We start from the raw sequence: 70,066 nt of genomic DNA on the forward strand, positions 1-70,066 counted from the left end.
GAGCCTTGCCCTCCTTTATATATCCCAGGAGGTAAGTCTCCTAGTCGGTTATAATGTAAGAATCTATCGATGCAGGACCCACGGGATACACCGCAAGGAAGAGAGGAGATCTAGTTTGATTAGGATTTCTCCCATGTAATCCTAGTAGTAATACTACCCTATAATCCTACTAGGACTCTACATTATAAATCGACTAGGACTCTGGCCTCCTAACTATATAAAGGAGGGCAGGGCTCCTTAGATGGGGAGGTCAGAGGGAGAGTTAGAGATAACACAACACTTTACAATCAATCCAACGCAAAGGCTAACGCCGACTAGATGTAGGGCTATTACTCGATCACGGTTGAGGGCCCAAACCAGGATAAATCGACTGTCTCTTGCATTTACCGTCGAGTTTTGCATATGCCGAAGCCCGAACAAACTGCCCCGTGTACCCTCGTGGCAGGCTATCAGTGGTGAAACATCGACAGCTGGTGTGCCAGGTAGGGGCTTTCGATGAATTTGCATCTGAGAGCTTGAAGGTCCTCATCATCAAGATCAATCTACTCGGCATGGTGTGGTTGTTGTTATGTGCCGACAATCACAACTCGCCGACTGGATGAAATTCCCCATTATTACAAGATCGACTTGAGTACGTGCTACCATCTGAGGTCGTATACCACGGTCGACCGAAGAGAGGCAATTGACCCGCCGCTGTCCACGACAGGATCAAGGCAATGGCATTGGGCCAGAGTCCTACCAGGAATCCGTTTTGATTATTATTCAAGCTATGCCGTGTTCCTGCTATCCACGGAAGGCATCAAAGATAGCATACCGAGGCAGCTAACTGTTTCCAGCCGCTGAGGTCAAATTAGTGGAATTCAATTACGTGCACTCCAAAAATGCCACCACAAAAGTTGCTGCTCATCTAGACCTACGGGGTCAAGGCCATGTGCTACACTGCCGCAACATGTTCTAGCTACTTAAGGCTGATGTGCCGCTGTTAACCATGCAACGCTAGATCAAATTGCGAAAATTATGTGCGCCTGGCGGAAGAATTCTTTTACTTATACCAAAGAAGCTACCAGAAGTTTGCACCACAACAAGTCAGCAGCATCGACATCTGGCCGCAAACTACCTCATCAATGACTACTTCAACTTCGCAAGGGCGCTCGGCGACCCGTCGATGACAACCTCAACTACTCGTCTCAACTAAAAAACTATTTGAAGATGGACTACTTTGACTACGCCGCGCGACGCCCACCGACAACGACCTCGACTAGAAAACTAGCCGGGGGCGGGCTTCATATCATTGGCAACTAGTCGGAATCAGCTTTGACTAGTCAGCTTCATCAACGATCGCCACAGCTTCGTCGACAATCGTTCACGAATCAAGCTAAGTCACTTTTCTAATTAATTTTCTAACTTGTCTCCCGCATGCAGGGCAACATGCCGACTACCTATTTGTGTACGTCTCTCGACGGGAATTACCCTCCAGAGCTACACTTCGCCGAATACTCACCGGAGGGCAGAAAACTCTTGCGCACAATCACGCTCTCACCGACTACTCACTTCTGTCTTCTCTTAGCCATTGATAATCTCCTTGAGTAGAACACGCCTTAATTCGTGAAAGCCTCAGGTGCACCTGTTACGCCTAAGTGCTAGCACACATACATGAGACAAAGATCTCAGCTGTGCAAATGGCAGTGCTCGTACACGTATACGAGACAAAGATCTCACACACGCAGTGGCTGCGGCTAAACAGGGTCTGAGAGCCTAAACGTAACAGGCTAACTACTCGGGAGAGATATGGATGAAATAAGAGCATGAAACAAAATGTTTATATTAATCACTGAATAAATTTCAGTAGTTTCAATATTCTACAAATATGCTACATAATGTATGCATCTTTTCTTTTAGAACAAGCTTCGGCGACAATGCTCTAGGACACTAAGCGTACCTCCAAAGGCACAGAGTAGTTCCTAAACTCAGGGATAAGCGCTAATTACTGCTCGGAATATCTCCAATGGCTCAGCTAGCTTCCAAGCTCTAGGGGTAAGCACCAATGAGTACTCGACGTGGTTCCTTCAGCTCACCTAACGCATAAGCTCGGGGGCTGGACGTCGTAAAACTACTCGGATGATGACTTGTGTGAAGATTCGAGACCCTTGAGTTGATTATTCAATCAATCCAAGGCTCGGGGGCTACACCAAGATGGGAGTACTTTTTTCTTCAAAAAAGCACACACCACTCGAAGATCCCAAGAAGCGCTACATGGTTTTACTCAAGAAAGCACTCGGACGACGCTTGTTCCTGCTCGGCAAGACCTGGAGGAACAAGACAAGGCTTGTCGATGCGGGACTCATGGGATACACCGCAAGGAAGAGAGGAGATCTTGTTTGGTTAGGATTCCTCCCATGTAATCCTAGTAGTAATACTACCATGTAATCCTACTAGGACTCTACATTGTAAACTGACTAGGACTCTAGCCTCCTGACTATATAAAGGAGGGCAGGGCTCCTTAGATGGGGAGGTCAGAGGGAGAGTTAGAGATAACACAACACTTTACAATTAATCCAACGCAAAGGCTAACACCGACTGGACGTAGGGCTATTACTCGATCACGGTCGAGGGCCCGAACCAGGATAAATCGACTGTCTCTTGCGTTTACCATCGAGTTCTGCATACGCCGAAGCCCGAACAAACTGCCCTGGGTACCCCCGTGGTAGGCTATCGATGGTGAAACATCAAGAGCTCGACGAACCTCGACAACATGATCTTCTTGATAGGATCAACCTTCATCTTTGGTTCATAGATCTACGAGGCAAGCAACGATGGCAAGCTCCAAAGCCGTCTCCTCGAAGATTCGGATCACCATGAAGACCTTTCTATTTCAGCAACAACGACAGATCAACTCACCGGAAGATTCATGCAGCTCGTGATGTTCGATCCAACTCAGATTTTGTGGCTTTGTGCATCCAACTCAAACTCAGGCTCCACATCCGAGATGGAGTCTTACCTGAGCTCTTTCGAGAAACCAAGTTCTTTTCCAGTAGGGTTCCAGAACGCGGCTTCGGCCCATCAAGAGTACAACTTAGAGTACACTCAGAATCCTTTCAAGAAGTCAGGTCCTTTTTCGGTCGGACTCCACAACATGGCAAAATCTTATCAGGCACAACCCAAAGGATCCCTCGATCCGGTGCTTAGGATGCCACTAAAAGGAGCTCAGGAAGGTCTCGTACTAACTATAACATCTCAAGACTGCATCATCCACTGGTCAGGTTCTGTTCCTGAGGGTAGCGGTACCCGACTAGTTGGCACGATGACAACAGTAATTCTACCCTACCAAGAAGGAGACTCGATCTACGACCTTGAAGCCTCTACTAAAGTTATCAATGACTACGACAGTGTGGAAACCGACACCGATAACAGAACAATTAACGCATGAGAAGTACTCATGGTTCGACGTCCTCGATCACCATTGGTCCCCCTAGAAGCACCCGACATCAGGTCATCGGATGAATCTGAGTCCAACATATCACCCTTTATCCAGAGGCACGATGGTGAGACTAAGAATCAGAAGCAAGCCAGAGAAAGAAGAAACAAATTAAAACAAGGACGCCAATGCCGTGCTTGGCTCAGATATGAATCAGATCTGGCCGAGTACAATAGAAGAAAATCAGAACAAGAAGTCAAAGAAAGATGCGCGGCAAATACACCCTACAATAGGATTCGAGAAGCAATAGAAGAACTCAAAGCGACCTCACATCCCAGTGAAAAACAGGAACAGCTCCGGGACTTTCTCTGGTCAACGGCCCTAAGGGCACACGACAGAAGGACCCACTCAAGACTACCTGCTAGGTCAACATCTCATGAGCAGGAGGATCAAAATCAAAGGAAGTCCGCTTTCGAGAGACTCGGACCAAGTGGAAGTCACAACAGAGAAAGTAGAAGGGACCATAGTCAAAACTACCAAGTCAAACAACCAAAAAAGACCAGAAGCAAAAGTACCTATTCAGACAGCCCCGCAGAACTACTCTCACCAAGACAACAGTTGGCTAGAAGGAGGTGCTAAATCAGAATACATAGAAGCCAGAACGCACGATAGATTCCCCTGTTTTGCAAATAGACTTGCTTCAATACAACTACCTCACAAGTTCAAGCCGTCCAACCACTCTAAATATAATGGCAAGACCGAACCAAGGCAGTGGCTTAGGATTTACTCGCAGTCGATTGAACTAGCCGAAGGAGATGACGATATCAAGACCTTATTCTTTCCCATGGCCCTAGAAACCATGCCCCTCCAATGGTTCGACAAATTAAATCTAGGGTCAATCAGAAATTGGGAGGACTTGCAAAGAGTTTTCTGTGAAAATTTCACGGGTATCATTATGCACCCCATCACCCATGCAGAATTAAAAGGACTTAAGCAGAAAGGAGGCGAAAGTCTCATGAACTACTATCGATGATTTGGCGAACTACATGCTCAAGTACATGACATCACCCAACGAGAAGTAATCGAAGCTTTCTCTCATGAAATTATGGCTAGGTGGCAATTTCAGGACTTCTACAAAGAAAACCTGAGAAACAATGAAGAATTTAGATGCACAGTAGAAAAGATGATTACTACAGAGGAGAAGACACGAGAAAGGTTCCCGAATAAAAACAACCAAGACAACCGGATAAGCAAAATCATCGAAACATCAGACATCAGGAAAGAAAACGTGGACCAGACAACACCGTAGCGGTGGCTGACAAATCAAGGAAGTTTTCCAAACCCAGAAGGTATGACGACATTGAAAACATGCATTGCATCTGGCACCCTAAAGGAAATCACACCATCGGAAATTGCTACACCTTCAATGATCGATACACAAGAAAAGATAATAAGGTAAACACTAAAGAAGACAATCAGAAAAAGATAAAGACAACCACAAAGATAAGGGATTCCAAAAATCTAGGGGGACAGTAGCGGTGATCTTCGCTGGGGCCCCAGATTCTAGAAGCAAACATCAAGAAAAGCTAGCTCTACGAACCATCATGGCAGCAGAACCGGCTACTCCAAGATATCTCAATTGGTCATAGTATCCAATCTAGTTTTCAAGAGAAGACCAATGGACTAGCGTAGGAAATGCAGGCCATTGCCCACTGGTTCTAGATCCAACTATCGCTGGTATAACTGTCACAAAAGTACTAATCGATGGGGGAGCCGGGCTCAACATCATTTTTTCAGAAACGCTAAAGAAGATGGGACTACAACTCGCCGGGATGATTACACCAATGAGCACCCCTTTTATGGGATAGTACCTAGCAAGACAGTCATGCCACTTGGACAAATCACTCTACCGGTTACTTTTGGAACTCCCTCAAACTACCGAACAGAGTTCATCAAGTTTGAAGTTGCAGACTTTGATTCATCATATCACACAATCCTCGGGCGCCCAGCACTAGCAAAATTCATGGTGATACTGCATTATCTGTACCTATTGCTTAAGATGCCAGGGCCTAATGGTGTCCTTTCCCTTCGACGTGATTTGAAGCACGCTTTTGACTGTGACGTTCAGGCAATCCAAATTGCAGCCAAAGCACAAGCCACCAATGGTAGAAAAGAAATAGCCACTATTGCCGTAGAAATGAGCCCAGAAGAACTAGAGATACCGGCTAAAAAGCCTAGCATCCTCGCACCACCAAAAGAAGCCAACATCAAGCAAACCTCTCGGCAAAATAGGAACTCGCGCTCACCAACTTTCTTCGGGACAACAAAGATATCTTCGCTTGGAAGCTGGTCGACATGCCAGGTGTCCCAAGAGAGTTGGCTGAGCACAGAATCGATATCAATGAAGGCTCCAAGCCTATAAAGCAACGAAGGGTTACCTCACAAGGAACACAAGAACTCGGTTCTTATAGAAAAAACTCGGGAATCTCATAAACAACTAGGACATCAGCAGAAAAAAGAATGACAACTCAGAAGATAAGATTTTTTCCATTATAAATGGCTTAAAAAATACAAGATTACACATCTTACAAGACCCAACAAACTCGGTACTACGATGAGCAAGGTAGCAAAAAGAAACCCAGACACAACTAGGCTCTAGAACGACTATGTGTTCTAAATTGCTACTCGGTAGAACAAGCCGCACTCGGCTACCCTATTTTCTTCAAAGGACGAACGCAGTATATCCGAGGCGGAAGTCAGTAGCACGGCGGGACAACATGGACTAGGGAAGGCCTACAGGCATCTGTCCACCCATGTCCGGTGTGACACCGGATCAGGCGTTGATCTGCACCGGACAATCGTAGGGCAGGCAAGGGGGATCTACCCAGAACTGTTGGATGAAGGAACGTATCCCACATCACAATACTTCCTCCAACTACCACCACGTACCTCCTAGTACAATGCCGCTGCGAGATTAGTCTACCTCTAATCTCTGTCACAAGACTCCCTCCAGCTACGACAAGATATACAAGAACTATAAGAACGCCCGGGGACTGCTCTACTTCAGAAACTATCATATTCATGACTACAGAGATTTTAGACCACGCAACGAAATGCTCCATGAATCAAAATAGCACACCAGGAGGGTATTTATAGACCAAAGAAGTGGTGCACATGGACCGGGAGCACCAACAGAACAAACCTAACAAAGGACACAGTGAAAAGATAGAATTCAATGAAAGAGGACTCAGGTGTGAAGGAACAGTACTTAAGGACGAGCATATTCGAAAGGATGTACCAACACTGTACAACTCATGAACAAACATCATTTACACTCAACCACCACCATACAACTACATCTAGCAACAGCAGACTACCAGAGAATATGCCAAGACCCTGCATCCGAGTTCTTTTTGAATAAAAGAACCTAGATATACGCTCGAGGGCTGCAATAGGAGAGGTTTTCAGTTCTTTGAACAACTCAGATTCAAGACCCTACAACTCTTTGTTCCAAATAGCAAGAGGCTCGAGGGCTACACTCAGTGAGTGCACTTTTTTCAAGAAAAAAAGCACACATCACTCATAAGACTTCTTCAAGACAGCAGTTTTCAAACAACATAAGATTCAAGACCCTCCAACTTTTTGTTCCAAATAGCAAGAGGCTTGGGGGCTACACTCAGTGAGTGCACTTTTTTCTTCAAAAAAAGCACACGTCACAAAGAAGACTTCTTAAAGACAGACCACTTCAAGGCCTCACGACAAAAAGAACCCGGACCGAGCTATATCCGAGTTCTTTTTGATAAATAACCCGGGTATATGCTCGGAAGCCCTTCGACGAAGAATCAGAACAATTTCAAGACAAGACCCTCCAGCTCCTTGTTCAAAATAGCAAGAGACTCGAGGGCTACACCCAGATGGATGTACTTTTTCTTCAAAAAAGCACACACCACTCGAAGATCCCAAGAAGTGCTACATGGTTTCACTCAGGAAAGCACTCGGACGACGCTTGTTCCTGCTCAGCAAGACCTTAAAGAACAAGATGAGGCTTTCGGAGTTCAACCATGAAGTGCTCGGGGGCTTGTCGATGCGGGACCCACGGGATGCACCGCAAGGAAGAGAGGAGATCTAGTTTGATTAGGATTCCTTCCATGTAATCCTAGTAGTAATACTACCCTGTAATCCTACTAGGACTCTACATTGTAAACCGACTGGACTCTGACTATATAAAGGAGGACAGGGCTCCTTAGATGGGGAGGTCGGAGGGAGAGTTAGAGTAACACAACACTTTACAATCAATCCAACGCAAAGGCTAACGCCGACTGGACGTAGGGCTATTACTCGATCACGGTCGAGGGCCCAAACCAGGATAAATCGACTGTCTCTTGCATTTACCGTCGAGTTCTGCATACGCCGAAGCCCGAACAAACTGCCTCGGGTACCCCCGTGGCAGGCTATCGGTGGTGAAACATCGACAGAATCTTAGTAGGATTAAAGGGTAGCAATATTACTAGAATTACATGTGGAGAATTCCTAGTCGGACTAGATCTTCTTCCTTCCTTACGGGGTACCAAGAGACTATGTCCCACACTTCGTCTGTGAAAAGGTCGCCATTGGTGAAGTCCGTGTTCTCCATATGCCGTCCTCGCATCAGTTCACCGATATCATGACTAAGGGCTTGTTTACTTATTTTTGGTCCAGTCTATGCGTCTGTGAACCTCCCGCTACGACTGGGGGGGTTAGATATGTATATATCTAGGCATCTAATTGTAATCGTAATTGAGTCCTATGGCTGTATATATAAAAGCCACCCCTCCCTAATTGTAATTGTAATAGAGTCCTATGGTCGTATATATGAAACCACACCTCTCTCTATCTTTCTTACTTGTTTGGACTTCGTATCCACCAACAGTTGTTCTGCCCAAATGTCACTTGGAGATCCTCATACGAGGCATTGTGACTTAACATGTATATAGGAAGAAACCCAACTTCTCCTCCACCGTGATCCTTGTATCAACGATGAGCCTTTTCCTTCTAAGATAAGTTACCACTTCTTTGAAGATGCGTGATTCCATCCTAAATGTAACTTGAAAGTTCTTGACATGTTCCTCGAGGAGTCGATGAACCTTAACCTCACTGTTTCTTCCAATGTATGACGTTTCTTCTTTCCCCCTCTAGTAGAACCGATATAAAGCAAGGAAAAGAGACAGCATAATGCCATCGTCTTCTTCCTCCCTCCTCTTTCTAATACGATCTTGCAATGAGATACTCATTCTAGAACTAAAGCATATTAATTTATAGTCAGATAGAAGCTAAATAGAAAAAAAAATGAAAGGCATTGAGATTTAGGTTTCATAACAGATGTTGTCACCATGTAAAAATGAAATAATGTTACATTGGAGAATCAAAATAATAAATTAGTAAATACCCCAAATCTACCTCATGGCGTTGCACCCGTATGACGACCCTCCCAAAGACATGACCTTCACTTGGGATATCTCCATCTTCATAATGTTTTATGAATAGATTAGAGTTCTACATTACAGCTAGAACTAACTTCCCATTTGGCTGACCGGTGAGGTTGTTAATCACTTCTATCAGCTGCTGATTTTTTCATAGTTGTGTACATCTGAGCCCTGAAAAAACACAAAAAAAAACAAAAATAGGTTTATAACTATGTTGGTGTTTGATGATCGGCAATACGTTATGGGACTATCCGGAACGGCGTATGCAAAACTTGATGGTGAACGCAAAGACAAAGATTTATATCGGTTCAGGCCGCTGAATAGCGTAATACCCTAGTTCAATTATTGTGTACTCCCTCCATACCTAGATTAGTTGTTGTTCTGGGCTCTAGGCCCGTTTTCACAAAGAGTGTCGCTGTTGCAGTATGCGGTTGATGCTTGACGCGTTTGCCCCTGGCCAAGCCACCCGTTGCGCTGCGCGTCTGTTCCGCTGCCGCATTCAACGCGCGCGTGCTCTCCTCGTTCATCGCCCACATTCATCGTTCGCACGCGCGCCTCCCGTGACTCCCTTCTTCTCCGCAGCCATTGCTAGCTCTCCCACAACAAGCTCGCCTCCTTCATATCCCTCAGGACGCTCACCGCTGGACGTCGCGGTGCAGGACGTCTCGTCGGACTCCATTACGCCGCAGGACGTTGAGCCGCTGGACAAAGTCGAGATGGCGCCGCAGGAGGTGCCGGACTTCATCGCGCTGGACACCGTCGAGAAAACGAGAGCGCGCACGGTGCCATCCAACGAAAAAAGCGACAAAGAACGAGCTGTAAGCAAGCCATTCGAAACCGGAAAAAAAACACGCGCGTGCAGGGCAAAAACGCACGTGCGCATGAGCAGCAACGCGCCCACACCTGACCCAGCGAGCGCCATGCAATCAAGCCCCAGCACAGTGCCATGCAAAATGTCTTACGGCCATCATAAAAAAAGCACGCCTACGGGGACTTGAATCGTCGACCTCCAACCTCGGGCCGCGGTGGACTAGCCACTCGAGCTACACAAGATTGTTGTAAAGGTGACACTCGTAGCACTATTTAATAAGGGCAAAGGAGAAAAAATACCCCCTAATTAATCACTCCTTGGTAAGCACAATCATGTCCTAAACGACAACTAATCTAGGTATGGAGGGAGTATGCGATAATTATAAGGGGTGCTCCTGCTTCTCTTTATATAGTCTCATTGGCAAGGGGATTTGATGTATCTTCTAAAGGAAGACGCCGCCGCTTTTTATTGGGCCGAACTGTAACTGTTAAGGCTGACCCATATGGACGTTTACGGTCTGCTTCCTATGGTTTTGGGCCATATTGGTTGCATTAGGATGAGTTGGCGCATGTACGAATCAGATCCACTACGTACAAGGCTGGAAGGCCCGGTTGGTGTTGCGCCATTTTTTTTCTACCGCAAAAAGTTCATTTTACCTTTTTTTCAACTATTGTAGTAGTATAATCTTACCAGAGCCAAATATAACTTGTAAAGGAGGCTTCTAAAGATATTTTTTAGTCTCTAAGCGTGTGTTTGGTTGGAGGGTCTTACTGGGTTGGGTTGGACCTATTTTTGCCAGCGTTTGGCTTGGAGAGGTGGGGTTGGATTCATCCCAGAGTGGGAATATTCCCCTCAGATGAGGGTTCGTCCGATTCCTGCGATTCGAGCGGACCGAACGAACCCACACATTGCACGGACGCGCGAACGCACGGCGGCGGAGTGGAGACCGAGCTCCTGCGGCGTAGGCCAAGCTCGAGCACACCGGCAGCCACCTAAGCAGGATCCGGTGAGCGGGAGCGGCGCTCGGCGTGTGGCCTCGGTCAGCATCGACCTCTGGGCAGGATCCGACAAGAGCGTGAGCGGCGCCCGACGCGCGGGAGCAGAGCGGCCTCGACCAGTGGGAGTGGGAGCGACGCCCGATGCGTGGCCTAGGCCAGCGGCCTCCCAACGAGCAGGAGCGAGAGCAAACTCGTCCAGCGGGTCCAAGAGTGAGAGCGGCCTCGGCGAGCGGGAGCGGGAGCAGCGCCCAGCGCGTGGCCTCAGCCGGCGGCCTCCCAGTGTGTGGCCTCCCGGCGAGTGGGAGCAAGAGCGAAGTTCATGGGAACTCGGCGGCCGACACCCGACCTCGACGAGTGGAGTTCACAGGTAGGAGATCAGAGGCTGCCACATGGGGCCCACGAGTCACTGACTCAACCCACTCAACAAAACCTGTAAAACCAAACACAGAACTGGGTTCAATCCAATCTCCTGAACCAAACATGAGATGGTTTCACCCCATTCCCAAAAATCTGGGTTGGGTTCAACCCATCCCCGATGAACCCACAACCAAACACACGCTAAATGTTTTATTTGGGTTCATCATATCTCAATTTATCTCTAGTTTTTTTTTTTGAATTTTTAGAAATTTAGAGACATTTTTGTGGTTTAATATCCTTATTTTTGAACTTAAAAAGAAAACCCGCTTTCAAAATCACTTCAAATTAGGGCAACGAGGTAATTTGAGAAGTTTTGAGAGGTCAAGAGGTAAGATGTCTAGTTTTGGAGTTCGAGCAGCAAAATCACACTACGACGATTGTTAAGGGAGGTAAAATGGATTCTCCCCCATCTTTGCATTTTGCATCAGCTTGTGTCTTTTTTTTTGTTTACTAACAAAACATGCCTGTGTGCTATGACAGATTTCATACCATCGCTAGATGGAATCGTTCTAACCTGTATGAGCATAGATTGTGAGTATGGCTCACATATGAGATATGGGGGCATAAGGTCATTTTCGAAAGTAAAAAATAGCTATAACAATCCTTCACTCTTTAATATCAGATACGGATACAAATACAAATACATATATATATTTGTATATATATATATATATATATATGGTGCATTTTTTATACTCTCTGGAGTAGTTACTCCCTTTGTATTAGTGGGTCACTGTGGACAGAAACGGATCCGCTAGTTAGTTAAGTGATTTAATTAATTATTAATAAATTAGCTTTTCTGTGTCCTGTGTCCTTGACTCATGGACCAACGGTGGCTAGTTTTTTTTTTATCGTAACAACCAACTAAAATTTAGAGTCTTTTTGGCAGGCCTCCTGCTTCAGCTCCGGCTCCTGCAGGAGCTGTGCCAAATATCTGTTTTGGAAAGGATTCTGCATGGGGAGCCGGTCAAGAGCCGGAGCTATTTTTTGCCTGCGCAGGAGAAGCTTAAAAAACGAGCTTCGTGTGGCTCATTGCTGTGGGTTCACGTCGTCTAGTGCGAAGGAGCCGTTTTGCCAAACGTTTTCCAGAACGGCTTCAGCTCCTCCAGAGAAGCCAGAGCCGGAGTCATTTTCAGATGAGCCAGAGCCCTACCAAACAAGCCCTTAGTAGATACATCGAAACTAACGGTGAGTATATAGGCATACTAAATTAATTAGTATGAGCCACCGTATCACTAGATTAATTAGAGTATGTATTTATACTATTAGAAGCACGTATGCATTTATACTTAGAGTATGTGCATATACTTTTCTTCACAAGAGAAGTATGTGTACGTTACTAGCTAGTGAGTATATACGTATACCTACCAAAGGAGTATGAGCGCACACGTGTAATGAGAGTATGAGTACATACCTTTTTTATAAGGAGTATGAGTACATAATTATTTTTATGGAGTATGAATATGTACACGCTTTTATGGAGTATGAATACGTACATGCTTATAAGGAGTATGTAGTCATATACTGGATCTAATCTGAAAAAAATATCCAAAGATACTCTTCTGGTCTAAAAAGTATAGGCCCGTTCGCTGGTCTGAAACTTGGCTGAAACTGACTGGTTTTGTGAGAGAGAAATACTGTAGCGGCTGGTTGATGAATAGTATTTGCTAAGGGGGATCAGCCGGCTGGTCTGGATGGACCAGACCAGCGAACACGCCCATAAGATGATACTCTCATCTAAAAAACCATGGAATTGCAGGCGCCATTGCTCCAGTCTCGCGCTCGATCTGATGGGTAAAAGTTCGCAGCTTTAGATGGAGTATTTACCAACGAAAGAAGTATCCAACGAGACACTTAATATGAAAAACACTATTCTAATCAAAGAAAGTATCAGGTGATACTCCAATCCGTGAAAGAAGTATCCAACGATACACTTATATGAAAAAAGTATGCAGAGATACTATTTTCTGAAAATAACGTGAATAAAAAACAACTAACAGCTTTCTTCAGGTCCTCCTTCATGCAGATTTGCGCATGGCTGCATGTGCTCTTGAATCTTCTCCCCATTGCCGGCTTGACAAGGCACGTAGAGTAGTTCCTGCTCGGCATCCATGGATAGACTATCGTCGTCTCTAGCCACGGGACCAAGGGCCACCGTCCGCATGTTGGGGAGTGCACCAGCGCTCTGCCGCGCTCATCAAGAGAAAGCGGTGGCACAGCTCTTCTCTTGGGAGAACGCCATGGTGCCCCACTACCACCAGGATCTTGCTGCCGCAGTGCCACCGCCATTTCTCGATCTAGATCGCGGTGTCGCTCAGCGGAGAGGAGAGAGACGCATGCAACATAGCCTGCGGTCACCCACTCACCCTGGTTCCGCTCCATGCAGCGTCGTACGCCGATCGCCGGCGGTGGCGCGCCCTAGCTCCCTGCCATGCGGCAGTGACGACGAACTAGAGGAGAAGGAATCAGATATCGTGGGATATGAATGAATTTGAATGGAAGTCGATCATACCTATCTCATCTAGCGAGCCCAGCGGAGGGACAGATAATGATTAAAAATTATTTACTCGGTTACTCGGTGGATGACTGGATACGCTATATCGGATTTAATTGGTTGACCCGCTAAGGGTAGTAACGCATGGATAAGAGTACAGTGGTAGGAGGAAGGAGTAACTACTCCCTGGGAGCATATATATATATATTCCTACTCCCTAGGAGTAGTTACTCCCATGTGTATATCTCTAGATTTATGGCGTATATGGCTAGACGAAGTGTATGTAGATGGAGTATATCATCATACTAGATCATCTAGGGTACTATGCATGACAATGATGTATGTATACTTTGAGTATATGGTTATACTTATTTTATATGTTATTATCATAGTATTATATAATATATTAAAAAATATGTGCTCTTTTGAATTTTTTCACATAGTAAAGATCTGGAGTATCTTAATATTAGTATGTCAACATACTCAAACTGATAAATGGGTATGTACACATACGTAACGTGATTTATTAATTATGAGAGTAGCTACTCCCGAGATTATATAAAATATATGTGTGTGTCTATATATATATATATATATATATATATATATATATATATATATATATATATAATATTATGAGAAAGAACCGGTACAAGGCCCTGAGATCAGTTTGGTTCCGGCAACCTTTTGTCCTGCGTTGCTAGTAGGAGCAAGTGAGCTGGATTGACTCTTTCTATGGTTGCAAGAAAATTTTCTTGCCAACGCAAGTCTCAGGACAAGTTTGCCTATCAATCAAATTATATATTCCGTCTTATATTTCAGCTGAACAAGGTTAGGTAAGATGTCCCGTTTAAGGCCATGTTTGATGATAAGAACTAATTTTTAGTCCCTATCACATTAGATGTTTCGACACTATACTAGTTACAAAACTAATTGCATAAATAGAGGTTAATTCGCTAGACGAATCCATTAAACCTAATTAGTCCATGTGTTCATGTGGTGCTAAGTAAACATGTTCTAATTATGGATTAATTAGCAAGCGACCGTTAGACCAGTTGGTCTAGCTGTGCGCTTTGCACCCTGCTGGCCAGAGTTCGAACCCCCAAGGGGCGGATTTGTTGGTCGGAGGAAGCAGTTTATCTGCGCGTTAAAAAAAATCCCCTCATCTGCCCCACGCCAAAGCACAAATCTAAGGCCAGTCCTGTCTCATGTGAGCTGTGGTGCATGGACGGGCAGAGGTTCGGGGTTTTCTCGACCTACGTGAAAAGATCTTCTTTTTAAGCACAATGCCTGAGGCTGTCTTACACACATAGGTCGAGTTTTTTTTATGGATTAATTAGGCTCAATAGATTGGTCTCGCGAATTAGCCATGGCTTATGCAATTAGTTTTATAATTAACTCATATTTAGTCCCGTTAACCGAATATTCAATGTGACCATATCTAAAAATTAGTCAAAGATCCCCTTAACAACTCGTGATGATTTGTGAGGTGCCAGGACTAAATTGTCCTTGGGTCCTACGACGATCTGTGAACAGATTATTTTCATTTTAAAATTATGTCTAGCCCAAGTGCTAGAAAAGCACGCAAAAAAAATTACAGTCGTATTGTTTGTGCACTAATAACTACCGGCTATCGACACGTGTAGAAAAATGAGAGAACATCCAAAAATATCCTTAATAGAAAACCAAACCACCTCCAAGTTACAACTGAACACGGATATCTCTTAATAAGTATTCGGCAACAAAATAAATTCTTATTGGTATCTCACTATAGATTAACACAATGTTGCACCTAATGATTTGCAACACATAATAAATAGAGTCATCAGCAGCACATAATAAATAGAGTCATCAACATTGCGGGGATGAAAGCAAATATAATGTAGAGGGCAGAATGTCCCTGCCAAAATAATTCAGACTTTTTTTAGGCTTCGTAGTTGCTTCCGCATGTAGGGGAAATCTGCTGTCCTTTGAGGCTTTCAGCCCTAGTGAAAGAAGAATGTTTAAGTTAGGTACCAGCTGCCTAGATAGGAACGACCAATGCTTTGGCAGCGTACAAAGGAAGGTAATAACAAGAACATATATACCGAGGAAGGACCAGCAATCAGGTCAATATATGCAGCAATTTTCACCCAAGATAACACATAGTAGTTAGTCATATCCAAAATGGCTCAACTGTAATAGCAATTGACATAAGCATGGCAAATGTAAGTAATTTCAACTAAACTGCAAGCTCTATGTAATCAATATTATGCCGCCGCCGCATAATAACAATCAGCATGTTCGCTTGCTCATATACGATCGTGGATTATAAGCTGGAACAGTATTGTTCTCTCACACCAAATCAGCCAGCAGTAAATAATACACGACCGTTTATGACCTGCCAAACAGGCTAAATATCTCCAAAGTATAACATAAGACTAAAGCAAGTGGAACCTTGGGTGGTACGGTTACAGACTCTCAAGTGTTTAATAATTTTTTTAAAAAAATACGCGGGGGTAGATTCACCTTAATTTTCCACCACTCAAGATGTGTTCATTATCGAGTTCCTCCATTTTAGGAATTGCAACATTGATTCATTTCAGTTTCATTTATTTAAATCGCAGCAAGTAACTGTAGATATGACGCGTGCATAATTTCAGGTGCATTATACATTTGTCTCTTCCTAATATCAGTCACACAAATCTCTTCTCTCTCTCGCGGCAAACGAGTCAATCACATCTTTATGTATAGTGCCAAACAACTATTTTTTAGTGGAAATATAGGATGAGGACGATCGGTTAAAATTACTGGCAACAACAGTTTAATATATCACGATTTCATTACACACGGACTCTCTAATCTAAGCTTACAATATATGCCTTCTGCGAGCGTAGCAAAAATTGCCTGTTGTAATGGATAGGCTAGAGGTTTATATGGGGGTACAGATAGTATATTACATGTGCATCTTTTAAAAAAAATCCTATGTCAATGCATATGTAAATTTATAAATTGACCGTTTCATGTCTAAATACCTTTTTTTTTAAAAAAAATCCCATAGCAAAGCCCGGGCACCTAACTAGTTATCATCATATATACTACTGGTAGTAAATATGTAAATTTTCTTAGTTTCTTAGAAGATTTTCGACTAGATATACTTACTGTAATAAGTATCTATGGCTATCAGTTAGTAACACATAGGGGGCGTCAAATCTTAAGAGGAATTAAACAGCTGCTCAGCTTAATGAAATCAATGCCAATATGGCAATAAAACACCCCGACGGGATGTGAGATTGACATAATGGCTCCGTTTGCTTCGCTGAAAAAACAAGCCGAAACACTGTTCCGGCTGATTTGTTGTGAGAGAAAAATATTGTTTTGGCTGAAAAAATAAGTTAAAAAGTACGGATTATAAGAGAAACGAACTGGGCCAATATAGTGCACTACTTTGAATAAACAGATGATCAACATATTAGAAATTAAAGTAAATCATCCGAAGCCGAAGGGAAACAGGATAGTGCAAGACTCACCCCGGCTCGCCAGTCGCCACCTTGCCATCACCACCCACCTGGGAAATATTGCCGGGCAGTAGATTTGTCCTTTATTCCTATAATATAAAGACAGAAACAAAGAAATATTAGTTACCTGCAGGGAGCACATTGTTGGGGATCGGATCAGGCCGGCCATGTAGGTAAAGTGTCTTGCACAACCGCGACCTAAAATATAAGATCTATTTATTTTTTGGATGACGTTATAGATAACATTTCTGCAAATAGATCTTTAGGAGAGAGGATATTCAGATTTGGGTTATGCCTCTCTTGGCATTTAAAATGGGTCTTCTATATAAATACTCTATTGAAGGCTATATGTATTATATTAAAGACATTTTAGATTTGAGTTCGGGGTCTTTTATAGTTAAAAAGTAGTTCAGAAAAAACTCTAGGGATAGGGCGAATATACGGTGAACGAGGGGGCAAATCCGTTTCTTTTTTTTTTATATCCGGAATCGTGTTTCTCTCTCATAAATTTCTTCAGAATCATCCAAAATTCCCGATACGAACGGAGGTGAATGAGGGTGTATGGAGACGGTATAGGTCCACGCAAGAAATCACCGTCGGTGGCTGTCGACCAGGTGCTGCTTTTCAGACAGTACTGTCCAAGATACTTGAACGACTGATGCAGACACACAGCAGAGTCAGCGCCGATGGTCGGATGTGCCTTCGAGGAGACACAGATGCTTCTCTTCCCAAGGAAGAGGGAGTTGCCTCCGATGGATCTTACCGGGACGAACCTTCCCAGCATAATGTCCGCGAGCCTGTAGACTAGAACATGTGCCATGGAGGCGTCGGCGCGTCCGATCAGTAGGATCTCTGAGTCGCATTCTGCCAGGGCCACGTTTAGTTCCATGCCGAATCGGGCCGCCGGAAAGGCTGTAACACTGTAGCACTATGCAGCATTTCGTTTGTATTTGATAATAATTGATCGATCGTTAATTAATTAGGCTCAAAATGTTCGTCTCGCAAAGTACAACCAAACTGTACAATTAGTTTTTGATTTCGTCAACATTTAGTACTCCATGCATGTACCGCAAATTTGATGTGATAAAGAATCTTCCTTTTGCATAGTGCCAAAGTTTGAATTTTGGTGTAACTAAACAGGCCCCAGGTACACAGGCTGGCGGATTTTGGCGAGCGGGCAGGTGGCGATCAACTTTGGGGGCTGCAGTGAACAAGATGGCGAGCCCTTCCCGACGACATGTCGTTGGGGGTGGATCGACCATGAGAGAACTGTAGTCGGGTGGTGAGGAAGTAGAGCTTGCCCTGCAGTGACAAGGTTTCCAACCTGCGTTCAACTTCCCAGCTCGAGAGCGTCCATTGCTGATCCTCAGAGGTAGCAAGGGCCACGCGTAGCGTGCGTACCGCTCTAAGAGCGAGCATGGCGGTTACCACTCCATCGTTGGGGCTGTAACTAATAGCGGCGCAGACATTCCTGAGAGCATGTAAAAATTGGATCTCTTTCATATAAGGCAGCTCAAGAGGGCTGAAGAGCAGTGTCAGCTGCGGCCGGAGCGTTGCAAGCGACGGAAGCTCGACGACGTCGCCGGTGAACGGGTGAAGCAGGCGGACCGCCATGTCGTGGTCCCGCTGCAGGAGGAGGAGGCCGTCGACGGAGTCCAAGGCGAAGTGGTCCCGGAAGATGGGGAGGCGGACAGTGGCGAGGGCGCCCGTGCAGAGGTTGAAGAAGCGGACCAACCCACCGAGCTTGGTGTGACCAGGGGGGTACAGGCGGTAGCCCTCGGGCAGCAGGCATCCAGTGGCGCGGATGGAAGCGCGGGTCCACGACACTGCGTCCGCGTGGGCCTTATTGGGCCACAAAGCACAGCAGGAAAGGGAAGCTCACTCGGAAGAGAGAAGGAAAGAGAAGGCTGGCTGGGCCAAGAAAAAGAAAAGGAGAGAAATAATGGGCTTTGGTCTTATACACAAAATAGGATTTTCTCTTTTATGTTCAATCCGGTTTTCAAATTATTTTGAATTCAAACAACTACGAACATTCCACCACAAAATAAAATATATGGAGCCAGAAAATTAGGTTTATACCCTATATCAATTTAATTTATACTAGCAAAAATGCCCGTGCGTTGTTACGGACAAAGGACATATGATTATTTTGAATTTTACTAAAAAGTTGAAGTTTACATGAGTTGCATTTGCCAAGCAATTCATGCTCTCCAATCATGAAACAAACTCATGCAGATGTCCCACCAGTTAAAATTTCCTACTTCTGTGCTATAGATTTGCAAGATCTTTTTTATACTGGAAATCTCATATATGGTTTTATGGAGCGTCGTTTGCTAACCCTAGTTCCCATCTCAAGGACCATCCAATCTTTAGAGTGTTCGTACCGCACACAAACAAACCACAGCAACATGTACAAAATTTGGAGAAGGCCACACTACTCTGTATAGCTATAAATTGATTAGACCAGCCTACAGTACAAACTGAAGCAAATACAGCGGTACAAGCACAATACTATCATGGGTACCTCATTTTTTCCACCGAGTTTTGAATGCAATTTCTGACTGAACGTAGTGCCTGCTGCATGGTTGTGCCCTATGCTTGTGTGTTCTCTACATAAACAGAGCCAAATTTTTCTTTAAATAAAAAAAGCAACAGAGCCAAATTTAACCGAAAAAAATTCCAAAGATCAAGTGGATTCCTTTTTCTATTGCTTTTTGTTGCCATATATATCTCAGCAAGTGGCCTCATTTTGTCAAAACCGTCCTTATCCGTTGCGCCGTTGACAGCCACATACACCTCCGGCGCCTCCGCTTACTCGTCCTCTTCCCCATCGTTCTCGCCGGTGCCTCGCCATTCCTCTCTCCACCGCACGCCTCCGTGGTGCTGTTCTCCAAGGAGGACCGGCCGGGCATCCCCCAAGAGCCTTCTTATATTTCAGCTGAACAAGGTTAGTTAAGAGCAGCGGGAGAACCAAACTAAACGCTTCCACTCTCTTTTGGTGACATCGTTTCGAGGTACCCTTGACGAATTCATCTTCACCTGATCACCTTGCTCTAACAAAGCCTAGAAAAAAATAAAAGTGCGCCACTCTGTAATAGAACTGGATAGGGAAGGTGGGGATCTGTGTAACTCGAGTTCGATTAACAAGCTTAAGGTAACAAGCAGCGTGATCGCTGGGCTGGCTGGCTGGGGCTGGGCTGGCCAGCCTCCTCACAAAAACACTGTTATCAGAACCAGCTAGCAGTACTTCTCTCTCACATAAACGAATCAGCAACGATACGAACCAGCCAAATGAACAGGGCGTCTATGCCGCCTATGGAATTGGTGGTCGCCGGCGATTTCTCGAGCCGCAGCTCGCCGCCTATGCCAACGCCAACCAAGACAAGTTCAAGTTGTTCTCCCCCCTTTCTGTTATACCAGAGCGTACAGCTGATTGCCAGCGGTTCACCGGACACAGCCGGGCTTGGACAGCTTCAGGCCTTCCAGTCTGGGCCGGATACTTTTGGGTTCGGTTTCTTGGGCCTCCTCGACTTGGGCCTTAAGGCTTGACGCGCACCGTGACACACTCGTCCTGTCCGAGGCACAGATTAATGGATGGCCGGTGCGTGATCAGCAGGCGAAAACGACGTCGTAAACAACCGTGGATTATAAGTCAGAATATTTTCTCTCGTATTAAATCAGCCAGCAGTAATAAAGCTGTATATCTGTGCGAAACGGCGGATTGCATCGGTGGTCGGCAAATAGTCGCTGCAAACGACAATTCAAAAAGGTCACCGTGATAAGATACTTTCAGCGGGCGAGTGTACACACGTCTGCTACTAGTACCCGCTTTTTTAAACAATGGTCGGCGTGTTCGGCGGCTGGTCGTTTTCGGTTGGCTACTCGTCATTTTTAGTTGGAGCAGCGTTTTTCTCAAACAAAATTTCAGTCTAAACAGTAAATCCAGCGTGAACGGTGCCTGTTTCAGTCCAGCCGAGCAACTTGTGTATTTCTCTCCCTTTTTTTCTCCAAAAAAAAAAGAGACAGGAAAACTGCTGGGAGAAGGTACTGGCCTACTGCTGGGACGATGTGAAAGAAATAGAGTTTCCCCATCGTTGTGTGATGTAGACTATCAGCCTGGACAGTGTGGCGGCAGTGATGTGGCGTGGAAGCTCGACACACCATTCGACAGGTGGAGACCCGCGTGACGTGGAGGTTCTCCGCGCCACACTCGTCATAGCTGTCCACGTTGCGTCCGGACACACGTACACGTAGAGAGGCTTTGTGTCACGTCACCAAAATATCTCCCAGTCTCCACTAGTTGGTTGCGGCATAAAGCAATCATCGACGTCACTTGCTATTGCTACCTTTACTGTACTGCCGTTCTCTCATACAAGACGATGGTCTCAAATAGTTAGATTGGTCATTTATATAGGGAAAAAGATCAAAGTCACCGTTGGTCCAGATCTTTTGATTACGGTGGAGCAACAGAGTTTGTCAAATTGATCAATGGGGGCTGAGGGGCTGCAGCCTCTCGGTTTAGCCCTAAACAAAGCAACAAACTTGTTATCCAGACTTAGGACGCATTTGGCTGGGCTCCGGCGGCTTCGGCTCCTGTCTGTCGGCCGCTGGGCGGCCGACACCCGGCACTGTTCACCGGAGCCGCTTTTCTCTCCCCTCCTTTTCCTCTCTCACAGACGCTCACGTCGACAGCCGGAGCTGGAGAAGCTCGTTTTCGGGGCTCCGGCTCCTGCCTCCTGTCGGCCGCCCAGCGGCCGACACCCCTGCTACAGTGGTCGGAGCCGGAGCCGACCGGAGCCCTGCCAAACGCGTCCTTAGATTCTTCAATTATTTAGCCCCTTGCTTCGTTTCTAAATCCGCTACTGTATTAGACCAATTGCCAATTTCACAAATCACAAACGTTTACCCACCACGCAAAACTTTTTACCGTCTCATGCTACACAAACTCGTGAACCGGTTGTGTTAACGACGGGGTATTAGAGGTAGGCAAACAAGCATTATGGATAAGAAAAGTAGTAATTGGAGCATGAAGATCTAGAGGAGGAAGATGGTGAGAAGAGGGGAAGGATGATTCCAGAGGAATGAGGAGACTCGTACTGGTTTCACAAAAATCATCGATACGATTCTACTCAGATGCAGTTGCCCATTTTACAATGTTGTTCTTTACTTCATTCCTAATTATAAGTCTTTCAGACTTTTCTAAATATATTGTTTTTAATGTGCATCTAGTTATATATTAATTATATTCAGATATATTTTAAAAGCAACATATCTTTAAAAGAATGAACAACTTACAATTTAAAATGAAGGGAGTAGTTGCTTAGTGGTCCCTCTGACTTATTGCACAACTCCATCTCATGCCTCGGATGATTGTGACATATGGCCATATGGGTATACTAAACCTAACATTGGTTGGATACGTGCTTTATGCCGCTATCATCAAAGTGATCATTACTCCATTTAGCGAGTTGCATAAAGCATTCTCGAGCACTTCTCCTTTGTACTTAGCACTACACTAAACGATGATGGCGATCGGCGCGAGGCTCAGTAAAACCATAAATGCTTCTTATGCGACGAAGCTTGTCTATTTTTCTTAAATCACTATATATAGACGTAGATAATTATACCTGCATGTACGCTCATATCTATAAATGCACGTACATATATTCTATCGCTACGTGCACCTCCAAAAGACGGAGAGGATCGACATATCAGAGTTTGATGAAATCATCGTAGACACCTAATTGTCGATAGATAAGTCTCACTTATTACTGAAAGAACAACGTTGTTAATTTCTGAAATAAATTCAGAAAAATGCAAATAAATCATAGGCACTGTTCACTGGTCTTATCAGCCGTACTTTTCAGCGAAGGAATAGTGTTTTTCTCTCCCAACGAATCAGCGAACGGTACTTTTCAGCTTGGTTTTTCAGCGAATCGAACATGACTATAGATATTTTTAGTACTTGCTAACGTTCGGACGTCCGATCCAGAGCGCTAGCATCGGACGGTGCTTCCGAACCCGCGCCTGACGCACCCATCCCGCTCCAGAGGCCGCATGGGCCCATGCATGCGCGGGGACCACCCCTGACCCGCTCTGTTTCACCTGGCCGCATGCACACAGTAGCACCACCACCCCGCCACCAGCAGGCGCCTGATGCGGTGACCTATGGTGGCACGGTGACCTACGGCGACGCAATAGCAACAGCATGTGCTTCTTCGAGATGTACTTTTGAAACATCCAAATGAAAACACTTGTAACATACGTCTGAAATAGATGAAACATTTGAAACATGCGTCTGAAATATGCGTGTATAGCCATAGTAATATGTGCAACAACAGATCTACTTTTAAAATATCCAGATGCAACATTTGCAACATATAAAAGAAGATAGATAAACACTTGCAAAGAAACACCTAAAGACACTTGAAACCATAGCAAAACATACACAACGTCCTGATAAAATACTTGCAACATATGTGTGAAACATATGCAACATCTAGATAAACACACATGCAACATGCATATGAAAAAACAGATGAAACATTGGGAATAGACGCTTGAAACTTAAGTGTACATACCATTGCAACAAATGCAACATCCTGATATACTTTTACAACATCCGTATGGAACACTTGTAACATACCTCTGAACACATCTGAAAACATTTAATATGTATGCTTGCAACATGTAATTTCAGCGCAACATCTCTTTGATGCTTGGGAGAATGGATGTTCGTTGGCGTGTGAAGTTCATCGGTCTAGAGCTCGCCGGTGGCGCGGAGCGACCAGCCAGGTGGGCGTGATAGACGTCGAGCGCGGCGGCCGGAGCGAAGCTGCCCTCCGTTTCTTTGAGCCCGGCGATGGAGTTTTGCGTTGTCGGCGGACTAGGCAAGGGGCAGCTGCGGACCGACCAAGGGGCGCGATGGGGCGGCGGCCGAAGCGGAGCCGCCCTCCGTTTCTTCGAGACCGGCGATGGAGCTTCGCGTCGTTGGCAGACTGGCCAGGGGACATCGCAGCCTTGAGGCGGACCAGGCAGGGGGCAGCTGCGGACTGGCCAGGGGAGCGCTATGGGGCGGCGGCTGGCCACAGGGCACCGTGGATTATGAACTCCGGGGGGCCTGACGAGGCCGGCGGCCAGCGGAGGAACCCCATAGTTTCGGCGCTGCAGAGCGCGGTCGCAGTGGAGCATGATTTTGCGGCGCTGCGACGGTGAGCCTTCCGGAGAATGGAGCAGCAGGATAATGTTTTGAGGCGAGTGGACAAGGGGATACGCTAGCCGGCTGTTGGGCTGGTGCCTTGACCCGCAAACGCAACGTCCGGACCGAATCATTACCGATTTTATTTTTTATAGATGCTCTTATTTTATTGAATTTATTACTTACACTGAAAAAACACTAAGCTGCTCGGCCACTGAAAATGACACCGAGCATAAGAGCGACAGGAGAAGGACAAGTGTTAACGAACAACTTGCTACTTTAAAGCAACACTCTGCCGGAGAAGCTCCTCCTCCAGACTCCAGTCTCCAGTCTCCAGTCTCCAGTCTCCAGCCCCGGAAATATCTTGCTCTGTCTCTTTTCTGTTCTTCCACGTGATCACTCTGCTTCTGAACTTTCCGGAAGGTACGAGAACCATCTTTCTTCGCACGGGCCCAGCCGACTCTCGCTTCGTAGCCGTTGGCACCCAAAATATCTCGCGCAAAAATATCTCACCCGCAGCGACAGGACACGGCCGTAAATATCTCTCGAGCACGGGCCGGCCGCCTGCGCCTCTCTCACTCGCTCAGGGCTCGCTCGGGTGTCGGGTGCCTGCCGTGCCACTGCCCCCCGCCGCTCTTGGGCCGCGCTTTTTCAATTCAATTCAATTCCGCAGCGGCAAAGAGCGGCCGATCGAGCAATGGCCACGGGCGGGGAGAAGCGGGCGGCGCTGCTGCGGCAGATAATGGAGGAGGGCGGGTTCGCGTTTGTGTCCTCCGCGGAGAAGGCGGCCGCGGGGGACCTCCGCGCGGCCGAGGCGGCGCGGGAGATGGCGTGGGAGCAGCTGCACTCGGCGCCCCGGGCCGAGGTCGGCGCCGCGTGGCCGGACGCCTACGCGCTCTCCTGCCTCCACGTCGCCGGCCTCCGCGCCGCCGACGGCGACCGCCGCGCCGCGCTCCGGGCGCTCGACATGGGGCTCATCATGGGCGGGGGCCTCCTCCGCGCCGAGCTCGACGACGCCATCGCGGGGCTCGGCCGCGGCGAGGCGGGCGCGGTCGCCGATGGGGATGTGCAGAGGTGGGAGGAAGGGATCGCGGGGGGCCGAGACCTTGCCGATGTGAGTATATCAGTCGCCTGTCACTGAGCTATGATCTCGCATGCGCTTCTGTTGATTGAGTTGTGCAAATGTAGTGCTTCGTACAGTCATTTCAGTTAGCAAAATAGTAAAACGTTAGCCGCTTGACCAGCATAGAGCATACTCCTATATGAGAAGCCATCCTAATTCCTAGTTGGTTTTTATGTCTGAAGACCGTATGTCAGGTCCCTAATGCTGTGCTATATCATGCCTTCCTAGGTCCATACTAACTTTGATCGGTCTTACAGGTGCCTCAGTTGAACTAAACAAGCTATTTATTTGCAGAGATGCGGAATATTCCAGTTCCAGCAGGAATGCTGGGTTAGTTTTCTGCATTTGGCCGTCACTTGGTAGAGAAAAGTTTGAGGACTTTCGATCAATTTGGGTTAAGTTATTTAGAATCTGAAATTCAAGTAGGATGTACTAGATTTTTTTCAGGTTTAGTTGTTTACAGTCTGAAATTCAAGTAGGATATACTTGATTTGTTTGGGGGTCAAGGTAAAAAATGTTTGTTTAACTACTTTAGTGCTTGATTTGCTTATTTTTGGTGTTCCATCCTAAGTTACCATTACTCAAAGTCATGGTTTACCATATGCTTGATTCTTTTTGAGGAAAATTATCCACTAAATTTCTCCGTTGTGTGACCAAGTTTGACCAAGATAGTGTACAAATGGTGAATTTAATTTGCCATATCTGCACTACATCACTGATTTATCAATTTGCCGCTTTTAATGATAGGTACTCAAACTTCTACCAGTGAATTCCCTATCTTGTAAGCAAATTGAGAGGCGATCATGCATTTCTTTGGAGGCATTTATACGTGATTACTTTTTATGTGAGTCCCCTGTTATACTCAGTGGATGCATTGAGCATTGGCCTGCAAGGACAAAGTGGAAGGACATAAAGTACCTACAGAGTATAGCTGGAGATCGGACTATTCCTGTTCAGGTGACTACTTGCACTTGTAGACATTAAGAACTGACATGTAAAATTGCAAATAAATTATGCTTTTATTTGGGGAAAAAGCATAGTAACACTTCATCCAACAAGTGCATCGATTCAATAATTTGGCCAGTTGCCATTAAGTACTCAAGCTTATTTTTCAGGAGTTAAGTTCCGTTGTTTCAGGAACAATCGAAATATTGTAGAGTCTCTTTGTTCCATAATTTATCCTTTGTATTATTATGCTACCTAAGTTAACTACTGAAGATGTAAATTTGAGTTGCACAACATATATTAGTTTCAAATTCCAGGTTGGAAAACCAACTTCGGAATTGCTAGGACACTAAAGACCCTGAACTCTTCGAACTAGATCTAAAATTTATTACATTTGGAAAATCAAATAATTACATCTGGGGATCTGCATCACGCGCTCCATTAGTTAACTTATGCTGTCATAATTGACGGCATGAGCAGAACGTTCTTTTTAACTGGTGGCCCCTTTTCTTTTTCATATGTTAATCATAACTTCTGACACCATGCTTCTGCTTATAGAATTTCCTTTACCATCTAGTATGAGAAGTATTAATAAGTGACAAGTATAGAACCAAATTCTTCAATGGCTCATCATTAAAAGTTGCCTAACTTTTGGATTACCACATTTGCCTTACCCAATCATCTGCATTAGATTTCTAGTATTCATGCAGTTTTAAAAAATGTGTGGCCTTTGTTATCCATAGATAACAAATCCTGTCCATAAGCAATTGCTGCTCCTCTTAGGCCTGGGCTGTAGCTTCTTTTTGGTTAAGCTAGGTCTGCTTTCTGGTTGAGTATACTGTCAGCAATACTTCAAGGTACTTCAACATTTGGTGATACATGGTCCAAGTGCGCTCATAACAAATGGTGCCACAGGTTGGAAAAAATTATGCATGTACTGAGTTGAAACAGGAGCTTATCACATTTTCTCAATTTCTTGAGAGGATGTGGTCAAGTGATTCTGCAAACTTGGCATGTGTAGCGCAGCATCAATTGTTAGACCAGGTGAGAAAATTTATGTAGCAACCAAACCCATGCATCTACTGACTTAGCAGTTTACCAAACATTTGGATTTGATTTGTAACATTTGACAGATAAAGGAGCTCCACAAAGACATTACTGTTCCTGAGTACTGTTTAGCTGGTGGTGGCAAACTCCAGTCACTTAATGCTTGGTTCGGCCCTCATGGGACAATAACTCCATTGCATCATGACCCACATCACAACCTTTTTGCTCAGGTATGACACAAACAATGTCTATGTTAAAACCCTGTTTGTTTATGTCTATATTCTTGACTTATGTGTGTTGGTTACCATGGATAATTGAATGTGCGATGTTTAAGAAGTTGACCATTTTATTTATTGCATCAGTACTCATGCCCTGCCACTATTTTCTTTTTATTATTTCTAGTGTGATATGATGGTTTGTTTCTCTGGCCACAATTCTAGCAACCGTGTTGCTTCATTGCTTGGCATTTTTTTCTGCTTTCAGCAGGCTTTTCTAGTGAAGTCTTACAGAAACTATTGTTCTTATTTCTATGCTTGAAATTAAAATCAGCAAGCTTCCTATACAAACAACAGGCCGCAGACAAACATGTTTGAACCCTTCCTATAATTTCACTAGGAGACGGACATCTTGTGCTTGTTTCCTTTTATCAAAGACAAGTTACTTTCAGGCCACCAACCCCTGTAACTGAGGGAAAAGGCCATTTACTCGGTTTGACTTTGAGAAACTAATTTACATATTCAACAAGACAAAACTCCTGTGCTGTTGGAATATCTGGAAACATAGGCATGAATGCATGACGTTGTGTTCTTGTGGTGAAAACCCGTCCTTGAGCCACCTACAATTAGCCTGCTGCGAAGGCACTCGTCTCTGAAGCCACCGACTCCTTTGAGAAGAAGCGGACATTGCTTCAATTTGGTGACACCTATTTTCCCCAATGTGAACTAATCTCGTGAGTACATTGTAAAACATAATTGATGGTTGACCAGAATATGTTTCTTGCTGGCCCAGTGCAATGGATTCTAGGGGAGCCCTCACTCCCCTCCCAGTGAACGTCTAAAAGGAAACTTGACCTTGGGAAACAACCTTCTTGATCATTATGATTAAGAAGAAACCTCAACAACACGGACCGAGAAACCCCCCAAACCTTGGCTTCACCCTGTAGGGCCGCATTGACCTGGGCCGACCACGACCTTTTGGGCTACTAACCACTGCAACTACCTTGTGGGTAGTAGAGCCCAAACCAACCACGAGTGCACAGGCCGGCGCCCTGCCACTATTTTTTGGGTTGGGTTGCCAGCAAGGAACTTTTCTCCCCCCCCAGGATTTGAACCCTGGCCGGTGTCTCCCTCAACTGGGGAGGTTACCACTACACTACAAGAGTGTTGACATGAATGTATAAAAAGAAAAGGCAAACTGACTGCATGATTGCTGTTGGCTTGTTGCTTGTTGCTACGCTACATCAAACCGCATTTTCCTCAATAGTGATGAAACCGTCTTACCAATTATTTGAATGCCCATAGATTTTTGTCCTTGCATTATTCATGTTCTTAGCAATCATGTTTTGGCGCTTGCTCAAGTATGACTTGTATAAAAAAAGATCAACATGTTTGCGCCTACTTTTAGTAGGTTATGATGAACTGAAACCAAAGATATTCATAACCTACAGTAAGTTATATGGAACTATAAATGCTCTTTGTTACTTCAGTTATTTGAATTTACACTGATTGGTAACTAGTTCGGAGTGCTGAGAGTGACATAGTTTGTGTAGATTAAGATTTCTCAATTAGTTGATGTATCTGGTCGTTACTCCTTGGCAGGTTTTGGGAAGGAAGTATGTTAGACTCTATCCTGTATCCGTGGGTCTATACCCTAACACAGAAAGCATGCTAAGCAATACTAGTCAGGTGAGCAGTCTGTTTACATCAATGATGCCCGTATGCACAAGTGACATTAGTGTAAAAACTTGAATGGATACCCTAAAGCTGTCACCATTACCTTACTGTCCATAACTATTTTGTTGCCTTATTTTAAATATTTCTGAACCTGTTCCAAATATATTACCTTACATAATCTCAACCTTGATGTGGAGATTCTGTAAATGTGCTATTTTTTCTAATGATTCTAGTAACAAAGAACCATGACAGTCAAAGTGAGGTAAGTAGCCTGTTTTAAACAAGCACTATATATATAGAATGATTCTTGCATGCCTTGATATCAATGATTCTTGCATGCTAAAAACATGACTGCAAAATTTTGATTGGATACCCAAAAAACTACGAGCAGTTTACCTTGTTATCCATAATCATATTGTGTTGCCTGAAGTTGTTCCAAACATGCTACATGACAGCGAGATTCTAAAAATAGAGTCAGTCTTTATTAAAAAAAAAAATTCTGGGAATAAAGTGAATATGCCAACTGCCATATGACTATTTGATGGTGCTAGATTTTCTTCTGGACGCCCTGGTCAACCTATCTTTATTGGAACCCTCACGTTCAACTTTGCTTCGTTACAATCCAAATCCATTCATAGTGTTGTGATCCTGAAGCTCTGCACCGCCCAATAAGGTTAATTGAGTTCTATTGCAAACAAAATTGAGCTACATGTGATTTGGTTCCTCTAATCTGTCTTAACAGGTAGATCTTGACAACATTGATGAAAAAGAGCACCCGAAGACTGCAGCTCTTGAATTCATGGATTGCATATTGGAGGAAGGTGACCTGCTTTACATTCCCCCAAAATGGTGGCATTACGTGAGATCTCTTTCTATTAGCTTTTCTGTTAGCTTTTGGTGGCGAACGTCAGATCTTCCTTCAGGAAGTTCATAATGCTATTGTTTTGACAATTTTGATCATCCATGATGTTTCTATCATCAGATTGGTAGAGACTTAATAAGACTCTATTGAGCCCATCTTTCGTGGTCTACTGTTGTGTTTGTTGGCCTCACTACATTGGGTTTGCACATTGTTTTTCACGACAATGATTTAAACTGTTGACTTCAAACATACTAAGTCACTATCAGGTACAAGTGTGTTCGTTTTACTGTGAATTGATTCTACGGTATGGCCTAGCTGTGTAACTGTGTTCGCTGATTGATACTTTTCTTTTTTCTGAGTCAAAGGGTTCGCTAGTAGTGCTTAATCTGTCATTTCTGTACATTCTGAGTCATAGGGAGCATGTTAAAATGTAACTTGAGAGCCAGCCTGCTAGGATTGGCTTACCCCCTGTGAGATAAGCCAGCCAGAATAATGTTGGTTTGGTAACTTTTGCTCAATTATTCTGAATACATCTGATGTCTGCTCTTTCATGCTCCCCTTCGTGCCTTTCAGATGAAAATAACTCAGATCAGATCATTTGTTTTACTTGGCTGCAGATTTAACTTTTGTAACTACTGATGCTAAAGCACTAACTGCTAACCGAACTGTCCATATTAAGTACTCAGACCATTTTCTACCTATTAATGAAATGACACGCAGCTTTCTTACATGTTCGAGAAAAAAATATTAATTACTTAAAACCAAGGCAATGTACAATCATATGTGACTCAAACAGCTGAAAGGTGAAGGGAAATAAATGCTTCACGTACGGAGTATACATCCCTTCTGTGTAATTTTATTGTAACAAAGGCCCGTTCGTTTCGCTGAAAAACAAGTCAAAACACTGTTCCGGCTGATTTGTTGGGAAAGAAAAACAATGTTCCGGCTGAAAAAAGAAGCTGAAAAGTACGGATTATAAGAGAAACGAACAGGGCCAAAGTGACTCGAACCTTTTTCATAAGTGGTCAACCACTCGAGTGACATGAGCCTTTTAAGGAGTTACACAAATGGGTTATATGAATTTTGCTTACCTGCCTGATGCCTTAATTGTCCTTAAGCATAGGATTGAAGAGCTTGTATTTGTTTTTCGATTTCTAATGTTTTTTATGCGTGCTGGTATATGTATAATTGAGCAGCCATCTAGTTAGTATGAACCATTTGATATACAAGATAAAGTGTTTTTCTACATTTGAGGATGTAGAAGAGCTGAGATACATTAGCTTGCATAATGTGTGGTAAAAGGGGGCCTTCAAGCAGTACGAGTCTACAAGACTGAGCAACTGTCATGAACGAAAGGGCACCAAAGAACCATTGCCCTGATTTCTTGCGTTTTCAATTTTGCCTCATTTAGAGTTGTTTTGGTGACGTCATGGCATGACTGATAACTTTTGGGATTTTAAATTTCATAAAATCAGGGAGAAGTAGTTTTCTGGCCATGCAACTATTGTCCGAGTTGGCTGCGTGACTCACGAAAATGAAAGGTTATAATGATTCTTCGACCACTGAACAATTGAAGTGTAAATATAGGATAACTTGGTCGTCTAGGTGACCTGGTTTGTGTTTTCTAAATTAATAAAATATGTTTTACTTTGGTGTCGACGTTTCGGACCGGGGTCCTTAACCAACGAGTGAATTTGTGCTGCGTGCCCCTAATCCCCGATGGTGATGCAAAGAGACACAAGGTTTATACTGGTTCAGGCAATCGACGCCCTACGTCCAGTCTGAGAGATCGATCTTGTATTCCTTGCACCGGAGTGCTCGTAGTAGGGGGTTACAAGCTAGGTGAGAGAAGGAGCTAGCCCCAGGTCTCGGTGGGGGTGGTGCGAGCTGCTTGAGGCGTTGTTCTCAAGCAGCGTGGAAGTGTGTGGTTCTATTGGTGAGTTCCTCTTTCTGCTCGTTGTTCTAAGGGAGAACCAGGAACGTACATATGTTGCTACATAGCATTCTATGAATGGGGATGGCGTGTCCGAGCCCTGCAGCCGGCCACTGTTGTGGTATGGTCGATGGAGTGGCTCCGTCCTTGTCGTGCAGAAGTGACGCGCCGATCATACCTGATCTTGTGCGTCGTGGGGCTCCAGTATAGCTTAAGGCAGGACATGGCGGGTGACGTGCCGGTCATCGTGCGATGACGTCGTAGGGAGCTGAGGCTCTGCAGATGCCGAGGCCGAGCCATCGTGGGGGGCTCGGCGGACATGGATCCTCAGGCTGCCGAACCCCTGAAGCAAACTGCCGAGGCTTTGGAGGGAATTATTGGTCCTGGGTACTGATTCCGAGGCCACAGTATCCCGGACGTGGCTCCCCACGCCGCGTTGTTCTCGGAGCAGGAGTTGGCAGCACAGTGAGGCATGGGCGTCAACCATGTGCATAGCGGTGGGCACAGTGGCGGGTAACCTCTGCCCAGTCCTGCCTCCCGTCCCGTCGGCCATTCCGCTGTACTGTGCTGAGCATGCGGCCGATGTCAGTGGCAGCAGTTGGCTGAGTTAATGCGACGCGACGTTTTGTCAGAGGGACAGGTGAAGGAAGAGGCAGCAGAGTGTTGCCGAGCCCGCCTCGCGTGAGGCGAAGGGTCGGCGACCCGGCCGAGGCCTGCGACGAGAGGGGGTCGGCCGAGGCCTTCGATGGGGGATCGCCCGAGGCCAGCGGTGAGGGGGGCCTCGAGCGATACGGAGAATTGGCCGAGGCCTTTGGTGAGAGGTCGCCCGAGGCCAGCGATGAGGGGGCCTCAGGCGAGTCGGAGAGTCGGCCGAGGCCAGCGGTTGTTAGCTGGTTTCGATCTTTACGAAGTCTAAGCAGTCGTTTTTTGGTTCTTGCTTAGGGTACCCCTTCTCACGGTATCCGACAGTAGCCCCCGAGCCTTGGGGGGAGTGGAGGCACTCCCCCTGAGATTCTGACGAGAATTGGCTCTTGACAGTTCCTGTCGGGATGGTGTTTCGTACTCAAGGTTTTGGTGGGTGCGCGTGAGCGCACCCGCCGGGTGTAGCCCCCGAGGCCCTGGAGGAGTGATTTCACTTCTTTAGGGGCTTTTTTCTCTTTCGAGTGAGGGGTTTTCATTGTGTTTGCTGAGCCCGTGGATGCGAGTTCGGATCGCTGGGCCTCGACGATGCTGCGGGAAGAGCCCCTTAGCCTCTGCCTGGAGCGAGAGGGCTGTCAGGGGTTCCCCCAGCTTTTTATACGACCCTCGCGCTTCCTTTTCGCTCGGAAGGAGGGGTGGAAGATGCCATGCTACCCTCGGTGGGCGCGAGCGATGACATCTCCGGTGAGCTGTTATCGGATAAGTCCGAGTGGAGGCCCATACCCCGTTCGCTGGGGGTAGGCTAGCGGTCCAAGGACGCTCTCCATGAGTACCAGAGGGTTTCTCTAGTGGGTGCCGAGGCCGTTCGCTGGGCCTCGGTGGCTCGGTGCCTCCCTACGGTGGGATCCCATTCGGAGACCTCTGCCGGTCTCGGACACGACTCAGGGCGTCCTAAGCATTTCACTTGCTTGGACCTCGGCCTCGTACAGGCTCGCCCGTAGTCGTCCCTGGCTCTTTTGCCCTAGGGCAGCTGTCGAAACCCCTAGGGGCCCACCCTTCGAACCCCTGGACCGTAACGGGCTTGGGTCGCTTGTCTTTATCTTGGGTGCAGGAAGAGCCCCCGAGCCTCCGCACGGAGCGAGAGGGCGGTTAGGGGTCCTTCTGACTTTTTTGTCCGTCCCCTGCATGTCCTTTTCGCTCGGATGGGGGGTTGTTTGCCGAGCCCACTCGTGTGTGAGCCTGAGCCGCTGGGTCTCGGCAAAGTTGCAGGAGGAGCCCCTGAGTCTCTCGCACGGAGCGAGAGAGCGGTCAGAGGTCCCCCTGGCTTTTGGTTCGCCCCTCGTGCGTGAGGGTCTGTCTGCCGAGCCCCCCTCGGGTGCGAGCCTAGGTCGCGAGGTCTCGGCGTCTTTGCAGAAGGAGCTCCCTAGCCTCTGCACGAAGCAAGAGGGCCGTCAGGAGTTCTTCTGGCTTTTTGAACGACCCTCGCGCTTCCTTTTCGCTCGGAAGGAGTGTTTGTTTTGCTGAGCCCCCTCGTGTGCGAGCCTAAGTCGCTGGGCCTCGGCAATGTGTTGCAGGAAGAGTCCCTTAGCCTCTGCGCGGAGCAAGAGGGCCGTCAGGGGTTCTCCTGACTTTTTGTTCGACCCTCGTGCTTCCTTTTTGCTCGGAAGGAGGGGTGGAATGTGCCACGCTACCCTTGGTGGGCGCGAGCGATGGCATTTCCGGTGAGCTGTTATCGGGTAAGTCCGAGTGGAGGCTCGTACCCCATTCGCTGGGGGTCGGCTAGGGGTCCGGAGACGCGCTCCAAGAGTACCAGAGGGTTTCTCTAGTGGGTGCCGTGGCCGTTCGCTGGGCCTCGGTGGCTTGGTGCCTCCCTACGGTGGGATCCCATTCGGAGACCTCCCTGCCGGTCTCGGACACGACACAGGGCGTCCCAAGCGTTTCGCTTGCTTGGGCCTCGGCCTCGTACAGGCTCGCCCGTAGTCGCCCCTGACTCTGTTTCCCTGGGGTGGCTGTCGAAACCCCTAAGGGCCCAGCCTTCGAACCCCTGGACCGTAGTGGGCTCGGTGCCCAGTTCCTTTGCCTGAAAGGAATCGGGTGGGGGTTATTTCTCTCCCTACGGCTAACAACGGCAGGCGCGTCTTTTGAGGCGGCTTTTTCAGGGAGGCGAAACGGCGCCTGCTGCTGCTGAGGTTGGACGCGACGTGGTGTCAGCCGACGGGACGTAACCGTACGCGCAATTAATGAGGAGGGAGTGGGCGCGTGGGCGGTAAGACCGGATCTAGATAACCGCAGTGGATTTTTGGGGGAAACTTCCCCGATTTCGTCGCCCACGATTTGCTCCCTTCCCTGCATAAATACGAAACGAGCCTCGCCCCTTCTCCCCTTACCTTGCCTGTGTCTGCCTTTGCTGCCTTCTAGCTGTTGCTAAAGAAAAACAGAGAGCACCGGGAAGAAGGGAGAGAGGGGGGGAGTGAGAGGCAGGAGGCGAGCCTTACCACCGTAGTCGCGACCTCCACCGCACACATGGCCAACGTCGTGGTCCTCCCGGCGGACCCATGGGATCGGTCTGATGTGACCGTGGGAGTGCTGTAGTCGCTTGTCGACGACGGTCTCCTCTGCCCGATCACCGATCCCAGTAGGCCGGAGTGGATGGCTCCAGGAGGCGAACCAGAGTCGAGGCCTCGCGACGGCTACGTCGTGAGCTTCGTGTCCTTCCACGAGCGTGGTTTCGGCCTTCCGGCGGATCGGTTCATGCGGGCGCTCCCGCATTACTACGGCGTGGAGCTCCACAACTTCAACCCCAACTCCATTCTACAATGGGTATCTGGGAATCCCTCCCCATTGGGAGCTGTGGCTTCACCTGTTTCGGGCGACGCATACCACCAGGCCGACGGGTATGATGGGCATGAGGAAGGCGATGAGGACCGGCGGCTGCACTCTCCAAGTGCATCAGGACCGGCTGAACCTCTACATCCCAGCCCAACTCATGTTGTCCAACCGTCGCTGGTACTCCAGCTGGTTCTACCTCCACAACAACGACGACGGGCTTCCTCCTTATACTGGGAGGGTAGTGGAGGTCCAGCCGGAGCACTGGCGGTATGGCGTCCCGAGCGAGGAGCAACACAGGCTGCGGCCACTGCTGAAGGCGCTGGAGAGGCTGCACGATCGTGGCCTTACGGCAACAGTGGCGATGATGGCCTTCCATCGCCGGAGGGTGCTGCCGCTGATGGTGCGGCGGCGACGTTTGTTTGAGATGACGCCAGATGAGTCGATTGACGGCATCCGGATGTCCACCGCGCCCCTCTCCGACGAGGAGGTTCTACGCTGGGTGAACGAGGCGGTCGAGGGACAGCAAAAGATCGGCGGCCTGTCCCCATTCCCGATGCGCCCGACGCGGGGGTACCTTTCCCTGGTGAGTCGTGTGCGGCTGCAGCCTCTGAGGCCTCCTTGTTCCTCTCCTTGGCCTGAGCCCTTATACATATTCGTCATTTTTTGCAGGGGATGAGGGACATACGAGCCTCCCCATCGCCCGTCCCTAAAGACGCACAGTGGCGGGCGGCGAATCGAGCGTACGCGGAGGCCCAGAAGAAGAAGAAGAACGCTAAGACGGCAAAGCATAAGAAGATCGTTGAGCGCGACGCTCTGGAAAAGCATCGCCGGAAGCAGAAGCTCGAGGGTCTCCTAGTGGAGGCGTCTCCGTCGACGTCGGTGGAGGGTTCGAGCGGTGACGATGGTGGTGAGGTGGAGCGGGGTCCCCTCGACCGCCTCCCTGACGTCAGGGAGATGGTTCTTGGGGCATCGGCGGGTGGTCCGGCGTCCCAAGGAGGAGGAGGAGACGGTAACTCGGGGCAGATGAGCGCCCGCCCCGCGGCCGAGGCTGATACGCCCAAGACGAGGGCGTTGGGAAAGCGCACCGTCAGCCCGCTGGGCTTGACGGCAGAGGTAGAGCAGGCGGCTGCGGGGCCAGCTCCACCGGGGGTAGAGCGAGCACCGGAGTCCGGCGAAGGTCGGCCGGCCTCGGCGGATACGGGGGCCGCGCCACCGCCGCCGTTGCAGAGGAGGGACGCGGTGAAGAAGCGGTTGAGCATCCGCTCGGGGTGAGTATTTCGCTAGTGAAGTCTTTTAACATCTCCTGCTTTTGTTTTGGTCGTGGGGTCTGACCGTGTTTTGCCCTCAGCCAGAAGCGTCAGGCGGAAGTGCCTGCCTTTGCGCCGCGTAAGGCACTCAAGGTGGGCACGGGTTCCATCGCCCCAGGGGCGGTGGAGGCACAGGAGTTGGTCGCCCAGGTAGGGGCTACCCAGGCGGCCGTGGGGCGAGAGGAGGAGGAGAAGCCTACACTCCGTGAGGCCGTAGCACCTGCAGCTGTCGAGGCCACTATGGGTGCGGCTGAGACCCCCTCGGCCGTGGAGGCCACCGAGGGCGAGGTCGAGGTCGAGGCCCCCTCGGTTGTCGAGGCCACCAAGGGCAGGGTCGAGGTCGAGGCCCCCTCGGTTGTTGAGGCCACCGAGGGCGAGGTCGAGGTCGAGGCCTCCACGGTTGCCGAGGCCCTCTAGACCTCAGGGGCCGAGGTGGTGGAGATCGCGGCGCCCGGGAACTTCGGGGCCAAAGTGGTGGAGGCCGGAGTGAGCGCGGCGAGGGCGGCGGCGCTGGAGGTGGAGACGGAGGTGAGGCAAGCCTCAACCCTGCCGCCAATTCAGAGCGCGCTTTTAGTACAGGGGAGCGCCCGGGAGGCGGAGGTCCGCCCGATCCCTGCCGACAATGCTTCCTGGGGGAAGGGGGTGGCTGATGCTGGGGCAGCCAGCGCCGTGGAACAGCCGGCTTCAGCTTCGAGTGAGGGAAGTGTGGCCCTCGTGCGAGTGCGGCCTGAGCCGTACGGGTGGGATCACCCGCGCATCTGGTGCGGAGCCAGGATGACCCCGAGGGGGAGCCCATCTTTGCACTTGAGGATGTGGCCGAGGGGGGTCGCTGGGACACCCTTGAGCAGTACCGCAGCCTAGCGGAACAGTCACTGCGGACAGCGCTGTTCGTCGTGGCCAATGACCTGCCCGGGGTCTCGTGGGTACGTATCCCCCTTTTCTCATGTGACGTCGTCTTTCTCCAGGTTTATTCGTAGTGCTCAACTTGTGTTCTGCCTATCTAGGAGCTCGAGGCCCGGTCCTTCGGGAAGTCGCTGTTCCTTCGGTGGGAGAGGGGCGTCTGGGACGAGCTCTGTCGGCAGAGGGAGCTGCTCGCCCATGCCAACGAGCTTCTGTTGGCACGGAGCGCGGAGGCGGAGGATCTCCGTCTTCGCTGTGACAACCGGGAGGCTGAGGCGGCCACAACTCAGGGGCAGGTCGCCCCTTTGGTGGCATGGGTCAAGGAGCTGGAGGAGGAACTGACCCGTGTGGCCGACAAGCGAGACGCCTCCAACTCCTGGGCGGAAGAAGTGAGGGCCACCGCCGTAGCCATCGCCGGGCAGCTGGGTGCGGAGCAGTGGGCGCACGAGCTGACGAAAGGTGCCTTGGCAGAGGCTACCAAGGCGGCCGAGGCTTCCCAAGGCGAGGCCCTAAAATGGAGGGAAAAGGCCGAGGGTGAGTCCTGTTCCCTTTGTTTCGTTCGTCTTTTCATGCGTTCGACACCTGACTTCTTGTCGCGACGCAGAACTGGAGAAGGAGGCTTCCAGGGCAGCCAAGGCCTCTCGTGTCGAGGTCCAGCGCTGGAAGGAGAAGGCCAAGGGTGAGTCCCGCAGGCCTCGTGCCCCTGTTTGGCTTGTTTTCTTTGACGCTTAATCCCATTCTACTTGTTTTGGCGTAGGGTTGGATGATGAGGTCTCGCGGTTGACCGAGGCCTTTGTCGCGCTGCAGACAGTGCTCGATTGCGAGATCGAGGAGCACGAGGTGCTGTAGAGCGCCGCTCGCGCCGTCTGCGAGGCCCTAGAGATGGAGGGGGTTCAATCGGGTAGCTCCCTTAGGAGTCGCCTGACTGCGTTGATTGGCCAAGCACGTCAGCGACTGCGAGAGGCGCTACACACAGGCGTCAAACGCACCCTGGCCGTCGTCTCTTCGCACTACGCCGGCATCGACGTCGAAGGCGTCAGTGACGGCTATGTCCTGTCCGAGGATGCCGTCGAGGCCAAGGAGGAGCTGACGAGGCTAGAAGCGGCAGTCGAGGGCCCCGACACGGCGTTGGCGAAGCTATTCGAAGAGGAGGTGGTCCCTCCTTCGCCGTCTGCCGACGCGGGAGACCTTGCGCCTTAACCTGGGCCGAGGGGGCCATGTAATAAGTTAGATTTATTACTGTATCGTGACGTTTGTGGCCATCGAGGCCTTTGTGAGGTGCTTGTATATATACATTTTTTCTAATCGTTTTATTGTATTTCCGAGCCTCTGTCCTCTGTCTCGCCTCTGAACGTATCATCTGTAAAAACTCCCTTGGAGCCTAAGTTATCCCTTGGGTAAAAGGTGGTGAGGGAGTTGCCGTAGCCCGGAGGCGTAGGTCGTTCTCACAGCTCGGCCGGCCTTTTAGCCTTGAGACATACTTTTGGTCCTTAGGTTCTTTACAAATGGTCTGTTAGAGCGCGCTAGAGAGAGTTTGGCATGGGAATTTAACTGAAAATCGATTAAGAAATGGTGTTCGAGACTTAGGGGGGTTCCCCCCTTCTAGCCCCCGAGGGAGGCTCGGCCCTGCGGAGGCATGGCCGAGTCTCCCTTGAAGCGTTATCGTAAAGCGTTTACCTTCTGTTCCGATTTCTAGACAAGTCCTTTGAAAAAACCCCCTCGGAGCCTGGGGTGCCTCTCGAGTGAAAGGTGGTGAGGGAGTTGCCGTAGCCCGGAGGCATAGGCTTATCTCTCAGCTCGGCCAGCCTTTTGCTCTTGAGGCGAACCTCTGGTCCTTAGGTTTTTTTTGTAATCGACTTGTCCTAGTACGGGACAGGTTCCCCTTGATGGGGGTTTCTCGAAAAATTAGAACAACTAAAGACGCTTCTTTAATGTATTTCGAGAAACAAAATATACAATGCTTGGAAATTTAAGGGTAGAAGCGACGTAGCTGTTCTAGGTTCCAAGCGTTAGTGAGGACTTCGCCCTTCTCGTTGGCTAACTTGTAGGTCCCGGGCTTCAGCACTTGAGCGATGATGTATGGCCCTTCCCAGGGTGGGGTCAGCTTGTGGCGGCCCTTGTTGCTCTGCCTCAGTCTCAGCACCAGGTCGCCCACCTTCAGGTCTTGGCTTTGGACGCACCGGGCTTGGTAGCGTCGTAGGGCTTGCTGGTACCTGACTGAGTGTAGCAGCGCGACGTCTCGAGCTTCCTCCAGTTGGTCGAGGGCGTCTTCGCGGGCAGTGCGATTGCTTTGCTCGTTGTACGCCTGTAGCCTCGGGGAACCATATTCTAAGTCAGTGGGGAGGATGGCCTCGGCTCCATAGACCAGGAAGAACGGTGTGAATCCCATGGCTCGGCTCGGGGTGTTTCTTAGGCTCCAGACGACTGACGGGAGTTCGGCAAGCCATTTCTTGCCAAACTTCTTCAACCGGTTGAATATTCTTGGCTTAAGGCCTTATAGGATCATGTCGTTGGCACGCTCTACTTGGCCATTTGTCCTAGGGTGTCCTACGGCCGACCAGGCCACCCGGATGTGGTGGTCGTTGCAGAACGTCAGGAACTTGCGACCAGTGAATTGTGTCCCATTGTTAGTGATGATGGTGTTAGGAACCCCAAACCTGTGGATGATGTCAGTGAAGAATAGAACCGCTTGCTCGGATTTGATTTGCATGATCGGGCGAGCCTCGATCCATTTGGAGAACTTGTCGATGGCTACCAGCAGGTGGGTGTAGCCCCCGGGGGCCTTCTACAGAGGCCCAACCATGTCCAGACTCCACACGGCGAATGGCCATGTGATGGGGATGGTTTGGAGGGCTTGGGCCGGGAGGTGCGTCTGCCATGCATAGTACTAACATCCCTCGCAGGAGCGTACTAGCTTGGTGGCGTTGGCAACCGATGTTGGCCAGTAGAAACCTTGGCGAAAGGCGTTTCCGATGAGTGTCCAAGGCGCCGCATGGTGCCCGCAGGCTCCCGCGTGCAAGTCCCAAAGCAGGGCCTGGCCTGCCTCGGTAGTGATGCATTGTTGGAGGACGCCTGACGGGCTTTGCCTGTACAACTCGCGGTCGCAGAGGACGTAAGTTTTGGCTCATCATGCAAGCCGTCGAGCTTTGGTCCTGTCTGCAGGGAGCTCTCCCCGGATGAGGTAATCAAGGAGCGGGGCTCGCCAGTCCGTACCCTGGTCGGCCTCGGGAGGCTCTGCTTCGATTTCCATGACTTCAGGCTCGACTGCGGAGGTCTCGGCGGCAGAGGGGGCCTTGGGCCCTTCGACGGGCTTGATCGGTGAGCCATCTTCCGCCGCCGAGGTGTAGTCGATGGAAGGTTTGCGGAGGTCTCTGGCGAAGATGTTCGGGGGGACCGGGGCCCTCGCCAACGCCATCTTTGCCAGTTCGTCCGTGGCCTCGTTGTACTTTCGCACAACGTGGTTGAGTTCGAGACCGTCGAACTTGTTCTCTAGGCGACGTACTATCGTGCAGTACGCCTTCATTTTGGGGTCATGGCAGCTTGACTCTTTCATCACCTAATCGACGACGAGCTGCGAATCACCCCGTACGTCGAGACGTCGCACTCCAAGTTCGATGGCGATTTACAGGCCGTTGACAAGGGCCTCGTATTCGGCCACGTTGTTGGAGGTGGCAAAGTGAAGCTACATCATGTAGCGCATGTGTACTCCGAGGGGCGAGACCAGGAGCAGGCCCGCGCCAGCCCCAGTCTTCATCAGAGACCCATCGAAGTACATGGTCCAGCATTCTGATTGGATCTGAGCGGGTGGCAGCTGTGTGTCGGTCCACTCGGCTACAAAGTCGGCTAGGACCTATGATTTGATCGCTTTCCGAGGCACGAAAGACAAGGTCTCCCCCATGAGTTCGACAGCCCACTTGGCTATTCTACCCGAGGCCTCCCGGTTTTGGATTATCTCTCCCAGAGGAAAAGACGACACCACAGTCACCGGGTAGGACTCAAAGTAGTGATGCTTGCGTCGAGCCAGGACTACGGCGTAAACCAGCTTCTAGATGTGGGGGTAACGCGTCTTAGTCTCGGAGAGCACTTCGCTGATGAAGTAGATAGGTCGTTGGACGGGTAGAGCATGTCCCTTCTCCTGCCTCTCGACTACTACGGCCGCGCTGACCACTTGGGTCGTCGCGGTGACATAGAGTAAGAGGTGCTCGCCCTTGGTGGGTGGAACCAGGACGGGGGGGGGGGGGGGGGGGGGGTTGGTGAGCAGTGCTTTGAGCCTAGCGAGGGCTTCCTCGGCCTCGGTGGTCCAAGAAAAGCGCTCAGACTTTCTCAAGAGGCGGTACAGGGGCAGGCCTTTTTCGCCGAGGCGCGAGATGAAGCGGCTTAGGGCCGCAAGGCATCCCATGACCCTCTGCACCCCTTTGAGGTCTCGGATCGGGCCCATGTTGGTCACGGCCGAGACCTTCTCCGGGTTGGCCTCGATACCACGTTTCGAGACTATGAACCCCAAGAGCATGCCTCGGGGAACCCTGAAGACACACTTCTCGGGGTTGAGCTTGATGCCCTTCTCTCTGAGACATGTGAAGGCAACCTCCAAGTCACCGACGAGATCACCGGCCTTCCTGGACTTGACTACGATGTCATCCACGTAGGCCTCGATGGTTTGCCCGATGTGTTCGCCAAAGACTTGGAGCATGCACCGCTAGTAAGTAGCCCCTGCGTTTCTGAGGCTGAACGGCATGGTTACGTAGCAGTACATGCCGAATGGAGTGATGAAAGAAGTCACGAGCTGGTCGGACTCTTTCATCTTGATTTGGTGGTAACCGGAATACGCATCAAGGAAGGAGAGGGTTTCGCATCCTGCAGTGGAGTCGACGATTTGGTCAATTCGTGGTAGTGGGAATGGGACCTTCGGGCACGCTTTATTTAGACCAGTGTAGTCCATGCACATCCTCCACTTGCCACTTTTCTTCCTGACTAATACAGGGTTAGCCAACCACTCTGGATAGAATACTTCCTTGATGAACCCGGCTGCCATGAGCTTCTACACTTCTTCGCCGATGGCCCTGCGCTTCTCCTCGTCGAACCAGCGCAGGCGCTGCTTCGCCGGCCTGGAGCCCGCATGGATATCTAAGGCGTGCTCAGCGACCTCCCTTGGTATGCCCGGCATGTCCGAGGGACTCCACGCGAACATATCGATGTTCGCACGGAGAAAGTCGACGAGCACGGCCTCCTATTTGCTATCGAGGGTGGCGCTGATCTTCAGTCCTCGGCCGTTGGGGACGGTGGGATCGACAGGGATGAGCTTGATGGCCTCCGCGGGCTCGAAGGTCCCGACGCGCCGCTTGGCGTCGGGAACCTCGCTACCAAGCTGGTCGAGATTGGCGATGAGGGTCTCGGCCTCCACGATGGCCTCGGCGTACTCAATGCACTCGACGTCGCAGTCGTATGCATGTTCATACATGGACTTGACGGTGATGATGCCGTTGGGGCCTGGCATCTTGAGCTTGAGGTAGGTGTAGTTGGGGACCACCATGAACTTGGCGTAGCACGGGCGCCCCAAGATGGTGTGGTAAGCCCCCTTGAATCCAACCACCTCGAAGGTGAGGACCTCCTTGCGGTAGTTGGAGGGAGTGCCAAAGCAGACGGGTGAGTCGATGCGCCAGAGGGGTCGTGTGTGCTTTCCTGGCATGACGCCGTGGAAGGGCGCGGAACCACCTCAGAGCCGTGACTAGTCGAGCTCTAGGAGCTCCAGAGTGTTGACGTAGAGGATGTTGAGGCCGCTGCCTCCGTCCATGAGCACTTTGGTAAGCCGGGTGTTGCCGACGATCGGGTCGACGACAAGCGGGTACTGCCCGGGGTTTGGAACATAATCGGGGTGGTCATCCCGATCAAAGGTGATTGCCTCCCAAGACCAATCGAGGTACCGGGGGGTGGCCACCTTGACCGAGAAGACCTCCCGGCGTTCCCTCTTTCGCTGGCGTGCCATGAGGCATGCCAAGGGTCCGCCAAAGATCATGAAGGCGTTGCATACCTCGGGGAACCCATCATCTTTATCGCCGTCCCTCTCGCCGGCGCCCCTTTTCCTGGCATCATCGTCATCGGGGAGCCCAAGCCTAGTGTAGTAATGCCGGAGCATGGTGCACTCCTCGAGGGCATGCTTCACCGGACCTTGATGATAAGGACAGGGCTTCTTAAGCATGTCGTCAAATAGCCCGGGGCCCCGGGGGCCTCGGGGATTCCTGCGATCTGCTGTGGCGACATGGCCGGCCTCGAGGACCTCCTGCTTCCCTGGGCGACCCTTCTTCTTTCTCTTGGGGACGCGGGTGGGCGAGGCCTTGGGGGCCTCGTCCTTCTGCTTCCCCTTGGCGTCGTTGTTGGGGAAGATGGCCCCAACCGCCTCTTCGCCCGAGGCGAAGTTGGTGGCGATGTCAAGGAGTGCGGCCGCTGTGGTTGGTACGTTCTGGCCCAATTCTCGGACTAGGTCTCGGCAGGAGGTGCCAGAGAGGAATGCTTGGATGATTTCCGAGTCACCGACGCGGGGCAACTCGGTGCATTTCTTGGAGAAGCATCGGATGAAATCTCGAAGAGATTTGTCCGGCTTCTGGCGGCAACCTTTGAGGTCCTAGGAGTTCCTAGGGCACATGTAGGTGCCCTGGAAATTCCTGACGAAGACCCTCACCAAGTCATGCCAGTCGTGGATCTGTGCGGGGGGAAGGTGTTCGAGCCAGGCTCGCGCTGAGTCTGACAAGAACAAAGGGAGGTTGCGGATGATGAGCAGGTCATCGTCCGCACCACCTAGCTGACAAGCCAGGCGATAATCGGCTAGCCATAGCTCGGGGTTCGTCTCGCCGCTATACTTTGTGAGGTTGGTAGGTTGCCAGAACCGGGCTGAGAAGTGAGCGTTGCGGATGGCTCTACTAAAGACCCGAGGGCCAGGTGGCTCAGAAGAAGGACTGCGGTCCTCTTCGCTGTCATAGCGGCCACCTCGGTGTGGGTGGTAGCCCCGGGCGGCTCCGTCGTCGTGGCGCCGTTGCCTGCCAACCACTTCGTGGTCGCCTTGTGCCTCGCGTTGGTCTCCAGGTCGATCGCGCACCGAGGGGGCCCTATTGGCCGTCGGCGCGCGAGCGCGCTCGGGACGGACCGAGGCATCCTGGCCCTAGCGAGGTTGTGTCGTGGGTTGCTCCGAAGTGCCTCCGCGCCGGCGGGAGGCGGAACTTTCGGCCTGCTGCACCGCAGCGGTCTCGAGGAGGTCGTGGAGCTCTCCGCGGACCCATCGCCCCTCGGTGGTGGAGGGCTCGGGCATTGCTCGGACCAGCATCGCAGCCGCTGCGACATTCTGGCTAGCGCGATTAAAGATTGGGGGTGGCTCACCCCCCTCGTTGTCGTTGATGCGGTGATGGATGTCACGGGCCCTCCATCGGGCTCCTCCGCCCTCACCGCGCCCTTGCTGCTCCTGCTCGAGAGTGTCCCGAAGCTGTTGCAGAAGGAGTCGGTCTTGTTCGACCTTGGCTTGAAGCTCGCGGAGCTGCTCTAGGTCTGGGCGTCGATGCTCCCCGCGGATGGGATTCTTGTTCCGTGCTGCCGGGGCTTCGAGACGTGGAGGTGTGGCATCGCCCGCCCTTGCCAAGGGCGGGGAATGGTTGCCTGTCCTCTCGTCCTCTTCGCCCGCCCTTGGCATCCCGAGCCCGACGTGGAAGCACTCACGAGACGGATCGTAAGTCCCTTCGTCGTCGGAGTCGGAGTAGCCGAAGCAGTAGTCGCTTGTAGTCATGAAGCGGCGCATGGCTTCGGGGTCACAAAGACTGGAGAAGTCTGCTCCGGCCCACGCCTCGTCCTCTTCCGAGGAGTCGGCGTGAGCGTGCGCCGATGTTGCGGGGGAGAAGTCGAGGGCGAAACATTAGTGGAGTCCTAAGGGCTATGCGTGCTTGGAAGCGTAGGCGGAAGCGAAGGCGGCGGCGGCGTTTATCAACCCGAAGGGGTACGGGGATGGTGCCATTGCTGGGCGCCGCTCCGCTGGGGCTGGCCCCTCAGGAGGTGGCGGGACAGGACTCGATGACGAGGCGTCGCCGTGCGTCGCCGGAATCTTTTCCTTGCCCAAGCTTAGGTTGGATAAGTCCCCGACCAGGGACTCTGTACCAATAGCCGGGCAAGGGATACCGGCGGAGCGCGGCGCGTTGCCCCGAGCTTGCGTGGTGTCGGGGCGGTCCCGCTCGCGTCACGCCTGGCGAGCGCTACGGGAGCCGCGGCCCGGACGCTGCCTGCGCCTGGGTTGCGGGTCTGTGGTAACGTCGTCGGGCAGTGGAGCTCGGGGTGTGAGGAGTACCATATCGTATCCACATCCTAGAGACATGAACTCTAGGCTCCCGAACCATACCACCGTGCCGAGACGCAACGGTCGTACGAGGTCTGCCATCCGGAACTTGCTGGGACGATAAAGCTAACACGCAGCGAGCCCCTACCTGGCGCGCCAACTGTCGGTGTTTTGGACCGGGGGGGTCCTTAACCAACGAGTGAATTTGTGCTGCGTGCCCCTAATCCCCGATGGTGATGCAAAGAGACACAAGGTTTATACTGGTTCAGGCAATCGACGCCCTACGTCCAGTCTGAGAGATCGATCTTGTATTCCTTGCACCGGAGTGCTCGTAGTAGGGGGTTACAAGCTAGGTGAGAGAGGGAGCTAGCCCCAGGTCTCGACGGGGGTGGTGCGAGCTGCTTGAGGCGTTGTTCTCAAGCAGCGTGGAAGTGTGTGGTTCTATTGGTGAGTTCCTCTTTCTGCTCGTTCTTTCGTCCTTAGAAATGGCCCTGGTCCCTCCCTTTTATACTCTAAGGGAGAACCAGGAATGTACATATGTTGCTACATAGCGTTCTATGAATGGGGATGGCATGTCCAAGCCCTGCAGCCGGCTACTGTTGTGGTATGGTCGATGGAGTGGCTCCGTCCTTGTCGTGCAGAAGTGACGCGCCGATCATACCTGATCTTGTGCGTCGTGGGGCTCCAGTACAGCTTGAGGCAGGACATGGCGGGTGATGTGCCGGTCATCGTGCGATGACATCGTAGGGAGCCGAGGCTCTGCAGATGCCGAGGTCGAGCCATCGTGGGGGGCTCGGCGGACATGGATCCTCAGGCTACCGAGCCCCTGAAGCAAACCGTCGAGGCTTTGGAGGGAATTATTGGTCCTGGGTACTGATTCCGAGGCCACAGTATCCCAGACGTGGCTCCCATACCGCGTTGTTCTCGGAGTAGGAGTTGGTAGCACAGTGAGGCATGGGCGTCAACCATGTGCATAGCGGTGGGCACAGTGGCGGGTAACCCCTGCCCAGTCCTGCCTCCCATCCCGTCGGCCATTCCGCTGTACTGTGCCGAGCATGCGGCCGATGTCAGTGGCAGCAGTTGGCTGAGTTAATGCGACGCGACGTTTTATCAGAGGGACAGGTGAAGGAAGAGGCAGCGGAGTGTTGCCGAGCCCGCCTCGCGTGAGGCGGAGGGTCGGCGACCCGGCCGAGGCCTGCGACGAGAGGGGGTCGGCCGAGGCCTTCGGTGGGGGATCGCCCGAGGCCAGCGGTGAGGGGGCCTCGAGCGATACGGAGAATTGGCCGAGGCCTTTGGTGAGAGGTCGCCCGAGGCCAGCGATGAGGGGGCCTCGGGCGAGTCGGAGAGTCGGCCGAGGCCAGCGGTTGTTAGCTGGTTTCGATCTTTACGAAGTCTAAGCAGTCGTTTTTTGGTTCTTGCTTAGGGTACCCCTTCTCACGGTATCCGACATTTGGTCTTTGAAAAAAGTGTGTTTTACACTTTAGAGCATCATAATTTTCGATGGGGAATTAAGTAAAGAATATCAAGAAATAAGAATAAATCTAAAAATCATCATAATAATCTTAAAGATCTTGCCAATCGAGTAATTGATAAATTATCACAACCAAATAGAGATTATAGAGTATCTAATTAGACATTGTGTTAGAAAACGAATAGACACAGTAAAGATAATTCATTAAATAAACATACTAAATTAATCACAAAACTTTTACGATTTATGTATCTTAATTTTTTTACCGTCCTGGAGCATGAGCTACCTTTATTAAAAGAGAGAGAGAGAGAGAGAGAGAGAGAGAGAGAGAGAGACGCATAAAATCAATTTTCTTGAAACAGGCACACGACCAACGTGAGAACATTTTTACATTTTCTTTCCAGAAAGGACAAAAAAAAGTAAGATGAACACCTTACGGAGTTACAGTTACAAAAACTGGGAAATGGAAACAGAAGAATTATTTACACAAGCCTCGCATTCGGTTAAGTAAAAAAATGGAACAAATCGAATTGAATCGTCGGATTCAGTAGCTTTTGTTAACCCTCCGGCAGTTGCTCCTGATCTCCCCATCCTTTCCTGTCAGCGGGCTAATGTTTCCCATCTTAATCATGGATGCCGCAAAGTTTCTGAAAAAATCCTGTTGGTTGCCTGCGAACCGATGAACAATGGGAGCAGTGGTCGCCGCAGCAGAAGGGTCCGATAGCATAACCTGGTCGGACGGTAGCTGAGCGCGGCCCTCTAAGAGGTTGTTGTAATACTTGTTGTCGAAGACCTTGGGTGTGACCTGGTCGAGGTTCTCCAGTGCGCCGCTGGACTGGCTGGCCGTGCAATTCTGCTGCGTGAACTGGCACTGTACTTTGCCGAATGTGTGAGCTCCTGAAGTGGAAATAGCAAATATGTTGAGATTTTGTGATAAGCTAAGGCACACACTGTCTTGAACTTTAATTTCTAAGTTTGAACTGTTTGTGTTGCTACGTTGGTAAGTAGATGTAGATTGATTACCTTGGAGGGCGACGAGGTCAGTGTCGTCGAGGTTGACGTTTCTAAACTTCTCCTGGAGGACGTTCAGGGGGTCGAAGAAGTTCGGCAGGTTCCTGGCGCTCTGGACGTTGGTCGTCGTGCCGTCTCGCCGGCCAAGAAGCACCCTCCACCGTGGTCCTCCAGCCTGCACACCGATCCATGCACGGTTCGTTCCGTCAGTTCTACATCAGGCGTGAGCGTGATAGATAGAGGTAGCGCTAGCACGCCAGCGCGGGTTGATGAAAGGGCGAGCTCTCGAGTGCTTACGAGTTCAACGGAGATCTCAGCTGCCAGGGCGAGGATGTCAGCGCAGGAGACGATGCCAGGGCAGGCTTCCTCCAGCGCGCTCTTGATGTCGTCGACCACCGGAAAGCCCCGCGCCGAGTTGTTGTTGGCGGGCACACGCTTCTCGGTCTGGATCGCCGGGAGGTCGTCGTCCAGCAGGAGCGAGCCGTCGCAACCCTGAAACAAATCAGCGTACGTACGTACGTACGTGTGTGTCAGATGATGCAATGCGGGTACGTGTATGTCAGAACAACTCAGATGATACAAATCAGCGCAGCTGTTAGTTCACGTACGGTGACGAAGCAGTCGTGGAAATGGAGGCGGATGAGGCTGGCCGGGATGCGAGGGTCAGAGACCCGGGCGTTCTGGATGACGCGCCGGACGACGTCGTAGGCGCTGGGGCACGACGCGTCGTAGAACGTGGAGCTCAGCGCCGAGCCGCCGCTGGGACGGTGACCGAGCGCGGCTCCAGCTAAGGCGAGCAAGAGCGCCGCTAACGCCGAGGCGGGAGATGAGAAGCAGGAGGAAGCGGCCATGGGCTCGCTCCTGAGTTGCAGAATTGCAGTAGGTGTACGTAACTTGCTAGCTATCTGACCTCTGAAGAGAGCTAGCTAGGGACCGGCCACTGACAGTGTAGGCTGCTAGGTGCGTGCGACTGCTCGTGCTTGCTGCAGACGAAGCTTGCAGAGCTGAGAGAGAGGTGGATGCGATGCGAGGGGAAAGGGTGCGCGTGGCAGGTTTTATAGTATCGAGCGGTAGGCGCGGAGACTATTCGCTGGGACGGAACTGGTAGTGGTTGCGCGTTTGACATGTTCCTCGTGCGGGAGCCTGTCGATTTGGAGTTAGTTTCCGTATAGGGGAGCAGGCCGGGAGGGGACAAGTGGACGACGGCTGCCGCGCCTTCTTCGTCTTCGCACACGGTTGCTGCGGATACACTCTTCGCTAGCTGGAGCCTGGAGACTGGAGAGCGGCGGTGGACAATGGCAGCTCGAGGAGGAGACGAGGTCGCGGCGAGGTGATTGCTCTGGGATGGGAGCGTGTTCGTTGCGCCAGCGCGCGGTGGGAAAGCGAGAGGTGCTCGAATAGCGCCATGTTCGTTTGGACTGGTTTGGCTTATAAGCTATGACTGAAAATACTGTTGGCTGGTTTGGTATGAGGAAAAAATACTGTTAGTTGGCTGATAAATCATGACTTATAAGCCAAATACGACCTAGCGAACAGACTATAGATCCTTCTCCATTACTCCTGAAAAGCAATCGAATTGAAAGAAACAGGAGCGTATGGGGGCAGTGCGGTGGGGTGGGGTGTCCTGTCCTGCCATCGCACACCGGCGATCAACCATGCATGCCTGCAGCTGAGAGGAAACGGCAATGGAGTAGCCGGGTCAGCGAGAGAAAGGCTCCGAGCTGAGGAAGCAGCAAGCCAGTGCAGACGTGTAGTTTTAAAAAAAAAGTAGTGTAGACGTGTAGTTGATGTTGCGATTTGCGAAAGGGTGCCTCAAACCAGCATGGAGGACATGGTCACATGGAAAGGATCGGATCACTTGATTGTAATCAGCAGATCTTGTATATTTCAGATATACAAGATAAAGTGTTTTTCTACATTTGAGGATGTAGAAGAGCTGAGATACATTAGCTTGCATAATGTGTGGTAAAAGGGGGCCTTAAAGCAGTACGAGTCTACAAGACTGAGCAACTGTCATGAACGAAAGGGCACCAAAGAATCATTGCCCTGATTTCTTGAATTTTCAATTTTGCCTCATTTAGAGTTGTTTTGGTGACGTCATGGCATGACTGATAACTTTTGGGATTTTAAATTTCATAAATGGCTTTAAAATCAAGGAGAAGTAGTTTTCTGGCCATGCAACTATTGTCCGAGTTGGCTGCGTGACTCACGAAAATGAAAGGTTATAATGATTCTTCGACCACTGAACAATCGAAGTGTAAATATAGGATAACTTGGTTGTCTAGGTGACCTTGTTTGTGTTTTCTAAATTAATAAAATATGTTTTACTTTGGTCTTTGAAAAAAGTGTGTTTTACACTTTAGAGCATCATAATTTTCGATGGGGAATTAAGTAAAGAATATCAAGAAATAAGAAAAAAAGGATGCCATCGATTTGTATACCATCTAAACTATAGACGAGGTGGAGCTAAACGAAATAAATCTAGTCTAGCTAAGACTGATTAGGCAAGATAAAAGGTGTATGAAAAAGCTAATACACAGGAGAGCCAAAAGGTAACTACAACCGAATAATGAACTAGGAGGACAATGAGATGAGAACGATTCATAAACGGTTTTTTGTTAGGAGCTAAACAAAATTAATATAAATCTAGCTACAACCGTATAACGAATTAGGAGGACAATGAGAAATCATTGCTTTGTGGCTGCACGGAAAAACTAGGTACATGGGACGGAGAGACCTACCTGAGCGCACTAATAAGAACCATACGAGGTTACACGAATATGGTGGAATGCAATGGATAGTTAGGGATGTCACCGTCTGTTAATTACCACGATGATCCGTAAGGCAAACTATCATATAAGCTATGTAAGATTCTAATCATCTTCCTTATAGTCAAACATATAACTCTCCCTTTGATGAAAAGGAAGAGTTCCTCTAAGCTCGTGGATCGCAAGGGACGACTCTCATAATGCAAGATCCTCATAAGTAACAAAAGCAAGATACTTTCTCTATCCTAAATTATTAGACGTTTTGACATTTCTAGATTCATAGCATTTGCTATGTATCTAGACATAACATATATCTAGGTGCATAGCAAAAGCTATAAATCTAGAAAAAACAAGATATCTTATAATTTGGAATGGGCGGAGTATACGATAACTTGATCAAGATACTAACACAACTATTCGGCAAGATAACTAAGTATAGTAAATCGGGAAGTAAAACTTAACTTGTATGGAATGCAAAAGAAAAGTAAATGATACAAAAAATTTACTAAACCTTGAAGACGACTTCAAAACCTTTATACAACCATGGATCATGAAATACAATAGTTAATTCTCATTTATTTACATCAAGCACTCAAACCTATTTTGCCAAAAAAAAATATCAAGCACTCAAACCTGCACCTCCCCTGCATATGCCACATATGCATCAAAGGAGTGATCACCCGTGTCATACAACTTTATCTAAAAGCGCCACTTCATCCAGGCCTCATATGGTTTTATCTAAAAGGGCCTCTTCATCCGGGTATGCTTTAGAGTAATAGTGCGGCATGCATTGAGGTCCCAATCGAATCAGTTGTTGTGTTTTGTGTTTTTCATGTTTGCTTACAGTTGTTAGCTAGGTCATCGTCATTGTTGTGTTCTATCTAATTTGGACTTCTCTTCTCTTTTTAATATAATCGATAACTTTCCTGTTTGATCCGTTTTTTTAAAACAAAAAGATAATAAAAAGGTGGTAGTGATAGGTTTGTCCAAAATTGGAGGTTTGGCTCGCCTGGGATGAGTAAAAAGAAAAGGTCTAGGTAAATAGGCAAAGCTGACGGATCACTGCCGAGGGACCTTCAAGAGATTTCATGGCTTTTTTTCTAAAAATTAAACAGTTAAAATTAGCTCCACGGCAAGTACCAAGGCAACTGCAATGGCTGTTTGGAAATGAAGTTACATGACTAAATATGGAATACTACCGACATAATAATTTTGTTACAGTGCAGGAAAACATCTGTGAGAGACACAACGACAATAACAAGGTACATATAAGTTGTAGGAGAAGGAAAACTTGACGACAATAACAAGATACATAAAAGCTAGACAAGGAAAACCACGCATCGCCACCAATCCATCATGGTATAGGAGCCGTTTAGGGCATCCGCAACAGCACTGGAGACATAACTAGCTGATCTGGAGGGAAATTACAGTGACATGGATTTCGGAGCAGACTTTGAAGCCTTCTGCAGGTTATAGGTCCCACTGCTCTCCTCTGTGTTTTATCGGGTGAAGTAAATCGACCGGCGATTTAGTGTCACTGGTGACTCTTCTCTCTCTTCTTTTTCACAGGTCCACGTCAGATTAGATCCTCGTCAGCATTCAAATAGCCGGCTCAAATCTCCTTGTCGGGGACGCCCTTATGCCTAGGACTAGGATGATAAAGTATAAAAGTAGGTGCAAGTGAGTGACTGTAAACTGAACCAATCTGATCAAATATAAAAGATTAGAAAACACAAAGAGGTACAAAATCTGAGATCCTATATATGAAGTTTCTTAGTACTATAAATTTAATGATACACAACTCTCCTATTCGACAAAATAAATATGTACAAGACAGAAAGGTGTGGTCTAGATGTGAAATCAACATGCGCCCTGTTCGCTTAGGCTTATAAGCCGTACTTTTTCAGCCAACAAACAATATTTTTCTCTCACAACAAATTAGCCAACAGCAATTTCAGTCATGGCTTATCAACCAAGCGAACAGGGCAATGATCATTTGTCTTGCTTCTTTGCACAAACTGGATTCTCTAATAAACATACCAACTGCAAATACCTTGTTTTCTCTTTGATATTATAAGTTCAGCATGAACAAAAATATTGCAAGGTAAAGTCACTTATGACTAAAATACAGACATCATCACAATCATAAATGACAACTGTGACTAAATTTCAACTGGATCTAATTGTGGTTGCAGTGTTTGGCAAGGTACCTAAGACGGTGTTCTGACATAGATGCTCATGCATGCTCTCCGTGCTTAGGTGGATGGGTGGCTGATCAGATTGTGTTGTATTCTCGTATATCAAGGCCGTTACTTTCTATGTCCTTTGGCAGATCTCTACTACCAGCTGTGAGACCATTTTCACCGCTAACTACTAATAATCCATTTGTTTGTTTAAGTGCAAATGCAGTGATGAACAAGTAACAATCTTATTTCCCTCACTGAATATTTTCCTTCCCTAGCCCAAAAACGCATGTAAACAATGTGACCATGCATTATGACAATGGCTTGTAACTAATACAAACAAAGCTTTTCTTCTGTAATTTCTGACAAAATTGGCAACCAGTAGTACTCACTCCATTCTAAATTGAAGTCAATTTAGCTTTGTCCTAAGTCAAACTTCTCTAGCTTTTGACTAAGTTTAAAGAAAAAATGTACAAATACATTCATTAGATACATTTATTTTGATAGTGCAATTGTTTGAAATTGAACGTGTTAATACATTTTTCAATAAACTTGGTAATATAGGTCATAGCGTGATCATAGTGTGATCGAGATGGTAAGACACTGGAGGTGTTAATACATTTCTCTTTGCTGATTAAGTTCATCATTAACATGTCAAAAATTTAAGAGGCAGTAAGTCATAGTGATCGAAACTGTGTATAAATTACAAACGACAAGCATTGCTAGATTTCAATGCGTGCTAACTGTGGCTGCAATGCTTGGAGAGGTAGCTAAGAAGACAGAGTGCACTGAACATAGGTGCTCTCTGCGTTCAGGTAGGAGGATGCATGGTTGATCAAATTGTATTGCAGTTGGACATCAAGGCCATTAGTGTTACTTTCTGGCTCTATATATGGATTAGAGCACACGAGACAGGAGGCGAGGAAGAGAGCCACGAGGGAGAAGGCAGCTGTCCCGTGGGTGACGTTGTTAGGGTTAAGTTAGTGGCTAGAAGGCTCATTGGGCACCATATGCTGCCCAATTTAGTGTGCCTTGTTCTTTTTTTTTCCTAATACTCTGTATTTATCTTCTGTAACTACAATACGTGGCATACAAAGGTTCATCAACCCATGGTTTACTTTTTAGACACCCGTGACCCAGCCGACAAGATTTCTGTGACTATTGTTGCGACAAATAAAAGTCCATATATGTGGTGAAATGCAAATACAAAGCTGAACTGAACATCTTATTTTTCTCATTGGATATGTTCGTTTTTGTAGCCAAAACTTATTAACTTGTTAAGAATTTTACCTAAAAAATTTGTGTTGTACATAACAACACTAGCAATAATTATAACCAATGCCAATAAAAAGATCAGTAAATTTTTGACAAAGTAGGCAATCACCACTGGTAAATACAGAATTTTTAGCAGTTTACCAACCCCAGTAGAGAATGTATGCCGTATGAGTACATATTGCCACATGATACAAATTAAAAGCAAAATCTACAGCTACCCTGCTGATTTGAGACTGTGCTCTGTGTCACTTTACTACTTATAAAACCCAAGCAATTAATTAACTGTGGTGAGCCTTTGTAAAGGAGATTTTTTTTTTGAAAATAGTACAGCAGGGGAAGCCCCCACTGTAAGCTTTTATATTAATAAAATAAAAGAAGCTGTACAAGGCACACAAAGCTATGTAGAGGAGAATTTTGCCATAGGACACTCAAAACATGTCACTCTTGCTGAAAAGAACCCAAAAAACAAATCTTTGCTATTAGACACTAATACAACATTTTGTATATTTGCTGCTACGCAGGATTAATTGTCCTCTAGTAAATGTTAAAAAAATCCATTGAGAACATTAAACCATGTTTATTGTGTTCAGCAGCAAAGATAAGTTTCTTCGGTGTCTTTCAGCAAAAAACGGCAAGCTTTTATTATTTGGTGAAATATGGCAACCCCAGCAGTAAAAGCTAAAGGTGCATAAAATACAACATAATCATTGCACTATAGGTGAGACTTACCCCATAACGAAACTTTTTCTTCACCCTCCATTTGGGCGCCATCTCCTTACATAATATCTTCCCTTTGTTCCTACAGCAGAGAGGATAGGGGAAGGGAGTGAGCTTGCATAGCAACATAAATAAAATGTTCAAGTGAAAGGAACAGTCGCAATTTACTTGAACAAAGATTGAAAACGAAAACCAGGGCACCAACCAGTATGGAGGAGAGCCGCAGGTTATGATATGGCACATGATGCTATAAGGACCTGGAATATCTTTTTCTTCTGCGATTACTCCATCTGTTGCTTGTGATAATGTGCCACTACTGAGGTGGTATTGACTAAGATAAATTTTGGACTCGCGCATGACAATGGTGTCAGGCACAATGGTAGGAAACACCTTAGAGCTGACACAGACTGACCTCCTACCAATGAAGAGTGCATTGCCATCTATGGATGTCAGAGGGACAGTCCTTCCCAGCATAAGATCAGCTAGCCTGTAAACTGAATAGCAAACCGCATGCCATTTTGTGCCAATCACCAAAATCTCTGAGTTGCATTCTACTAGGGCCACGTTTAGATTGCAAATATTTTCAACCCGATGAATAGTAGCACTTTCGTTTTATTTGGTAAATATTGTCCAATCGTGGACCAACTAGGCTCAAAAGATTCATCTCGTGATTTCCAACTAAATTGTGCAATTAGTTATTTTTTTTACCTACATTTAATGCTCCATGCAAACAGCTAAAAATTGATGTGATGGAGAGAGAGTAAAAAACTTGGAATTTGGAGGTGATCTAAACAAGACCTAGATGGTAGTAATACGATAGATAGCTTGTGTCGCTAGTTGGCCATTTAAATTTTGCAACCAGCCAGTGTCCGTACCTTCCTGCTAGGGTGGGTCGATTTGTATGACCTCATGCTCATCTCTAACTGTTTTCAGCTCGCAGCAACACATAAAGCTTTCCTTGGAATGGCAAATTTGAAGAAAGGTTGCTGCGCTCCCAGGTTGTTGTCACCCTCCATTGCTGATCACCAGAGGCCAATGTTTTCTGATCGTCCGATTAATCGTGATTAATCGTTCTTATCGGTACTTAGCACTTGATTAGGCCCTCCGATTCGATCAGAGCGATCAGAAACCTGATCGTCCGATTAATCGTCAATTACTCGCGATTAATCGTCCAATTAGGTCTCTTTGCCGACCAACACTAAATAGACAGATAGGCTACTTTAGTTTACTGGGCTATATTTATTTGGGGCCAGGCCCATTAGGGTTTCTCTTATATACCTCACCCCCACTTTTTCTCTCCTTAGTCCTCAGTACTCCTCACTCCCGCGGTGGTGTGCAACTGAGCTCCATCTCTTCCTTGCTGCGTGCATCTCACTCCCTCCTCCCTCCCTTCCAGTTCCAATCCAAACAGCCCATCTGTGGATCTTCCCTGCTGCTTGTTGCTTCCTCCCTCCCTTCTGCTGCAGGGTCGCCTATTCTCTTCCCCACTTGCAGGCTGCAGGTCCAGGGAGCACGAAGATGAGCTCCTCTGAAGGTGAGTCATTAAATCGGCTTTGTTCTGTCATTTCTGTTATCTCCTTTTCTCTACACTATGCTCAAATCTTAATGTTTTGTTTCTTTGGCTCTTTGCTGAACTGCGTAGATGAAAATCGAAGGCGGCAGCTTGCAATGGAAGTCTAATCCTAAAGGAGGTGCTGGTGCAAGCTCATAAGTTGCATCAGGTGCTGGTTCAGCATCCTCAGCTGCTCCAGATGTTTCAGCCCTTGTAGAAAAGGCTATAGCAGCACTGTCTCCAGAACTTGCTCAGCAGGCTAAAGATCCCAAGAGGAAGGCCTCGATCTCAAGACCCAGGATGGAAGTATGGGTGGTGGCCAGATTCTACGAAGAAGGAATTTATTCAGTGCATTTTCTGTAAGAAGGTAGTGCCTACATAAATCGGTCGATTCAAGATGAGCCTTGCTGGGGGTTATGGGGATGCAATGAAGTGCCCAAAACCACCTCCAATAGTCCAGCGAGAGATGATTGTTTACTTGAAGAAGAATACAAAGACTACAATTGTGGCACTTCCTGGAGATGGTGAACAAGAACAAGAAGCAAATAAAGAGGATGAAGTTACTGAGTTGAACCAGCGAAAGTACCAAGTTCTGGGATAAGACTCAAGCGAAAAGTACCAACCATGCATGAAATTAGGGAACCATTGCTTGAAAGGGCTGTCAATAGGACAACAGAACTAAGAAAAAAGCATGAGGAGAGTTGGAAAGAATATGGCTGCACTCTCATGTCCAATGGTTGGACGGATACAAGCCACCGACATATAATCAATTTTCTTGCCAACAGTCCAGCAGGGACCTTCTTCCTAGGTTCAGTGGATGCTTCAAGTGAGATAGCAAATGCACAAATGCTAGTTGATTTGTTGGAGCAGCAAGTTGACAAGATTGGGAAGGAATATGTGTGCAGGTTGTCACAGACAATGGGGCCAACTTTAAGGCAGCGGGAAGGATTCTAATGGAGAGGATCCCATATTTGTTTTGGACACCTTGTGCTGTCCATTGTCTGAATTTGTTGCTGTAAGACATTGGTGAGATAAAAGAATTCAACACTGCCATCAGTTGGGGCAAGAAAGTGGTGCAGATTTCTATACAAGCATGGGAGGATACTTGATCTAATGAGACAGAAGATAGGTGGAGATCTTGTGAGATCAGTTGTGACTCGATTTGCTACTTCTTACCTAACATTGGCAAGTATGTACAAGCACAAAAATTGGCTTGAGAGCTTTAGTTGTTAGTGAAGAATGGTAGGCTAACACTCTGTCTAACACTAGTGAAGGCAAACAAGTTGAGGATATTGTTCTTTCCATGCCTTTTTGGAATAGAGTGGAGTGTTGCTTGAGAGCTTCATAGCCCCTTCTCGTCGCTCTAAGGATTACAGATGGGGATGAGACACCAGCAGCTCCTGAGATCATGGCAGCCATGGATCATGCAAAGACCACCATCAAAGATTTTTTAAAAGCTAAAACCGACTTGCTTAAAGAAGTAATGAAGCGCTATGATAATAGGTGGGAAAACCAAATGCAGCAGAAGTTGTATGGGACAGCCCTATTCTTGAATCCAAGCAAGTTATTTGCCTTAAGGGAGAAAGACAAGAGAAAAGCTGCAAGGCTAAGGATCATGTTCAATGAAATTTTATACAAAATGGTGGCGGATGACAATGAACAATCCAAGATTTCTCGTCAAGCTGATGATTATGAACAGTCTGAAGGTGAAGGCTTCTCAATGCCATTAGCAATAAGGGACAGAGACAAAAAGAACCCTAGTAAGTTTTGGATATTTTAAAACCTTCAATCCTTCTCAATATTTGTTTTGTTATGACCTGATTATTAGGTAATTGTGTTTCAGTTCGCTGGTGGAATTCTATGGTGGCTACTCATTTGAGCTCCAAAGTCTAGCAAGAAAATTATTAGGTCTTTGCTGCTCTGCATCAGGTTGTGAGCGTAATTGGAGTGTTTTTCCCATGTAAGTACCACTGCTAGTTCGAAGTAAAATCAATTATGTATTTGTGATATTGCTTGTAAACTAATGTGTTGTTCATTATTTTTTATGCAGTTCCACACCACAAAGAGTAACAGATTAGAGCACAAGAGGTTAAATAAATTGGTATATGTCAGTTACAACAAAAAGATGTCAAACATGTTTCAAAAAATCAGAGAACTTGGTTGCAAAGGACAGAAGAGCAACCCCCTCACGCTAGATGAATTTCAGTGGGATAATGAATGGATGGATGAGAATTGTGAGGAATCGACTTGGGCTGCTGTTGATGAAGTTATTGGTGTATCTGAGAATCTACATTGCTACATAGCGTTCTATGAATGGGGATGGCATGTCCAAGCCCTGCAGCCGGCTACTGTTGTGGTATGGTCGATGGAGTGGCTCCGTCCTTGTCGTGCAGAAGTGACGCGCCGATCATACCTGATCTTGTGCGTCGTGGGGCTCCAGTACAGCTTGAGGCAGGACATGGCGGGGTGATGTGCCGGTCATCGTGCGATGACATCGTAGGGAGCCGAGGCTCTGCAGATGCCGAGGTCGAGCCATCGTGGGGGGCTCGGCGGACATGGATCCTCAGGCTACCGAGCCCCTGAAGCAAACCGTCGAGGCTTTGGAGGGAATTATTGGTCCTGGGTACTGATTCCGAGGCCACAGTATCCCAGACGTGGCTCCCATACCGCGTTGTTCTCGGAGTAGGAGTTGGTAGCACAGTGAGGCATGGGCGTCAACCATGTGCATAGCGGTGGGCACAGTGGCGGGTAACCCCTGCCCAGTCCTGCCTCCCATCCCGTCGGCCATTCCGCTGTACTGTGCCGAGCATGCGGCCGATGTCAGTGGCAGCAGTTGGCTGAGTTAATGCGACGCGACGTTTTATCAGAGGGACAGGTGAAGGAAGAGGCAGCGGAGTGTTGCCGAGCCCGCCTCGCGTGAGGCGGAGGGTCGGCGACCCGGCCGAGGCCTGCGACGAGAGGGGGTCGGCCGAGGCCTTCGGTGGGGGATCGCCCGAGGCCAGCGGTGAGGGGGCCTCGAGCGATACGGAGAATTGGCCGAGGCCTTTGGTGAGAGGTCGCCCGAGGCCAGCGATGAGGGGGCCTCGGGCGAGTCGGAGAGTCGGCCGAGGGCCAGCGGTTGTTAGCTGGTTTCGATCTTTACGAAGTCTAAGCAGTCGTTTTTTGGTTCTTGCTTAGGGTACCCCTTCTCACGGTATCCGACATTTGGTCTTTGAAAAAAGTGTGTTTTACACTTTAGAGCATCATAATTTTCGATGGGGAATTAAGTAAAGAATATCAAGAAATAAGAATAAATCTAAAAATCATCATAATAATCTTAAAGATCTTGCCAATCGAGTAATTGATAAATTATCACAACCAAATAGAGATTATAGAGTATCTAATTAGACATTGTGTTAGAAAACGAATAGACACAGTAAAGATAATTCATTAAATAAACATACTAAATTAATCACAAAACTTTTACGATTTATGTATCTTAATTTTTTTACCGTCCTGGAGCATGAGCTACCTTTATTAAAAGAGAGAGAGAGAGAGAGAGAGAGAGAGAGAGAGAGACGCATAAAATCAATTTTCTTGAAACAGGCACACGACCAACGTGAGAACATTTTTACATTTTCTTTCCAGAAAGGACAAAAAAAAGTAAGATGAACACCTTACGGAGTTACAGTTACAAAAACTGGGAAATGGAAACAGAAGAATTATTTACACAAGCCTCGCATTCGGTTAAGTAAAAAAATGGAACAAATCGAATTGAATCGTCGGATTCAGTAGCTTTTGTTAACCCTCCGGCAGTTGCTCCTGATCTCCCCATCCTTTCCTGTCAGCGGGCTAATGTTTCCCATCTTAATCATGGATGCCGCAAAGTTTCTGAAAAAATCCTGTTGGTTGCCTGCGAACCGATGAACAATGGGAGCAGTGGTCGCCGCAGCAGAAGGGTCCGATAGCATAACCTGGTCGGACGGTAGCTGAGCGCGGCCCTCTAAGAGGTTGTTGTAATACTTGTTGTCGAAGACCTTGGGTGTGACCTGGTCGAGGTTCTCCAGTGCGCCGCTGGACTGGCTGGCCGTGCAATTCTGCTGCGTGAACTGGCACTGTACTTTGCCGAATGTGTGAGCTCCTGAAGTGGAAATAGCAAATATGTTGAGATTTTGTGATAAGCTAAGGCACACACTGTCTTGAACTTTAATTTCTAAGTTTGAACTGTTTGTGTTGCTACGTTGGTAAGTAGATGTAGATTGATTACCTTGGAGGGCGACGAGGTCAGTGTCGTCGAGGTTGACGTTTCTAAACTTCTCCTGGAGGACGTTCAGGGGGTCGAAGAAGTTCGGCAGGTTCCTGGCGCTCTGGACGTTGGTCGTCGTGCCGTCTCGCCGGCCAAGAAGCACCCTCCACCGTGGTCCTCCAGCCTGCACACCGATCCATGCACGGTTCGTTCCGTCAGTTCTACATCAGGCGTGAGCGTGATAGATAGAGGTAGCGCTAGCACGCCAGCGCGGGTTGATGAAAGGGCGAGCTCTCGAGTGCTTACGAGTTCAACGGAGATCTCAGCTGCCAGGGCGAGGATGTCAGCGCAGGAGACGATGCCAGGGCAGGCTTCCTCCAGCGCGCTCTTGATGTCGTCGACCACCGGAAAGCCCCGCGCCGAGTTGTTGTTGGCGGGCACACGCTTCTCGGTCTGGATCGCCGGGAGGTCGTCGTCCAGCAGGAGCGAGCCGTCGCAACCCTGAAACAAATCAGCGTACGTACGTACGTACGTGTGTGTCAGATGATGCAATGCGGGTACGTGTATGTCAGAACAACTCAGATGATACAAATCAGCGCAGCTGTTAGTTCACGTACGGTGACGAAGCAGTCGTGGAAATGGAGGCGGATGAGGCTGGCCGGGATGCGAGGGTCAGAGACCCGGGCGTTCTGGATGACGCGCCGGACGACGTCGTAGGCGCTGGGGCACGACGCGTCGTAGAACGTGGAGCTCAGCGCCGAGCCGCCGCTGGGACGGTGACCGAGCGCGGCTCCAGCTAAGGCGAGCAAGAGCGCCGCTAACGCCGAGGCGGGAGATGAGAAGCAGGAGGAAGCGGCCATGGGCTCGCTCCTGAGTTGCAGAATTGCAGTAGGTGTACGTAACTTGCTAGCTATCTGACCTCTGAAGAGAGCTAGCTAGGGACCGGCCACTGACAGTGTAGGCTGCTAGGTGCGTGCGACTGCTCGTGCTTGCTGCAGACGAAGCTTGCAGAGCTGAGAGAGAGGTGGATGCGATGCGAGGGGAAAGGGTGCGCGTGGCAGGTTTTATAGTATCGAGCGGTAGGCGCGGAGACTATTCGCTGGGACGGAACTGGTAGTGGTTGCGCGTTTGACATGTTCCTCGTGCGGGAGCCTGTCGATTTGGAGTTAGTTTCCGTATAGGGGAGCAGGCCGGGAGGGGACAAGTGGACGACGGCTGCCGCGCCTTCTTCGTCTTCGCACACGGTTGCTGCGGATACACTCTTCGCTAGCTGGAGCCTGGAGACTGGAGAGCGGCGGTGGACAATGGCAGCTCGAGGAGGAGACGAGGTCGCGGCGAGGTGATTGCTCTGGGATGGGAGCGTGTTCGTTGCGCCAGCGCGCGGTGGGAAAGCGAGAGGTGCTCGAATAGCGCCATGTTCGTTTGGACTGGTTTGGCTTATAAGCTATGACTGAAAATACTGTTGGCTGGTTTGGTATGAGGAAAAAATACTGTTAGTTGGCTGATAAATCATGACTTATAAGCCAAATACGACCTAGCGAACAGACTATAGATCCTTCTCCATTACTCCTGAAAAGCAATCGAATTGAAAGAAACAGGAGCGTATGGGGGCAGTGCGGTGGGGTGGGGTGTCCTGTCCTGCCATCGCACACCGGCGATCAACCATGCATGCCTGCAGCTGAGAGGAAACGGCAATGGAGTAGCCGGGTCAGCGAGAGAAAGGCTCCGAGCTGAGGAAGCAGCAAGCCAGTGCAGACGTGTAGTTTTAAAAAAAAAGTAGTGTAGACGTGTAGTTGATGTTGCGATTTGCGAAAGGGTGCCTCAAACCAGCATGGAGGACATGGTCACATGGAAAGGATCGGATCACTTGATTGTAATCAGCAGATCTTGTATATTTCAGATATACAAGATAAAGTGTTTTTCTACATTTGAGGATGTAGAAGAGCTGAGATACATTAGCTTGCATAATGTGTGGTAAAAGGGGGCCTTAAAGCAGTACGAGTCTACAAGACTGAGCAACTGTCATGAACGAAAGGGCACCAAAGAATCATTGCCCTGATTTCTTGAATTTTCAATTTTGCCTCATTTAGAGTTGTTTTGGTGACGTCATGGCATGACTGATAACTTTTGGGATTTTAAATTTCATAAATGGCTTTAAAATCAAGGAGAAGTAGTTTTCTGGCCATGCAACTATTGTCCGAGTTGGCTGCGTGACTCACGAAAATGAAAGGTTATAATGATTCTTCGACCACTGAACAATCGAAGTGTAAATATAGGATAACTTGGTTGTCTAGGTGACCTTGTTTGTGTTTTCTAAATTAATAAAATATGTTTTACTTTGGTCTTTGAAAAAAGTGTGTTTTACACTTTAGAGCATCATAATTTTCGATGGGGAATTAAGTAAAGAATATCAAGAAATAAGAAAAAAAGGATGCCATCGATTTGTATACCATCTAAACTATAGACGAGGTGGAGCTAAACGAAATAAATCTAGTCTAGCTAAGACTGATTAGGCAAGATAAAAGGTGTATGAAAAAGCTAATACACAGGAGAGCCAAAAGGTAACTACAACCGAATAATGAACTAGGAGGACAATGAGATGAGAACGATTCATAAACGGTTTTTTGTTAGGAGCTAAACAAAATTAATATAAATCTAGCTACAACCGTATAACGAATTAGGAGGACAATGAGAAATCATTGCTTTGTGGCTGCACGGAAAAACTAGGTACATGGGACGGAGAGACCTACCTGAGCGCACTAATAAGAACCATACGAGGTTACACGAATATGGTGGAATGCAATGGATAGTTAGGGATGTCACCGTCTGTTAATTACCACGATGATCCGTAAGGCAAACTATCATATAAGCTATGTAAGATTCTAATCATCTTCCTTATAGTCAAACATATAACTCTCCCTTTGATGAAAAGGAAGAGTTCCTCTAAGCTCGTGGATCGCAAGGGACGACTCTCATAATGCAAGATCCTCATAAGTAACAAAAGCAAGATACTTTCTCTATCCTAAATTATTAGACGTTTTGACATTTCTAGATTCATAGCATTTGCTATGTATCTAGACATAACATATATCTAGGTGCATAGCAAAAGCTATAAATCTAGAAAAAACAAGATATCTTATAATTTGGAATGGGCGGAGTATACGATAACTTGATCAAGATACTAACACAACTATTCGGCAAGATAACTAAGTATAGTAAATCGGGAAGTAAAACTTAACTTGTATGGAATGCAAAAGAAAAGTAAATGATACAAAAAATTTACTAAACCTTGAAGACGACTTCAAAACCTTTATACAACCATGGATCATGAAATACAATAGTTAATTCTCATTTATTTACATCAAGCACTCAAACCTATTTTGCCAAAAAAAAATATCAAGCACTCAAACCTGCACCTCCCCTGCATATGCCACATATGCATCAAAGGAGTGATCACCCGTGTCATACAACTTTATCTAAAAGCGCCACTTCATCCAGGCCTCATATGGTTTTATCTAAAAGGGCCTCTTCATCCGGGTATGCTTTAGAGTAATAGTGCGGCATGCATTGAGGTCCCAATCGAATCAGTTGTTGTGTTTTGTGTTTTTCATGTTTGCTTACAGTTGTTAGCTAGGTCATCGTCATTGTTGTGTTCTATCTAATTTGGACTTCTCTTCTCTTTTTAATATAATCGATAACTTTCCTGTTTGATCCGTTTTTTTAAAACAAAAAGATAATAAAAAGGTGGTAGTGATAGGTTTGTCCAAAATTGGAGGTTTGGCTCGCCTGGGATGAGTAAAAAGAAAAGGTCTAGGTAAATAGGCAAAGCTGACGGATCACTGCCGAGGGACCTTCAAGAGATTTCATGGCTTTTTTTCTAAAAATTAAACAGTTAAAATTAGCTCCACGGCAAGTACCAAGGCAACTGCAATGGCTGTTTGGAAATGAAGTTACATGACTAAATATGGAATACTACCGACATAATAATTTTGTTACAGTGCAGGAAAACATCTGTGAGAGACACAACGACAATAACAAGGTACATATAAGTTGTAGGAGAAGGAAAACTTGACGACAATAACAAGATACATAAAAGCTAGACAAGGAAAACCACGCATCGCCACCAATCCATCATGGTATAGGAGCCGTTTAGGGCATCCGCAACAGCACTGGAGACATAACTAGCTGATCTGGAGGGAAATTACAGTGACATGGATTTCGGAGCAGACTTTGAAGCCTTCTGCAGGTTATAGGTCCCACTGCTCTCCTCTGTGTTTTATCGGGTGAAGTAAATCGACCGGCGATTTAGTGTCACTGGTGACTCTTCTCTCTCTTCTTTTTCACAGGTCCACGTCAGATTAGATCCTCGTCAGCATTCAAATAGCCGGCTCAAATCTCCTTGTCGGGGACGCCCTTATGCCTAGGACTAGGATGATAAAGTATAAAAGTAGGTGCAAGTGAGTGACTGTAAACTGAACCAATCTGATCAAATATAAAAGATTAGAAAACACAAAGAGGTACAAAATCTGAGATCCTATATATGAAGTTTCTTAGTACTATAAATTTAATGATACACAACTCTCCTATTCGACAAAATAAATATGTACAAGACAGAAAGGTGTGGTCTAGATGTGAAATCAACATGCGCCCTGTTCGCTTAGGCTTATAAGCCGTACTTTTTCAGCCAACAAACAATATTTTTCTCTCACAACAAATTAGCCAACAGCAATTTCAGTCATGGCTTATCAACCAAGCGAACAGGGCAATGATCATTTGTCTTGCTTCTTTGCACAAACTGGATTCTCTAATAAACATACCAACTGCAAATACCTTGTTTTCTCTTTGATATTATAAGTTCAGCATGAACAAAAATATTGCAAGGTAAAGTCACTTATGACTAAAATACAGACATCATCACAATCATAAATGACAACTGTGACTAAATTTCAACTGGATCTAATTGTGGTTGCAGTGTTTGGCAAGGTACCTAAGACGGTGTTCTGACATAGATGCTCATGCATGCTCTCCGTGCTTAGGTGGATGGGTGGCTGATCAGATTGTGTTGTATTCTCGTATATCAAGGCCGTTACTTTCTATGTCCTTTGGCAGATCTCTACTACCAGCTGTGAGACCATTTTCACCGCTAACTACTAATAATCCATTTGTTTGTTTAAGTGCAAATGCAGTGATGAACAAGTAACAATCTTATTTCCCTCACTGAATATTTTCCTTCCCTAGCCCAAAAACGCATGTAAACAATGTGACCATGCATTATGACAATGGCTTGTAACTAATACAAACAAAGCTTTTCTTCTGTAATTTCTGACAAAATTGGCAACCAGTAGTACTCACTCCATTCTAAATTGAAGTCAATTTAGCTTTGTCCTAAGTCAAACTTCTCTAGCTTTTGACTAAGTTTAAAGAAAAAATGTACAAATACATTCATTAGATACATTTATTTTGATAGTGCAATTGTTTGAAATTGAACGTGTTAATACATTTTTCAATAAACTTGGTAATATAGGTCATAGCGTGATCATAGTGTGATCGAGATGGTAAGACACTGGAGGTGTTAATACATTTCTCTTTGCTGATTAAGTTCATCATTAACATGTCAAAAATTTAAGAGGCAGTAAGTCATAGTGATCGAAACTGTGTATAAATTACAAACGACAAGCATTGCTAGATTTCAATGCGTGCTAACTGTGGCTGCAATGCTTGGAGAGGTAGCTAAGAAGACAGAGTGCACTGAACATAGGTGCTCTCTGCGTTCAGGTAGGAGGATGCATGGTTGATCAAATTGTATTGCAGTTGGACATCAAGGCCATTAGTGTTACTTTCTGGCTCTATATATGGATTAGAGCACACGAGACAGGAGGCGAGGAAGAGAGCCACGAGGGAGAAGGCAGCTGTCCCGTGGGTGACGTTGTTAGGGTTAAGTTAGTGGCTAGAAGGCTCATTGGGCACCATATGCTGCCCAATTTAGTGTGCCTTGTTCTTTTTTTTTCCTAATACTCTGTATTTATCTTCTGTAACTACAATACGTGGCATACAAAGGTTCATCAACCCATGGTTTACTTTTTAGACACCCGTGACCCAGCCGACAAGATTTCTGTGACTATTGTTGCGACAAATAAAAGTCCATATATGTGGTGAAATGCAAATACAAAGCTGAACTGAACATCTTATTTTTCTCATTGGATATGTTCGTTTTTGTAGCCAAAACTTATTAACTTGTTAAGAATTTTACCTAAAAAATTTGTGTTGTACATAACAACACTAGCAATAATTATAACCAATGCCAATAAAAAGATCAGTAAATTTTTGACAAAGTAGGCAATCACCACTGGTAAATACAGAATTTTTTAGCAGTTTACCAACCCCAGTAGAGAATGTATGCCGTATGAGTACATATTGCCACATGATACAAATTAAAAGCAAAATCTACAGCTACCCTGCTGATTTGAGACTGTGCTCTGTGTCACTTTACTACTTATAAAACCCAAGCAATTAATTAACTGTGGTGAGCCTTTGTAAAGGAGATTTTTTTTTTTGAAAATAGTACAGCAGGGGAAGCCCCCACTGTAAGCTTTTATATTAATAAAATAAAAGAAGCTGTACAAGGCACACAAAGCTATGTAGAGGAGAATTTTGCCATAGGACACTCAAAACATGTCACTCTTGCTGAAAAGAACCCAAAAAAACAAATCTTTGCTATTAGACACTAATACAACATTTTGTATATTTGCTGCTACGCAGGATTAATTGTCCTCTAGTAAATGTTAAAAAAATCCATTGAGAACATTAAACCATGTTTATTGTGTTCAGCAGCAAAGATAAGTTTCTTCGGTGTCTTTCAGCAAAAAACGGCAAGCTTTTATTATTTGGTGAAATATGGCAACCCCAGCAGTAAAAGCTAAAGGTGCATAAAATACAACATAATCATTGCACTATAGGTGAGACTTACCCCATAACGAAACTTTTTCTTCACCCTCCATTTGGGCGCCATCTCCTTACATAATATCTTCCCTTTGTTCCTACAGCAGAGAGGATAGGGGAAGGGAGTGAGCTTGCATAGCAACATAAATAAAATGTTCAAGTGAAAGGAACAGTCGCAATTTACTTGAACAAAGATTGAAAACGAAAACCAGGGCACCAACCAGTATGGAGGAGAGCCGCAGGTTATGATATGGCACATGATGCTATAAGGACCTGGAATATCTTTTTCTTCTGCGATTACTCCATCTGTTGCTTGTGATAATGTGCCACTACTGAGGTGGTATTGACTAAGATAAATTTTGGACTCGCGCATGACAATGGTGTCAGGCACAATGGTAGGAAACACCTTAGAGCTGACACAGACTGACCTCCTACCAATGAAGAGTGCATTGCCATCTATGGATGTCAGAGGGACAGTCCTTCCCAGCATAAGATCAGCTAGCCTGTAAACTGAATAGCAAACCGCATGCCATTTTGTGCCAATCACCAAAATCTCTGAGTTGCATTCTACTAGGGCCACGTTTAGATTGCAAATATTTTCAACCCGATGAATAGTAGCACTTTCGTTTTATTTGGTAAATATTGTCCAATCGTGGACCAACTAGGCTCAAAAGATTCATCTCGTGATTTCCAACTAAATTGTGCAATTAGTTATTTTTTTTACCTACATTTAATGCTCCATGCAAACAGCTAAAAATTGATGTGATGGAGAGAGAGTAAAAAAACTTGGAATTTGGAGGTGATCTAAACAAGACCTAGATGGTAGTAATACGATAGATAGCTTGTGTCGCTAGTTGGCCATTTAAATTTTGCAACCAGCCAGTGTCCGTACCTTCCTGCTAGGGTGGGTCGATTTGTATGACCTCATGCTCATCTCTAACTGTTTCAGCTCGCAGCAACACATAAAGCTTTCCTTGGAATGGCAAATTTGAAGAAAGGTTGCTGCGCTCCCAGGTTGTTGTCACCCTCCATTGCTGATCACCAGAGGCCAATGTTTTCTGATCGTCCGATTAATCGTGATTAATCGTTCTTATCGGTACTTAGCACTTGATTAGGCCCTCCGATTCGATCAGAGCGATCAGAAACCTGATCGTCCGATTAATCGTCAATTACTCGCGATTAATCGTCCAATTAGGTCTCTTTGCCGACCAACACTAAATAGACAGATAGGCTACTTTAGTTTACTGGGCTATATTTATTTGGGCCAGGCCCATTAGGGTTTCTCTTATATACCTCACCCCCACTTTTTCTCTCCTTAGTCCTCAGTACTCCTCACTCCCGCTGTGTGTGCAACTGAGCTCCATCTCTTCCTTGCTGCGTGCATCTCACTCCCTCCTCCCTCCCTTCCAGTTCCAATCCAAACAGCCCATCTGTGGATCTTCCCTGCTGCTTGTTGCTTCCTCCTCCCTTCTGCTGCAGGGTCGCCTATTCTCTTCCCCACTTGCAGGCTGCAGGTCCAGGGAGCACGAAGATGAGCTCCTCTGAAGGTGAGTCATTAAATCGGCTTTGTTCTGTCATTTCTGTTATCTCCTTTTCTCTACACTATGCTCAAATCTTAATGTTTTGTTTCTTTGGCTCTTTGCTGAACTTGCGTAGATGAAAATCGAAGGCGGCAGCTTGCAATGGAAGTCTAATCCTAAAGGAGGTGCTGGTGCAAGCTCATAAGTTGCATCAGGTGCTGGTTCAGCATCCTCAGCTGCTCCAGATGTTTCAGCCCTTGTAGAAAAGGCTATAGCAGCACTGTCTCCAGAACTTGCTCAGCAGGCTAAAGATCCCAAGAGGAAGGCT

General features: G+C 47.7%; 4 protein-coding genes and 2 pseudogenes across 7 annotated transcripts; 2 read left to right on the forward strand and 4 right to left on the reverse strand.

Moving 5' to 3' along the window:
* The first annotated feature begins 24,636 nt into the window (after positions 1 to 24,636).
* LOC136501713 (lysine-specific demethylase JMJ30-like) lies at positions 24,637 to 31,025 on the forward strand. 2 transcript variants are annotated; one of them, XM_066497239.1, is made up of 7 exons: positions 24,637 to 25,406; positions 26,163 to 26,372; positions 27,276 to 27,404; positions 27,494 to 27,637; positions 29,225 to 29,311; positions 29,851 to 29,972; positions 30,042 to 30,167. In XM_066497239.1, exons 1-6 carry the CDS (start codon positions 24,990 to 24,992, stop codon positions 29,935 to 29,937), a joined length of 1,074 nt encoding a protein of 357 aa, XP_066353336.1. In that variant the 5' UTR covers positions 24,637 to 24,989; the 3' UTR covers positions 29,938 to 29,972; positions 30,042 to 30,167. The 2 variants fall into 2 exon arrangements, with proteins under 2 accessions (XP_066353336.1, XP_066353335.1); XM_066497238.1 differs by lacking the exon at positions 29,851 to 29,972 and having other exon boundaries at positions 30,042 to 31,025.
* Positions 31,026 to 35,382: 4,357 nt separating this feature from the next.
* Positions 35,383 to 38,969, forward strand: LOC136500202 (uncharacterized). Its single transcript, XM_066495577.1, has 9 exons — positions 35,383 to 35,627; positions 35,749 to 36,145; positions 36,232 to 36,830; positions 36,911 to 37,268; positions 37,643 to 37,792; positions 37,874 to 38,303; positions 38,374 to 38,448; positions 38,527 to 38,609; positions 38,721 to 38,969. The coding sequence occupies exons 1-9, from the start codon at positions 35,383 to 35,385 to the stop codon at positions 38,967 to 38,969; spliced, it is 2,586 nt and encodes an 861-aa protein (XP_066351674.1).
* Positions 38,970 to 47,899: 8,930 nt separating this feature from the next.
* On the reverse strand, positions 47,900 to 49,564 carry LOC136501757 (peroxidase 2-like). Of its 2 annotated transcripts, XM_066497294.1 has the most exons (4): positions 49,168 to 49,564; positions 48,857 to 49,051; positions 48,572 to 48,734; positions 47,900 to 48,445 (listed from the first exon to the last, which is right to left on the reverse strand). In XM_066497294.1, the coding sequence occupies exons 1-4, from the start codon at positions 49,408 to 49,410 to the stop codon at positions 48,093 to 48,095; spliced, it is 954 nt and encodes a 317-aa protein (XP_066353391.1). In that variant the 5' UTR covers positions 49,411 to 49,564; the 3' UTR covers positions 47,900 to 48,092. The 2 variants fall into 2 exon arrangements, with proteins under 2 accessions (XP_066353391.1, XP_066353390.1); XM_066497293.1 differs by having other exon boundaries at positions 47,900 to 48,734.
* A 5,659-nt stretch (positions 49,565 to 55,223) lies between these two features.
* Positions 55,224 to 57,045, reverse strand: LOC136500203 (uncharacterized; annotated as a pseudogene).
* Positions 57,046 to 60,628: 3,583 nt separating this feature from the next.
* Positions 60,629 to 62,293, reverse strand: LOC136501791 (peroxidase 2-like). 2 transcript variants are annotated; one of them, XM_066497324.1, is made up of 4 exons: positions 61,897 to 62,293; positions 61,586 to 61,780; positions 61,301 to 61,463; positions 60,629 to 61,174 (listed from the first exon to the last, which is right to left on the reverse strand). In XM_066497324.1, the coding sequence occupies exons 1-4, from the start codon at positions 62,137 to 62,139 to the stop codon at positions 60,822 to 60,824; spliced, it is 954 nt and encodes a 317-aa protein (XP_066353421.1). In that variant the 5' UTR covers positions 62,140 to 62,293; the 3' UTR covers positions 60,629 to 60,821. The 2 variants fall into 2 exon arrangements, with proteins under 2 accessions (XP_066353421.1, XP_066353420.1); XM_066497323.1 differs by having other exon boundaries at positions 60,629 to 61,463.
* A 5,661-nt stretch (positions 62,294 to 67,954) lies between these two features.
* LOC136500204 (uncharacterized) overlaps positions 67,955 to 70,066 on the reverse strand; it is a 7,499-nt pseudogene continuing 5,387 nt past the window's right edge.

The sequence above is a fragment of the Miscanthus floridulus genome, chromosome 13 (assembly GCF_019320115.1).
Source record: "Miscanthus floridulus cultivar M001 chromosome 13, ASM1932011v1, whole genome shotgun sequence".
Taxonomy (NCBI): Eukaryota; Viridiplantae; Streptophyta; class Magnoliopsida; order Poales; family Poaceae; genus Miscanthus; species Miscanthus floridulus.

Coding starts and splice junctions, on each gene's coding strand:
- LOC136500202 (XM_066495577.1), top strand. CDS start 35,383: ATGGCTCCAGGAGGCGAACCAGAGTCGAGGCCTCGCGACGGCTACGTC. Junction 37,793..37,873: donor ACCTGCCCGGGGTCTCGTGG/GTACGTATCCCC, acceptor CTGCCTATCTAG/GAGCTCGAGGCCCGGTCCTT. Junction 38,610..38,720: donor GCGAGATCGAGGAGCACGAG/GTGCTGTAGAGC, acceptor CAAGCACGTCAG/CGACTGCGAGAGGCGCTACA.
- LOC136501713 (XM_066497238.1), top strand. CDS start 24,990: ATGGCCACGGGCGGGGAGAAGCGGGCGGCGCTGCTGCGGCAGATAATG. Junction 25,407..26,162: donor GGGGCCGAGACCTTGCCGAT/GTGAGTATATCA, acceptor TTTTAATGATAG/GTACTCAAACTTCTACCAGT. Junction 27,405..27,493: donor AGCATCAATTGTTAGACCAG/GTGAGAAAATTT, acceptor AACATTTGACAG/ATAAAGGAGCTCCACAAAGA.
- LOC136501757 (XM_066497293.1), bottom strand. CDS start 49,410: ATGGCCGCTTCCTCCTGCTTCTCATCTCCCGCCTCGGCGTTAGCGGCG. Junction 49,052..49,167: donor TCCACGACTGCTTCGTCACC/GTACGTGAACTA, acceptor GATTTGTTTCAG/GGTTGCGACGGCTCGCTCCT. Junction 48,735..48,856: donor CTGAGATCTCCGTTGAACTC/GTAAGCACTCGA, acceptor ATCGGTGTGCAG/GCTGGAGGACCACGGTGGAG.
- LOC136501791 (XM_066497323.1), bottom strand. CDS start 62,139: ATGGCCGCTTCCTCCTGCTTCTCATCTCCCGCCTCGGCGTTAGCGGCG. Junction 61,781..61,896: donor TCCACGACTGCTTCGTCACC/GTACGTGAACTA, acceptor GATTTGTTTCAG/GGTTGCGACGGCTCGCTCCT. Junction 61,464..61,585: donor CTGAGATCTCCGTTGAACTC/GTAAGCACTCGA, acceptor ATCGGTGTGCAG/GCTGGAGGACCACGGTGGAG.